The sequence below is a fragment of the Camellia sinensis genome, chromosome 2, assembly GCF_055761805.1.
Source record: "Camellia sinensis isolate YWXY chromosome 2, ASM5576180v1, whole genome shotgun sequence".
Lineage (NCBI taxonomy): Eukaryota > Viridiplantae > Streptophyta > Magnoliopsida > Ericales > Theaceae > Camellia > Camellia sinensis.
This window is the reverse complement of record NC_138962.1, coordinates 219,937,974-220,010,062: the sequence shown is the minus strand read 5'-3', so window position 1 is coordinate 220,010,062 and position 72,089 is coordinate 219,937,974. Positions and strand designations below refer to the sequence as shown.

At 37.6% G+C, this 72,089-nt stretch overlaps 1 long non-coding RNA gene and 1 pseudogene across 2 annotated transcripts; one reads left to right on the top strand and one right to left on the bottom strand.

Annotated features, from left to right (window-relative positions):
• Positions 1 to 22,374: 22,374 nt before the first annotated feature.
• LOC114269847 (ferric reduction oxidase 2-like) lies at positions 22,375 to 38,160 on the bottom strand (annotated as a pseudogene). Its single transcript, XR_014362618.1, has 8 exons — positions 37,859 to 38,160; positions 37,019 to 37,121; positions 31,014 to 31,205; positions 30,061 to 30,295; positions 27,542 to 27,868; positions 25,927 to 26,170; positions 23,605 to 24,302; positions 22,375 to 22,643 (listed from the first exon to the last, which is right to left on the bottom strand). The product of XR_014362618.1 is annotated as a ferric reduction oxidase 2-like (transcript).
• Positions 38,161 to 38,828: 668 nt separating this feature from the next.
• LOC145820652 (uncharacterized) lies at positions 38,829 to 57,796 on the top strand. The gene is made up of 4 exons (XR_014362617.1): positions 38,829 to 38,959; positions 53,967 to 54,035; positions 56,666 to 56,805; positions 57,238 to 57,796. It is a non-coding gene; the product is annotated as an uncharacterized LOC145820652 (long non-coding RNA).
• Positions 57,797 to 72,089: the final 14,293 nt, after the last annotated feature.

Genomic DNA, 72,089 nt, shown 5'->3' with positions numbered 1-72,089 from the left:
CTTTGAAGCTTTATGAATTGCTAATTGGGATTGTGGGATTGTGGACGTAAGTCTGATATGAACGCATAAATGGACCCAAGGTCGTTTCGATAAGCATAAGTGGGCCAAAGGCCATTCTGAAATGAATAAATGGGCCAAAGGCCGTTTGGAAATGAATGAGTGGGCCAAAGGCCGCTTTGAAATGAATGAGTGGACCGAAGGTCGTTTGACATATATGAATGGACCTAAGGTCGTTTCGACGTGAACGAATGGACCGAAGGTCGTTTTGATATGAATAAATGAACCGAAGGTCGTTTTGATAGAAATAAATGGACCTAAGGTCGTCTTGACACGAATGTATGGGCCGAAGGCCGTTTTGACATAAATGAACGGGCCGAAGGCCATTTTGACATAAATGAACGGGCCGAAGGCCGTTTTGACATAAATGAATGGGCCGAAGGCCGTTTTGACATGAATGGAAATTTAAATGGGCCAAGGGCCGGAATGTTTAGAACTACAGTCACTTGGTTTGAATTTCGTATAGTTATATATCTGTTAAATAGAAATAGGAATTGGGCCTAAGGCCGTTTGGAACGTGTTGTGCTACATTGTTATGTAACTTCTGTATTTGATTTGATATTATTCACTGGGCTTTCGCTCACGCTCATTCATGTGTTTGTAGGTGAGCCAAGAGAAGTCCAGACCCAGCCTCAGAGAAGTCTGTATGGAACCACTAAGGTTTTGAGAGAGTCAGCCCTTGTGTCTCACGCATGAGACCCGCCTTCGCCTTTTGTTGTGTATTTGCATTTTGTCAGGTTGACGAAGTTTTGTATATGTCTGCTTATAGTTTTATGGGTTGACTTAGTTTTGGATGATCCTGTCGGTACAGAACCTATATCACTATGTTTCTGTTGTGAGTTATTAACGTACATATGTATGGTTTGTTTTGATGTGCCATGTAAGCACAACTCTATGGACAAAGTTTTAAATTTTGCTTCCCTTTTGGCCCCCTTTACTCTGATGTGTTAAGTCCGTTTTGGTTTGAGGCCGTAGGTAATCTGAGGATTGCTGGCCGGTTACGTCCTTAACCCATGGGGGCGGGTTCGGGTCGTGACAGTTTGTCTCGACCAAGACTCTGCAATCTACTTTTTCAATGACCAAGAACTAAGAACCAAGAACCAAGTTCTTCAAGTTCCTTAACCAGGCCCGTTCCCCTAGTCGAGGTCCTTACTTTATTAAATCAAGAACTCCAAGAGTTTCATCTATGTATGAGCTGTCACGCACGGTTTTCTCAACCGTTTCCGCCATGCGGCCTTCTCTCATTGATCTGTACCTAACACGCGCCATCAGGTCGCGTCACTTCTACGCATGCTGCCTGATAGACACGTCGTCCAAGGCACATTCATTGTGGTTTTGCCGCATTTTCGTGTTTAATCAAAACATCTCATACTCTCTCCTTCTTTTCACCTTTGCATCCTTTGTTTTCCTTCTGCATTCAAGTTTTTCTCTCTCTAAACAAATCCTCCACCTCCATTGCTATCGAGCTTTCTGCAACTGTACTTCGTTCATCTCCTCCGGCGAAGCTTTCTCTATTCTGCTCCACTTATTTCCACCGTCTGACTCCGGTGAACCTCAACCTCAGACCCAACTAGTGAGTTCTTTGTTCCTTTTCATTTTTCAGTTTTAATTTTTCGTGACTTGAATGTGTTTCCATCTATACCATACATTCATTCTATTGCCATTGGACGATTACACTCCATTTTTTTTCTTTTCTTCAATCATGAATTGATTCATTGTTCTTGAATCTTAAATCTTGTACATGTATAGTCTTTTATGGAAAATGCCAATCATGTTCTTTTGCCGTGACTTTTGCATACTATTATGAATTTTTGCACATTTGCACACACTCACTCAGCGTTCTTGAATTTCTTGAGTCTGAATCACGTTTTCTTTTATGTTTCTCTTCTTTTATTTCCAGATTCTTGCCTCTGATTCCTGTATCTACATAGATTTTCGGTTTGGGATTTGTTTTAGAACCTTGCTCTTTAGGAAAACTGAACCAAAACCCCCTTAGATTCTAAGAAAAATTCACTCCAGTGCTCTCTAGGGTTTAGTCACGATAATTTGCCACTTTCCAAACCTCTTACCAAAAAACCCAAAATTGAACCCACTTTGGTTGGGACAATGGGCATGTTCAGGTGAAGAGTCGATACCTCTTCTAAGCTAGAGTACTTTAGGAGAGAGTTCTCCATCGTAGCCAGTGTTCACCTTAGGCTAGCAGGGGAGGAGGACTCCATCATGCCTGAGGGGACTCTATGTCTTTCCTCGTAGTTGCTTTCATAGAGTGTGGTCTTAGGTTCCCTCTAAACATTCTTTTCCAACAAGTCTTTCATTACTATAAGCTCAACCCGATGCAACTGGTCATTAACTCCTATAGAGTCATTAATTGTATAATTGCCCTAGCTAGTCGAGAAAACGCTAGGATAACACTAGCTGATATCCAATACTATTACACCATGTGTGGCCTGAAATCCGAAAAAAGCTACATCTATTACCTCAAGCTGAGATCCACAGCCTACAAACTCATAGCCAATCTCCTAGACTCCAACAAAGGTGCTAGAGATGATTATTTCATCGTCTCGGGCAATTGGGAGTTCTCACCTAATGACGACCTCTACCTCTATCATTTGAGCCGATCAGTGTTTAAAGAGGGTGATAGTAAGAACCAAGTGTCACTTTACATGCTTTTAAGTCTTATCACTATATTCCCCCTTATATGTTCTAATGACTGATTCTTGTACTTGCAACTCTCCCTCAGCCATCAAAAGATTTCCGTAAAACCTTCTTCCCCAGCAAAAAACTTTAAGAAGTTATTGGACTTGCCAGTTGGCCAACGCAAGGACCCCCTACTGCTCAATTATATGCTGACGTACAAATCCGCACTGACAAATGTCCCCAAGAAGAGTAAGTCTCCACCTTCAGCAACAACTCCACAAGCCGAATCATCATCAAGGCCATATTAGGGATCAACCTCTGGTCCTATGGAGCAACCATCCACCTCGGCTTCCCAATTAATTCCTCCACATCAGCGCCAACGTCGTCGCCGAGTTCTTGCTAACTCTCTAGTTGGTAGAACCCGCAGCCGAAAACGCCGACTTTTAGAATCGTCAGCCTACGACCCAGAAAACCCACCTACTGCACTTCCAGTTATTCGCCTTGGCACCAAAGTAACTGTAGGCGCCACTACTGAAGAGATGGGGTGCAAACCGGCAGTTGTTGAAGACCTGCTCGCTAATATCCCCAGAGTTGTGACAGTGCAATCCTCGTCCTCCACTTCCTAACCAATTCCGAAGCCAAAACGAATAAAGAAGGCCAAAGCAAAGGCCACAATGACTTGGATCGATTCTGAGGACACTGTCTCTATTTCGAAACTAGCCAAGGCCGAGAAGAGCGCTTCCTCAGCCGATAAACGGCCAGCCGAGGCCTCGCCATCTGATGCCCCATCGGCCAAAAAGCCAAGGTCCGAGCACCCAGAAGGCAACAGCCACTCCCGAAAAATGACCTGGGCACACGAGGTTATGGTCGACGACAGACCTTTTACTGCTGGTGACAACGCGACAAATCTTAAAGTCAGCGCAACCCTGTCAACGGCTGTTCTTCTACTAGAAGACATGAACCGGATGGCCGAGTTATATGAGTATGAGAACTTTGCTCTCTTGATGCAACACTCGATTTTGGTAATCCTCTTTTACCCATTTCTTTACAGTTCTTTCTACACTTAGAAAAAATCTCACTAATCTATTTTACTTCTTATAAGCGATTCAGCATACTTACTCATATGTTGTCAAAACCGAGATGATGAGGAAGGAGTTGGCAAGAAAGAATAAAGAAGCAGCCAAACTCCTATCCTTACTCAACAAATCTAAGGCCAACAACCGAGCTCTAATAAACCAGGCTAAAGATGCCAAAGTTGCTCAGACTTTGGTTAAGGAAAAGGTCAAAACGGCCAATGACAAAGCCGAGGCTGCAAGAGCCGACCTTGAAGCTGCCAAGGGGAAGGCAACTAATTTGGAGGCCAAGCTTCAGGAGACCCTTACCTCTAAGGAGGCCGAGGTAAAGGCGACTGTATACACCCCATTTTTGACCGACCTTAAGACTTAGATGTCATCGTTTGAGCGCTTGATGATTGTGCATATTTGTGCTCGTTTCGAGTTTTCGGAGTTTTCGGCTGAGTGCCTTGCCTCCGGGCCTCTGAACTCTTTCCCTTTTGGTTTGGTTTTGAACCAAACCTTGTTTTCCCTTTCCTGGAGGGAGAGAGAGGTCTATAGACCACTTTTCCCTCTTGTAGGCTAGTTTCCGGTTTCCAAAGTCTTCGGTCGCGCGCCTATCTCGGGATCACTTAACGTTCTCCGCTTGGCTTGGTTTTCGAACCATGCCTTGTTGCCTTTGCCTAGAGGTACACAAAGGTCTTGTAGACCACTTTTTGTGGCCGTATACCACTTTTCCCTCCCGTAGACCACTTTTGGTGCCTGTAGACTAGTTTTCGGAGCTTTCGACTGCACGCCTTGTCCCACGGACTCTTGTCTTTCATCCTTTTGGTTTGTTTTTGGCATAAACCTTGTTTTCCTTGCTTGGAGGGTAGAATAAGGGTTGTAGACTAGTTTCTCTCCCTAAAGACCACTTTTCTTCCTCGCCAGCCAGTTTTCTGGTCAGCCAACTGGTCTTGGTGGTCTTTGGACCACCAAAAGTGGTCGGCAGCCATGCCACCACCTTGCTTTCATTGTGCAGACCACCTCTTCCCCCTTGCCGACCACTTTTCATCCTTGCAGACCACTTTCACTAGTTGGCCGACCAGTGCAAGTAGCTGGCCGACCACTTCAACTGGTCGGCAACTTTCCTGCAGTTTCCTGCAGATATTTTCTTGCCAGTTGTGCCAGCTGTTGGGCACAGAAGGCATCCTCCACACACTATGAAGGGATTGCTTGGAGCCTAAAGCTTGTTCAACAAGCTTGTTGCATGTTTTTTATAAAAAGGAACCTCCTCCCTCTTGCCTGAGGTTCAGAAAATTGCTTAGAGAGCTATACATATCATCTATCTCTGTAATTCTTCATTTCTCTCATATTTGTGCTTAAAAGTGCCCATTCTTCACACTTTTGCACACAAACACATAGTGAAACACCACACTCTTGTTACTGAGGCATCTTGAAGTTGGTTTTGTGTTTTTTGGACTACTTTTGATCCAAAAAGGTTGCTGGAGTTGCTTCCTTCAAGTTGTTCTACAAGGGTAAGTCTCTAACCCCTTTAAAGCTTTGTTTTGATTAAGCTTTTGGCCCTATTTGCATGTTATTTTAGGACTAACTTTCTATTGCAAAAAGTTCTAATTTTGAGTGTTTAAGATGATTGTTTGAGGTCTTTTTGGCGTTAGGGGTGATCTACTCCCTTGCATGCCTTGTTTGCTAGGCTTTTGAGCCATAACTTTGAGCCTTTGTGATCACCTTTATTTGGCCTTTCTACCACTGAATTCCAGAGGAATTTCAGTGGTGGAAACTTGGTTTTGAGGCCTCAAATGGGTGGGGATTGTCCCCCCTCATTTTCTCTTGTTTGCTTGTATTGATGGCTCATCAAAAGAGCATGTAGTTCTATCTTCTTGAGGCTTTGTTTGAGCACTTTTTTGTGATTTTCCAGACCTACTATGACTCTATTTTGGACTTTCTTGGTCACCCCTTGCATGCTTCTTGTATGTGTAGTGTAATCCTACTTGAAGCTTTTCAAAGTAGCATGCCTTTCTAGCATGTTTTGGTTCTATCTCAGCATGTTTTTGGTGTTGTTTTGCCATGGTATAACTCTGTTTTAGGTTGGTTTGATAGCCTCTTGCATGCTCCTTGCACTTGTTGTGCAACTCCACTAAGCTAGCTTAACATGTATCATGCTTTGGACCATCATTCTAACATGTTTTTGGCTCAACTCCAGCAAGCTTTTACTCATGATTTACCATGCTTAAGCTCTGTTTTATGTTGTTTTGGTCATGCATGCCTTGCTTTGTATAGCCATAGTGCATTCTAGCTCACTAGCTTTGAGTTTCCAAGTCACTAACATGCATTGCTTGGGCTATTTGCATGATTTAGCATCATTTAGTACGTGATTTCAGAGCATGTAGTGTGGTCATGCCCTCACATCTTTCACTCTTTCAATACTTCGGAGGGTTTATGCTACATGCCTTAAATATGAGCTCATGTGTATGCCATCTTGCCTAGACTTTTGGGCCACCATTTCAGTGTGTATTTGGTCCTATTTTGCCATGATACAACTCTGATTTTTGTTGGTAAAGTTATCTCATGCTTGCTTGTGGTAGGTGTAGTGTAATCCTCCTCATTGGCCTTGCTTACTTGATATTTTGGTCCTTCATGCTAGCTTGTTTGGGCTTTGCTCCATGCATGTTTTAGCATCATTTTCACATGCTCTAGGACTGTTTTGGGTTTTCTTGGCCATATGGTTCATGTATTGCATAGCTATTGTAACGCCCTCAAAATAAACCCATAATTCATACATTCATGATACAAGAAATTGACTATATATTCATGAGAATAAAGTGTACATCTATTTATCAGAGTATTTATCACAAAAGTATTACATGTTGACAACAAAAGTAAATGCCCTACGGGCTTACAACCTTCCAAGCCAACACTTGGTTATAAAAAAAGAGTACCAACTCATACACATTAAGCCCTCGGCTTGAATTTACATGTAATACACAAAAAGGTAAACAACAAAAAGGGATTTTCAGCCTCTAAGCCTCCCAAGCTATGTCCTTGGAGGTGGCATATCACCTGAACCTGAAAATGATGTCCCATATAGGGTGAGCCAATGTCCAGTAGAGATATACTAAACCAAGTATGAGAAATAACTAAAACAATAACATTTGATATATGGTTGACACTCATAAACCAACTTACATCCATTTTTCAATTCAGTTTCCTTCACTTATATAGTTTCGATTCATAATTATAGCTCAGAACCTGGCCAAACAATTCAATGAGACTATAACACATACTAAAATATTTCCATACTTCATAATTCACATGAGAATATAACTCATATTAAAATACTTCCATACTTCAACACTTCCATATTTCAAGTGATACACAGATTTACTATATCAGTGAAGTCCATCCCCTATCTCCTCCCAAACAGGTTTGAGAGTCCATCCCCTATCTCCTCTCAAACCATGGAGTACATCCCATATCTCCTCCCAAGCAATATACATATATGATGTATTTAAACACTTATCATATACAATGATAAATCAATACACACATTTGCTGTATTATTCCAACCGTCATATTCAATGACACATTCAATGCGATTAGTTTCAGTTTTCCCTAATCATCATACAATGTCTACAACAATCAAGACTATCCTCCACCGATAGCCCAAAGCAGTTATCTCTAAACAGATAATAAATTTATCAACAGATAAAATATCGACATTTTCATAAGTGAATGATTAAATTATCCAACTATACCATTTACTCCCACAATTTTCCAATTTCATGAATTTCACTTCAATTTCACATTTCTCCAAATTAATTACTCAAATTAATCATTCAACATAATTAGGGCATTTTTTCACTTTTCTCAATATTAGTCCAAAGGCTCAATTTCATCGATTTAACAACAACAATTTCATTTTTCAATGTCTCATACACACATAGGTTTTAACATTTGAAAACCCCCTTTTTTTATAACCTCAAATCAAACCCTAACTATCTCAAAATGACTAAGCAACACCATCTAATCAAAATGACCAAAATTTATGTTAAAAGTCATAGAATAGAGTAGGTTATCCCTACCTTAATTTTCGAAGCTTAAAGGAGAAGAGAGGTGAAACTCAAAGTGCTCCAAATCCACAACTTTTCAGATTAAAGCGAAGCTCTCGCGAAGCTCTACCTTTCTTCCAAAGAGACTAGGATGGAAAACCACTAGAACTAGATGAAACCCTAGAGAGAAGGTATATAGAGAGAGAAAGAGCAGCTGGTCTAGGGTTTGTATAAAAGAAGATGATGAAAAAGTGAAGTGTAACCTGTTGCTGCCAACTGATATATTCAAGGCTCGCTCGAGCGAAGGAGTGGTCGCTCGAGTGACCAGACACAAAGAAAGCTCGCTCGAGCGTAGAAAGCCTTACTCGAGCCAACAAATCGACGCTTCAGGTCTACAACCCAGAAACATGCTCGAGCGAAGAAAATCTCGCTCGAGCGAAGAATCCCAAAACATAAACCTCGCTCGCTCGAGCGAAGGAAAGCTCGCTCGAGCGAAGAATTGCGACCATCAGGTCCAAAACTAGACGCAGATGCAAGCTCGAGCGCAAGACTTCTCACTCGAGCCACCAGACACATCACCCAACTCTCGCTCGAGCGAAGGATCTAAAACACAGAGCTCACTCGAGCGACAAAAGTCTCGCTTGAGCGAAGACACCAAAAATCCGGGCAGCAACCATTTGTTTCAAAACACTCCCAGCCTGATACAACCTGCCCAACACATCCTAAAATTCAAATATAAGGAATTAAAGGACGGAAATGAAACAAGTGCAACAATACTCAACCGCAGAACCTAAGTCTAGAATACTGTACATAAAGGGGAAAACTCGGAATCGCTATAACAGTGCAAGTGCCTATGCTAGTTTCAAGTTTTGAGCATTCTAACATGCCATGCTTGTGTTGTTTCGATGATTTGGCATCATTTCTTACATGATTTCAGAGCATATAGTGTTGTTACCCTTCCACATTTGTCACTCCTTGAGCACTTTTGAGAGTTGTGCTCTTATGCTTAATTGGTGAGCCAATGCATAAGCATGCATTTTCTATCCTTTCATGCCATCTTTTAAGAGTGTTTTGGCCATTGTCTTGACATGCATGAAGTCTATTTGGGGTTGGTTTAGTCCATTGTGCATTGCATTGTATAGCCTTAGCGTTGTGTGCCTCAATGCTTAAGGACTTTGTTTTGACATGCTCATGTTGCATTGCATTGTATTTCCATGTTGTTGCCTTGCATGGTGTTTGGAATGAAAGTTAATCCAAACACGAGAAACGGGGGACGTTTCATACTTGAAGTGATGAAACGTACCTCATTTCTCGGTCACCGACGCTCTTGATCATGCATGATAGAGTTTAACGCCCTTATGTGTTATTTGTGCATTCATTTACATTGAATTGTGCAATCTTGGCTTCTCGGCCATCGTGCATTGCGATGCTCGGTTGGTGGCTCGAGAGTCGAGAACCGCACTCCCTTGAGCCTAAGAAATGATAGGGAGGGTGGTTATGCACACATACCTTGCAAATACACTGCCGTGCCCCTTCTTATTCTCTGTTACAGCAAAATGGAGTTGTGTAACATTTTCTGGTCGGCAGACCAGTAAAAGTGGCTAGCTGACCACCTTTTCTGGTTTGCAGCACATGTAAGTGGTCTACAGGTGGTCTATAACAACACCAAGTGGTCGGCAGCCTTCTTGGAGGTTCCCGTGATGGAGTAGAAGCTATCTGGAAGCTTGTGCAGTGATCTGAAATCAAATGCAAACAAAGGCAAGTTAAGGCATAGCGATGGATTTCCGAACGAGACGACCAAGCATGCATGCGTTTCTCGCCCTGAGGCCCCTTTTAACTGCTTTGCTTAGCTAGTTAGCTATTTGGTTTTGTACTTAAGTAGTTAATGCAATTAGCTATTCATTTGTGTTTCTAATTAGTTAACTTGTTAGTTAATTAGTTCTATTTTGTAATAATTAGTTTAATTAGCTTAGATTAACTAGTTAGCTTATTATTCGGACCCTCCGTCGAGAGGGCACAACTGTTGTAATAAATGTACGTGTGTGTGATGCATGTCTTTCTACCTCCATTTATTTATCCCTTTTACTTAACCGCTTTTGATGGTTAGTTTTAGGGCATGTTTCAATTAACATACTTATGCTCGCATGCTTGCATTCATTCATCTATCTTGCATGCACCGGGCTCGGCGCATCATACAAACTGCATTGTATTTCAATTCTAAATTTGAATACATGTTATCTAGTTGCATTCACATGACATCTTAGAATAGCCGAGCCTATCTTAGTTGCATTTTTGCATATGTTGCATTAGGCATCTTGACATAGCTAGGATCATGCAATGATTACTAACTAGCTTCTTTTTTGGCTCGGAGTACATTGTGAGTGTTTACGCTTTAGCATACTGCATGAGATGTGTATGTTGCCATGTTAGCATGCTTGCCATGAGGCTATGTGCTTATGTGTTTAAACTGCATAAATGCTTGTGGATGAAGTCTTCATTGCTTGAATTTGAACAATTCATCGAAATGAGAGTTTTAAGCCCACTTGAAGTGGCAAATTATGTTTTAAGCCCACTTGAGGGTGGCAAATCCGCGACTTAGCCTACTTGCGAGTAGCACTTTCAAACCATTTTCGAAAAAACAAAGATAAGATGTTTTGTTCCAACTTGAGTGATTGAGTCTATACTTGTGTGCTGTGCGCATCATATAGTAAGTTAGTTAATAATCAGAATAAGAACACATGTGTTTTCAAAAACAACACATCATGTTAGTAGTGGCCGATCCTTTGATCGGGCGAGCGGGAGTGCTCATTTCAGGATCTTCCTCTCTCGTACCCAAGTTCCCGAGCCGAGGCAACTTTGGTGATGACGGACACGTGGCCTTAGGCACGAGTCAGGGTTTCCTAAATTTTCCCAAAACAAAACATTTAAGTGGTGACTCTGAAATCTAGCAAAGCAGTCCATGTTTGGTGCTTTTTGATTAAAATCGATTTTCCAAAACGATTTTCTGGATTTGGACTCTTTAGTGATTTGTCAGTCTTATATTGCACTTTGTGAGATTAGATTCAGAACCATGACATGAGTCTGAACTATAGTAGCTAAAACAACAATCCGCGCCATTGCGCGCGGAGCGGAGTTCGGGCGGTCTACAACGGCTGATGAAAAAGCCTTCGAAGAAGGGCAGGCCACCGTTCGTGATCAATACAAACAGCAAGTCAACTTGGCTTGCAACCGAGGTTATTAACTTGGTTAGACGGCAGCCCTTAACAAGTTAGTTGTTTCCATGGACTCCGATCTTCGAGACATCAACCAGCTTAAGGTGCCTTTCCCTCCAGAGCCCGAAGATGGCGCCGAGGATGATGAAGCCGACGAAGTGGAGGAGGAGGCTGCCACTGATGTCAAGTCTCCCACCCTCAATGAGCAAATAGACTTGACTCAGGACAAGAAGGATGACTTAGCATCCAAGGACGTCTCCCCCAAACCAACTACCTCTGAGGCCGAGGTCCAATGCGCCGAGAAGAGCTTGGGTCAGACTTTGCTGGAGATAGACGCCGAGATAGCAGCCGAATAGAATGCAACACCGCCATCCAAGGTTGAGAAATCACAAATCAGTCCTAGTACTTTGGATGTTTTATCTTTTCTTTGTACTATCTCTTCTTTTAGTTGTATTTTGTTTTGTCTTGAACAAATGTTTAGCTTCATACTTGGCCGATGTGCCTTTTATGTAATTGAACAAGTAGTCTTTTTTTAATGCAAGTCTCCTCGTTTCTTCTAAGTGTTTGAATGCCTTCTTTTCTCTTATGCATGTTTACCACTTTCATACTTAGAATAATTTTGCATGTCTTCAAAGTATACCTTTATCTGTATAACTTCTTCGGAGTAAAGTACCTCGGACGTAACTTCTAATTGTTTATCTTGGTCTTGGCTTAACACTAAAAAACATTGTAAAATATTTTCACAAGTATTGTTTTAAACTTGCCACTTCACTCTCACTTGTTGTCTTCTATTAAGACTTTTGTCTTCTATACTTTCCAAGTTTGGCAACCTGGTCATCTCGGCAAGTATGTATGTACTTCTTGCAATATTACCTCGACTTACCTTTAACTTGTAAATTTTTCTGAAAATTTCAACAAGTGTTAAGCCAACTCTAGCTTGTAAATTTTTCTATAAAATTCCAACTCCCAAGCACTTTAAACTTTTACTTATCATTCTCCAACTCTTTGCCCCCTAATATGAACTTAACTTTCATTTATATCCACATTAAGTACGTATAGTTTTTGCCGAAGTCAGATTCAAACAAAGACTAGCCGAGGTTCTCAACCTTGGTTAATCTAACTGAAATGCACTTAGTTTCATTCTAAGCTTAATTCTGCCGACATGGAAAGACTATGTTAAACCAACTTAGTTCAACTCCATTATATGCAAGTCTAATTTCATCTCTGCCATATAATGAGTCTAAGTTATTCGTCATGTTTCAATCAGAAACATCGTTAACTTAGTTCAACTCTATTATATGCAAGTATAATTTAACTCTGCCATATAATAAGTCTAAGTTATTCATCATGTTTCAATCAGAAATATCATCAACTTAGTTCAACTCTATTATATGCAAGTATAATTTAACTCTGCCACATAATAAGTTTAAGTTATTCGTCATGTTTTAATTAGAAATATCGCCAAAGGACTGGTCAGTCTAATCGCACAAATTTTCAAATTCTTAAAAATCAGGCTAAAAATTTTATTACTACATCGGCTAAGAAAATTATGACATAAATTTCGAAAAACAAAAAAGTCTAATGATAGAAAAATTTTAAGTTGCAAGTGTTCTAGGGTCATGGCAATTCTTTGCCTTTACTGTCCTCAAGTCGACATGCACCATTGTCGGCTACCGAGATGATTCTATAAGGTCCCTTCCAATTTGGGCCCAGCTTGCCCTCTCTAGGATCCTTTTTGTTGCCGACCACTTTTCTTAGCACCAGGTCCCCAACTTTGAACACTTTTGGGTTGACCTTCTTATTATAAGCCCTAGCAAGTTGTTGTCGGTATGCCCCTAGCCGAATTGCTGCTTTCTCTTTTTTCTCCTCAAGTAGGTTCAGATCTCGGACCAAGAATGCATCGTTAGTCCTATTCTCTAGTCCTTTGGTTCTGATCCCTGGGATGCCGACTTCCAGAGAGATGACTGTTTCTATGCGATAAGCCATGACAAATGGGGATTCCCCAGTTGATCTTCTCGGAGTAGTCCGATGTGCCCAGAGTACATTGGGCAACTCTTTCACCCATTTTCTTTTTGCTGCTTCCAGCCTCTTCTTGATCCCATCCAAGATAGTTTTGTTGGATGCTTCTACCTAACCATTACTCTAAGAGAAACTTAGAGTGGAATAATAGTTCTTGATTTTGTACTTTGCATAGAAACTTTTGATTAGCTTACTGTCAAATTGTATACCATTGTCTACTATTATTGCCCTTAGGATCCCAAACTCGGTGATGATGTTCTTCCATATGAAGTTCTTCACATCAATGTCTCGAATCTTCGCGTGGGGTTTGGCTTCTACCCACTTTGTGAAATAGTCAGTTGCTACTAGCAAGAACTTCCTTTGTCCAGTTGCTTGGGGTAGTCGTCCAACAAGATCCATGCCCCACTGGGCAAAAGGCCAAGGGCTGGATACTGGGTTCAAATCTTCTGCTGATCGATGTATCAAAGGTGCGAACCTCTGACATTTCTCACACTTTCTGACATAGGCTTTAGCATCCTTCTACATGTAGGGCCACCAGTACCCCTAAGTAATAGCCCTATGAGCAAATGATCTGCCCCCAGCGTGGCTTCCATATACTCCATGTATTTCATACAAGAAGTCTTCAACTTGTGAATGATGCACACATCTTAAAAGGGGACCAGCAAAAGACCTTCTGTAGAGATGTCATTTTGCTGTCAGACTAAACCTAGCCGACTTCAGTCTGGTCTTGTGTGTGCTTTCTTGCGATCATCTGGTAACTTCTCATCTCTAAGGAATATTACTATTGCATCTATCTAACTTGGTCCCATCTCCACACACATTGCTTCGTACTCTGTGATTAGTGGTTCCACACTTGAGCTTGATAAATAATCAACCATAATTGTCCTTGTCTTCCCTGATTTCATTGCACTAGCCAGGTTAGCCAAGGCATCGGCATGGCTGTTGTCATCTCGGCTAGCCTACTGTAGTTGGCAGTCCTGAAACAAGGCTGGTAATCTAACAACCTCTTTGACATATGCTATCATTCTTTCATCTCGGGTTGCATACTCGCCTGTTGCTTTGTTCACAATAAGTTGGGAGTCACAGAAGACCACCACCTTGTCGGCTTCCATTGCTGCTGCCAACTTCAATCTCACGATCAATGCTTCATATTCTGCTTTATTGTTTGAGGCTTTAAATCATAGTCGAATAGATTGTTCTAGCATCCGCCCATCTGGCGATACTAGCACTTCTCCTGTCCCCGCTCCTTGTCGGTTTGAACTCCTATCAACAAATAGTCAAAATGAGTCGCCGATATAAATATCGCAGGGCTTGAGTTTCTCTTCTTTCTTCTTCTCTTCTTGTTCACCTGGACATCGTAAGCCGCGGCTCACTAGAACCCGACGTGGGATGACGCCATGCATGAACTCGGCCACGAAGTCGGCCAAAACCTGGCCTTTGATTGCCGTTGTGGGTTTGAACTCTAAATCGTATTGGCCCAATACCATGGGCCATCTGGTCACCCTGCCTGTTAGATCTCCTTACTGTAGCAAGAACTTCAAAGGGTGTTCAGTCAATACCACAATCTTGTAGGCTTGGAAATAATGGTTCAACTTCTTGGAGGTCATTATTAAGGCCAATGTTAATTTCTCCAGGGGTAAATACCTGGTCTTTGCGCCCGCATACTGCCCTTTGTTCTCTTTTCTCTTTTCTAATTATCACTGCACTCACTGCATGCTCTGAGACCGCCAAGTAAAAGAATAGCTCCTCTCCAGGTACTGGATTTGTGAGAACTAGGGCTATGGTCAGGTATCTTTTCAAGTCGGCCAAGGCGACTTCACATTCCTCTGTCCACAAGAAGTCGGTGGCCTTTTTCAACAGGCTAAAAAATGGTTTACACTTATCCGAACTTCTACTTATGAATCTATTCAGGGCTGCGGCCCTTCCAGTCAACATTTGCACTTGTTTTGCTAACTCTAGGCTTTTCAAATCTAGGATGGTCTTGATTTGATCTGGGCTTGCCTTAATGCCCCTTCTGGTAACCAAGTATCCCAAGAACTTTCCAGACCCAACTCCAAATGCACATTTTGAAGCATTAAGTCGGAGCCGATATGTCTTTAGGATGTCAAAGATTGCCTTCAAGTTGGCTAGATGATCCTCAGGTTCCTTAGTCTTCACGTTCATGCCGTCGATGTACACTTCCACTGCTTTGCCAATCTAATACCTGAACATCTTGGTCACTAACCTCTGGTACGTTGTGTCACGACCCAAACCCGTCCCTATGGGTTTAGCACCGTAATCGGCCAGTAATCCAAGATTACCGAAGGCCTGCTTAACAGTAATACAGTAAAACAGAGTACAGGGGCATGGCGGAAGCAAAAACAGTAAATAAACAATGTCCAATGAGCTGTGACAGTCTGTATGCCAAAAAGACTTTTCATACACATATACATGAACAGTACAGAATAGTATGTACATATATACAATCATTCAGTTCAGGGACCTAATCCCTATTAAACAGTGCGGTAACAGTTTACAGTTTACAAGACAGAATAGAAGGGGGAAAACTAAAACACCCCATAGCCTTAGCTTGACAGGCTCGGAACCTCGCAGTGAGGCACATAGGTTGGCTTGACAAAACTGGAGTTTACCCCGACGCTTCTAGCTGCGGTCTGGTGCCTGTACACCTACATCTATATATAAGCAGTGAGCTAAAGCCCAGTGAATAACATAATGCATAAAGGGGTTTAGAATAAATATCCTTACAGTAATGAAAACAGTTCATTAAATCAGTATTTCAGTCGTTCAGTCAGTACAGTCATATGTGGTACATCCATTAGCATAATAGTACAGTAAACAGTAGGTCTTGAAAGACCGAACAGTAAGTAATGGCCATCAATCAGTAAACAGTAGTGGTTCCAACAAGGGAACTGACAGAGATCTCTGTAACAGTAACAGTAAACAGTAGTTGCTAAGGATGCCACAATACAGTTCAGAATATAGGACATACATTCATTCAATTAACAGTATCAGTTCAGAAAGCAGTACAGTTCAATTGTTCAGAAGATAATCATTTTGAACATATCTTTACACAGTTGTTACTCACAGAGTTCTAGGCCACAGTAAAGCTAGAGCGCGTCCCCAGTCGCCAACCCTACACAGCTTACAGATTGAACACACACTAAGCTACACAGTTGGGAAAGGTAATAGCTTAAACCCTAATTTGCCTCGGTGTGTTCTACATCTATATCCTCATTAAGATGTCTTAAACTAGGCCTAATAATGCCTAGGATGAGATGAGGATGCAAAGATGCACTTTAAAAGCATTTTCAAAATTTTCAAAAAATAGGGGTCACGCTCGAGCGTAGGTTTACCCGCTTGAGCGGACATGCAGACAAAGGTATCCGCTCGAGCGTAGACTTTCACGTTCGAGCGTTATGCAAAACAGTCAAAAGTGCTAGATAAGTGGAAATCACGCTCGATTGGGCGCTCGACACCCGCTCGAGCATGAGACACAATGTCCCGCTCGAGTGTCAATTATTCCGCTTGAGCGGACTTCAAAATAGTGCAAAGTACTGGAAGCACGAATTTCACAGTCGAGCACCAGTCACCCCGCTCGAGCATGAATTCAAAATCTGGAATTTCCAGATTTGAACTTCAAGCTCAAAACCAAGTTCAAATGCATCAAAACCAATCCTCTTGGGCTAATTTTCCAGAAAACTCCTCAAAACTCATAGTTTAACATGATTCAAAGCTCAATTTATAAAATCAAAGCCCAAAGGAAGATCAATTAAACACAATTTCAAACCATCTTTCAAGAACATAATCCAAACATGACATGCATGAGTTTAGCTAGCTTCCAAGCTTCCAAAACATGCTCCAAGGAGCCAATTCTTTCCAAAACAAGATGAAATCATGGACTTCACATAATTATGAGCATGCATGTGACAATTTTCCATGGAATCAACTCAAAATTCAATAGTATAGGCATGCATGCATGAATTAAGCTATAATTCAACAATTAAGAGCCATAACTTGGCTCTAGATTTCAACTTGCTCTAAAACCATGCAAGAACCAATTGAATTCACTAACAAGAGGGTAGTTACACTAACTTAGGTCTTATAGTTCAAGAATGGAAGCATAATTTTGAAATCAACCTTCAATTTCTTCAAGTTTCTAAGCAAATCAACAAGGACAATTCAATTCCTCTCCCTCTCTTTCTCTTGGTCGGCTAAGGCAAGGGAGATGAGCTGATGAAATGTTTGCCTAAGTGTATAATAAGGCTCACATATGTTCAATGAAGTGGCCTACTCACAATGGCAAAGTTGTAGATAAGCCTAACTCTTCAATTTGCTTTACTTAATCCAGTTTAATCATACTAAATCAAATTTCAGGTAAATACGCCATAAAATCATATAAATTCTAAGGATCACAAATCATCAATCAATTTCAGATTCGGCCGCCGATAAGGCCTTCAATTCGCAATTTAAACACAAAGGCATGAACAGATAATCAAACAGTCAACAGGTAGACATACAATTAAACAGATATACTTAATCAATTCAGTTCCAGATTTCAATCAGTCAGTTCAGTACTTCAATCAATTCAGTTGCCAATCATAATCAGTCTCAGTTTAGTAGTAATCAGTGGTTAATCGGTAAATAGTGACGAGGGTTGTTAGACGTTGCTCTTGCATTATTCAACCCGAGAGGTATCACTTTGCAGCAATACAGCCTTTTTGGGGTGATAAATGCAGTCTTCTCTTTATCGGGAGGTACATTGCTATTTGATGGTACCCCCTATAAGCGTCTAAGAAGCTCATCATTCCATGTCCTGAAGTGGCATCCACTAATTGATCGATCTTGGGGAGTGGAAAATTGTCTTTGGGACAAGCCTTATTCAGGCTGGTAAAGTCCATGCAGACCCTTCACTTCCCATTCTTCTTTTCACAACCACAGTGTTGGACAGCCAGGTAGGGTAGTTTACCTCTCGGATGGCTCTGGTCTCTAATAATTTGTTCACTTCTTCCCCTACTGCCTCTACATGAACCAATGTCGGCCTCATTGCTTGCTGAATGATAGGTTTTGCTGACCTGTCTACATTCAGACTGTGGCATGTGACCTCGGGGTCAATGCCAAGCATCTCGTATGGCGTCCAGGCAAACACCTCTATGTTTTCTCGCAAGAACGCTTCTAACTCCCTTTTCTTTTTCTTGGCCAAGCCTAAGCCGAGGAGGAAGAAGCGCTCTTCATTCCCTTGCTGGACCAGAATTTTCTTCAAAGCTTCCTTGCTTTTGTCAGCAGGCTCTTTGCGACGTCATCCAAGACCTCCATGTCCTCGTCCTCAATCTCTACTGTCTCTACCTCTCGCATATTACAGGTGGATTTTATTGTTGCCGTGGAGCAATTCTTTGCCTACACTTGATCTCCTCTGACTTTCTCAATTTCATGCTTTGTTGGGAATCGCAACAGCTGGTGCAGTGTTGAGGGAACAACCCTCATTGTGTGCAACCATGGCCTTCCCAAGATAACATTGTAAGAGGAGGGGGTGTCAATTATTATGAACTCTGTGCTTACCTTCTTGGTGCCTACTTGCACCTCCAAACTTATTGCTCCTAGGGGCCATGTCGGCGTTCTATTGAACCTGACCATTAGACTGTTGGATTGCTCTAGATCATCTTGGTAATGGCCGAGCTCCTTGTAACGTCTAACATACATGATGTCACAAAAACTGCCTTGGTCAACCAGAATGCGCCTTATCTGGCATTCTTCAATCTTCAGGGATATCACCAGAGCATCATTGTGTGGATGTTGCACCATGTCTAAGTCGGTTTCAGTAAAGAACAGCATTGGTCCTTCATCTGCCCTAGGCCTCTTTTGCTGGACCTGATACACATGCTATAAGTGTTTCACCCTCTAAGTCTCCCAACGTACCTCGTTTTCATTGACCTTCGAGTGAATCACATTGATCACTCGAGATCCGTCTTCTTGCGGTTGTGGTGCTAGTGAAGGTGGTACTGTCAGTGCTTGGGACAACCTTGCTTGCTCTTCCCTTGTTCTGGCCTTATCTAACAGGTCCCTTAAGTGACCCTGTCTTACCAGGTCTTCCAAATGTGTCTTCAGGGCTCTGCATCCCTGAGTCAAGTGTCCATCCTCATTGTGGTGGGCACAGTGCTTTCCTAGGCTTCTTCTCATAAATTCGCTAGGGATCTTCTCTGGTGCTCTATAGTAAGGCTAATTCTTGATCCTTTCAAGAACTTTCTAAACTGGGATCTAGAACACTGTGGTGACTGCCTGTGCAGCCCGTAATCCTGTTTCTTGTCTATTAAAATTTGTATTACCTTGGCCTCGCTTTGGCGAGCCGTTCCTCTTCTCTTGCTTTGACGCCTTTGTCCCTGGCGTGTCTTCCTCTACGCTTGCATATTTCTCAATTCTGGCCATAAGTTCTTCCATACTTTTTGGCAGTGTCTTTGCCAGTGATTTTTGAAGCAGACAGTCATCGTTTAGGCCATTCTTAAAAGATACGACTGCCACTTGTTGGTTGCACCCTGGTATTCAATTAAACACCTCATAATACCTTTTGGCATAAGCCTTAAGGCTTTCATCCTTGCCAACTCTCAAGGCTATCAGCGAGTCTACCCTCAACGGCTGTAGTTTGTTTATAACAAACCTGGCCACAAACATTTCGGCTAAGCCTTCCCAACTTCTCACAGTTTCTTTCGGCAACTTATGAAACCAATCTGATGCGATTTCCCCAAAGGATGAGGGGAACACCTTGCAAAGCAAGGACTCTTTCTCGGTATACAGTGCCATTGAGTTCAAATATAAGTCGACATGAAAGATGGGATTGGACTTACCGTCGTATATCTGGAATCTCGGCATGTGGAACCTCTTCGGAGCCTTAAACTTGTCTAATTCTACTGAGAACAGCGTTCTCGGCTTGACTGAAGATGTTACCTCGGCATCTTGTCACTTCCTCTGCAGGTAATCCCTTAAATCCTCTTTAGTCCGTCTAAGAGCCCGGCTGTCATCGGATTGCAACCTTTTTGATGCGCTGCTCCCGATGTCGTTATGAGTCCTTTTGGACCTCCCTTCATTCATCGTGTCAAAACAAAGCTCTTTTCCTTGGACATGCCGATGCTCTTTGACGTAGGTTTCTTTGGCATGATGTGTCTTCCGTGACTCTCCTCTCGTCGATTCTCCTCACCCGACCTCCCGTGAAGGCTGATGAAAATTCTTTCTTGCCCTATTATGCTGTAGGACTGCAAGGATTGCTTTTTGCCCCCCTTTCTGGGCATTGTTCTTGGCCGCCGAAATCGGCGTGTCCTCTAATGGGAATGGTGGCTGCATGACGTTGTTTTACATCATGAAATTGACAACCGATTGCAGGTTTGTTAATTTGTTTGCCATCCCCTTCATCTCGCCATCCCTCGTCAGGCATCTATCTTCCCATACCTAGAGGTTGCTTTCGTTGTAATACCCGCCCTGACATGCTTTCTTCGGTATGTCTCCCTCTTGGCCGACATCTTTTTCTCCGGGATTCTTATCCCGATGTTCTTCATTACAGTTGTCCTTCTCTACATTAGGATCGACTTTTTTACCGCTCCCACTAGGGAGGTCACCTCCAATCCTTTCTTTCTGCCCGTCGTTGGCCATCTATTCTCCTTATGCTTCCTACAGACGGCACCAAATTGTGTGTGCTGATTTCCGACCACACTGCCAAACAGGAACTCAACAGGAGAGCACAGGCAGAATAGATTACGCTCGAACAACCTGTCACAGAAAGATAAGACTCCGGTACTGGTTCGTCCACCCAGGGGCACTCTAACGATCAAGTCAGTACTCAATTATCTCTCAAATATACAAATAGCGCTTAACTCACAACCCTGAATACAAAAAGTTATACCTTAGACCCACGATGGTACCTTACTTTTTATAGCCAGCACTAACCTGATCCTTGTAGAAGCCTAGCTTTAATAGACTCCGGCTCAATGCTTATCTATAGAGATAAACTCTCCAAGAGATTTATCTTTATCCAGACTGAGATCCTTCTCTATTCTAGGACTCTTGTCCCTTATCTGTTTATCTCGGATTCTGGTATCTCCGCAGATAACCTTGGCTTAGCCGAGATCATCTCGACGCTATGACTAAGACACGTGACATCTCGGCTGACACTTCGGTGTCACCTTGGCCATGTGTTATCATTTATAAAATATGTCCCCACAATTACTAATTTTACAATGAAGTTTTATTCTACTTACTAATTAAGAAAGAAAAAATGTTGTTTTTAATGGAAGTCGTTAGGTTTCAAGCACAAGTTGGAAAATGTTATTGATTTTGAAATTTTTCCTTAATTTTAATCAAGTTGATTTTATTAATAAAAGAGATACATGTTACATTTTTTGTTTTTGTTTTTTAATTTTGAGGATTGGATGGGCATTGCAATTGGAGATTTTTGGCGTTTCCATCTATTGATAGTTCGTTGTTTCATTTTGGGTGCAATACAAGCCTTAAGGATTTGGGTATTGTCTTATTGTTTTGCCATTTATTTTCGATCAATGCTTCAATGTGTGATTGCTTGTGGAGAAAGAATTCGCGATTAAAGTGGAGAATGGCGAAGACGGGTTGTTTAGGATGACATTGTTAAGTCTTAAAAAGGCGCCATGGTGTCGAAGGTGGGAGAGGAAATGAGGATCGTTTGAGAAAGTTCACTGGAATTGCCAGTGATAGAAAGGAGTGGTGCTATACGTACCAATTAATGTACTAATTAGTATACCAACATTTATTATAATATTATTATTAACCTCAATTATTATACAAGTTATAAATACCAAAAATATCTAAAATTATGCCACGTCATCAATTAGTATACTAGTTAGTGCACTAATTTGTACATATAGCATTAGTCGATTGGATGCTGCAAGATCAATAAATTGATGAGTTTGTCGAGTTTATGTAAAATAAGAAAAATCATATTACAAAGTATAAATATATGATAAAATTATCATCACTCGATTTTTTCCCAAATAAATAATGGATTGTATTTTACCGCCAAATACTTTTTTTCAGCTATTTAAGGATTTTTTTTTTTCAATTAGAAGGAAATAATTAAGGAATTAAAGCCGATTAACAAATTAATTTCTCAATAATATATCAATAATGTTGGGAACTCTAATCCCCTATATTTAGTTTTATAAAGTAAAATCTATTCTTACAAATATATATATATATATATATATATCATAGAAAACTTTAAATAAAATCTATATTTTATCCGAGGTTGAACCCAAAACTCCAATATAATAATACTACTACAAGTTGCCTGAAAAACTATATGCAAAAACATAATATATAAAGGAGAAACAAATATTGAATGTAAAAATCATTTTTTATGAACTTTAATAAAGATAGATCTCAACAATACATTACACTTCATATCATTTTTGAAGATTCACTTTCTAAGCCCCATTCATCTTTGTAGTGGATGCGTGAATCACATCACCAGCTAAAACTAATGGACTCAAAATGCAAGTTGTGTGCCAACCCAGATGAACAAATGGCTGCAACCTCATGTCTCATATTCTTAGGTCCACAAACAAGAACTCCAACACTTGACTGCTTGCGCTCTAACAAAATTCCTGAAATACCCACCTCAATTAATTTGTAAGATTGCAAATGAATTGAACTGAGCTAAATAATGGAGTGAATTCAAATTGAGGCTCAAATATAGAATTCTATATTAAATGAGCTCAAGCAAAAAATATTCGAATTTAGGTTCGATCTCGGCTTGTATATATAATTAAACTAGAAGAAAGATGATCTTTTATCCAAATTTAGACTCGACAGTGCTGTTTGTGTCTATGAGACCCACCGTGATTCCTGCTTTGATGATTTGATCTATTTATCTTAAATGTATTTAGGCATATATAATCCATAAAAAAATAAATTGATTCGATAATCATATTCAAATGATTTTACAATATTTGTCTTTAAAAAAAATGTGGAGTAAGATAATTTTAAAATTATATCATTATTTTTTTGAAACATTATAAAATAATATGGGTATGATTATCAAATCCATCTGATTGTTGTTCTTCATGAATGATCAACACACCTAAACCAACAAAACAAATAAATTTGATCATCAAAAGAAAACTCTTCATGGGCCTTACGGACCAGACAATACCATCCGGTCTATATTGTGGAGAGGGCAACAAACCCATTCCTTAAACTACTAGTTTGAATTAGTTATGGAATGACACTCTAGAGAAGAATAATTCTAGGAACCATAAAAATATGAGGAAATCACTGGTTAGTAAGGATAGAAAAAAATTATTTCAAATTTATGTCAAAGTTTATATTTTTAATTATTAATATATATAATATTTATTATTTATTTGTAATTAATTTTGATTGACACTATGGTGTAGTTTTCCCTAAAAATATCTTACAATTCTATCATGAAAGTAAAATATATAGTATAAATTTAAAATTAAACTGTCCTGGGTCATAAATAAAATGAATTTTATCCACATGTTTAAACTTTAAATATTTTTTCTTCATACGTACCACAAGTGCTCTAGAGAAAGCTTTACTTACTCTTTAGGTCAGGCCTTCCACCATAATGCACGTTGTTAGGTTTGCCAATGGACTGCTGAGGTAGGCTTTCCAACTCCCTATCATCACTAAACCTAGTTAGCTTTCCACCTTCCATATCTTGAACCTGTTTTGTTGCTTCCATGGCTATCTGTTTCTTGCTCCAAACAAAACCTATACAACCTGTCATGGCAATGGCTATGCATACGAGCAACATATTCAACATAGCTTGCGAAGTGTGCGAGTAAACCCTATTCGTGTTGTGATCGACGGGGTAAATATAGAACCGGGTAAGAATCCCCATGAAGAGAAGGAAGACGATGAAAGATGATGACACGATTGCACCGAGCCAGAGCCAACCATTGGGGCCTAAAGTGGGAGACAAGGGTGCATCCGAGGGATTAGGCTTGAACCGGATGGTTCGGAGAGGCTTTTGTTCGTTCTCCGATATGGGTTGTTTTTCTCTTGTTATGTAGGCCTCAATGTGGAGTTCGAAGTTGAGAAGTTCAGATGGGGTTTTGGAATGTGGAAAGAGAAGGTCTAGCATGGCGAGGTCGGATGAAAATTTGAATGCACTGATGAGAAGAATTTGTGGAGTGGTGGTGGATTTTAGGGTTGAGGTTGTGAAGATGAGGTCACGCGTGATGGAGATGAATGGAGCAATGCCACTGCCTCCACTAACCATCACAAGCATGTCATGCCTGCAACCACAATTTGTATACCAAGTCACCAATGCACACCATAGAAGTAAGGGCTAATTGTTTTGGTTCATTTGATTCAGTTTGGACTTTAAAGTATTAAATGTGTGTCAAAATGGTTCAGACCAATTTTGGTAATATTCATTGTCAAAATTAATAGATTCAGATCCTCTCCATTCTAAAGTTGTAATAGAAAATATTTATTTCATTATGTAAGGGCTTGTAATGATTTTTAAATGTACTTTTGAAATAAAAAATTACATCTCAAAAAAAAAAAAAAAAAAAAAGAAAAAGAAAAGCTATTTATAAATTGAAACCACTGAAATGTGGGGGAACCAAATGTGAAATTAACATTCTTTTGTTGAGGTGTAATTTCTCGTTCAAAAAATACAACTGATTCTAATAGATATTGACTACATCAGGCATGAAGACTACTTTGCACATTTATGGCTGGTTTGACAATAAATCCAAGTCTACTTTCTAGATCCTAGATTCAATCACTTCAAAAAAACAAAAAAAAAAATTAAGATTTTAGAAACTAAAATTTAGGCGTAAAATTATTTTTTAAAAATTAAATATTTTTATTATGAAAAGTATTATTATTATATTTTTAGTAACGAAAATTAGATATTAGTGATAAATTATTATTTTTTCGGAATCAAATTTTTTTGTCTCAAAAAATAAATTATTTTGAGACCAAATTATTTTATCCCTAAAAGTATATTTATTAGTGATATTTTCAAAATTGTCTCTAAAAGCCTTATTTTTGACTTTTTAGGACTATCTTTTAGTGACTATCGTCACGATGATATAAATTGGTCCTTAAATATATTTTGCAACAAAATTTTCACTTTTAAAGATTAAAAAATTTAGTTTCTACAACTCTTATATGTTGTAGTGAATGATGTGTAAAAAATATGATTGACTAATGATTAGAGAAAATATAAAAATTAGAGTAGCCTTAAATATTCAAATAGAATGTTACATCATTGAGTTTGAAAAGTAAATATAATTTTGAGTTATATTAGGGATTTCAAATAATTTACTAGATTTTCTACCAAATCTCCATGTGAGAGATTTGGTAAAAAATCTAATAAATTATTTGGAATTCATAATATTTTTCTATAATTTTTGGGCCTGAATGACGCTACTCAATGCCTTTTGTCAACATTTTTTTATTGATTTTTTTTTCCCGTTTTTAATGAATTTTTTTTAAAAAAAAGTTTAACTTTTAGGTCTTACTAAATTAGAAAACCCTAAAAATCAAATAAAGGTTTGAAAAAATTTCACTAAAGACAAAATTATAAAAATATAAATATATATTTTAGACTTTTGTATTTTTTTTATATTTGGGATTTTTGAAAATTTTTAAAATTTTTTGATCACTCAAACTAGAAAAGGCCCTGAGAAGAAAGAAAATTGACACAATTTTTTTTTTTTAAAATTACTAAAGACAAAATTTCAAAAAAAATAAAACGATACATTTTTTTAACTTTTGGCTAAATACATAATATTTTTGAGTGACACGGTAAAATGTTGGGTACTGACAAAATGCAACCGTTAGACACCAAAAATGCAATTAATCATAGGAGAAACATACCCATATGTATTCACATTTTGCACATACCTAAGAAAATCAGTTGAAATAGGTCCATAAGGTCCTTCAATGTACATGCGAAGGTGATCCACCGGAGATGGTGAAGAAAGCATCTGATAGAGCTTCTCACTCCAACTTCCTTCATTTTTTATGATGATGCTTAGCTCGTCCGGTTCGAGATTACTACTTGAGCTAATGGTGAAAGGGTGCCATTGTAGTCTTGAAATGGAGGGCACATTTATGAAGATGATGCTTGTTGGAGTGTAACTCAAAGCTGCACAAGATCAAAATAAAAACAGTCCTACGAAAAAGGTGCTTCAAATTGTCGGAATCTGTTTTTTGAATTTTTTTTAAAGAATAAATTGCAAAAAAAAAATGAAAATAAACAAAACTCATCGTTTGTATGCTTTTTTTTCATCTTTTTTAGGACAAAATATATTAGTTTCTATTTTTTCATAAATAAAAAAAATTAAAAATAGATTTTGAAAACAAAACCAAAGTGCAGATTTTTAAATTTTAAATTTTTTTCTCTAGAAATTGCATTGATTGCAGTAAAGTCAATACTTGCATTCATCTTGATGGATTATAAACCAGTGGCGTAATTAGAATTTTCATTTAATGGAGTCGTTTAACAACACATCATTTAGTGGAGTAGATTTTAGTTTTACAAAATGTATTAAAATTTTGACATATAATACACTATAATATTATATATTTCCTTTGACATGGATATAAGTAATTAAAATTTATTAAATTGCATGTAAAAATAAAGCATAGAAACATAATACTATAGAGAAAGATAGTTCAAAGTGTGCGCTAAGCAAACATTAAAACTAACCCAATGAGGGTCAAGATTGGTCCACCCATGGCAGTGCACAAAATGTTGGCCAGTAGCCTCAACGCCCAAGGCCAAGGTTAAGAGCTTAACACAAGTTAATAAAAATTGTCCATATGTCATGTCTATATATAAAAAGAATTGACATTTTAAAGGTTCTTTTCTTTTCTCATTTTTTTTTTTTAAAGGTGTCCAAAATAATTATGAAAATTGTAAGTGGAAACAATGCCACCATATGGCAGTACTACACAATGTTGTCTACTAGTGCTATCACTTGGGGGCCATTTGGGAAGCACATAAAAAGTCAAAAGTCAACTTTTAACTCATTTTGGATCATATCATATTTTACATTTTTTATATAAAAATGTTAAAAAAACAAAAAAAAAAAATTAAAAAAATCAACTTTTAATTATTTTTCCAAAAGTGTCCACGTCCAAAGCCAAAGTTAAGAACTTAAGTCAAGTCAACCAAAATAATCGATGTTATGTCTATATACAAAAATAATTGACATTTTAAAGCTCTTTTTTTAGATCAAATTGTCCAAGATAATCATGAGAAAGGAGAAGTGAAAACAAAACCAGGACAATCATTGACCATTAGATTCATTTTGAAAAACTCCTAGTACCCTTATAATTTTTTTTCTTCAAATTTTAATGGTGTAGTCATCTAAAATCACTCACATACATGTAGCCCCGCCCTTGTTGTAAACTTCATCTAGGATGAATTCAATGTTGTTAGAATTGCACTTTATGCATATCAACGATCATAAAAAGAACTTAGGTATCAATTAAGTATAGTTTATTGCTTTACCTCGGCTCTTAGAAAAGTTGAGCTCCACAATTTCACATGATATGACACGAGCAGAAACTAAATGAACGCTTTGTCGTGATTGTAATATCCTCAAGAACCGATGACCATGAAGAGATAGAAACCGGGAAGAATGGTGTAGGAATAAGAGAAGCCGAGATGGAAAATGTAGAAAATCATGAAGAGAATGTACAAGTGATGAGTGTAAAAGAAGAGTTCAAACATTTTTTGCTTTATCCGAGGGTAGGTTGTTACCCACAAGAACAAACCAAATAGCAAAGATAGTTCTCCAGCTACATTTGATACCCTGATGGTACTCCACTTGAGCACCTGCATTGCATCAAGAAAAGAAAAGAAAAGAATTTAATTTTCAATGCAAGATTAAGTTTGTTCTAAGACGAAATTTGAAAATTACAAAGATGAATAGGACAACTTTGAGAGGACTTAGAATTCTCTTTATCATTCTTTTTTCCCCCAATAATCTTGTTATGATTTTCTGTTGCAAATGATATAATCCAATCATTCAAGTTTTAAATTTTGAACTATAATGTTGTGTTTGGTTGGGAGATTTGAAGAGGGATTTGGAAAGGGAAATGGAAAAGGTAGGTGAAATGTGAATAAATCATGCGTATATTTCACATAGTTTCACACACATTTTCCCTTTCCCTTTCCAAATCCCTCCCCAAATTCCCCAACCAAACACACCATAAGGGTAAAAGTAGTGCATGAGACTCATTAAAAATCGGGCTCACTTACCTTGGAAAAAAAAAAAAAAAACAAATTTGTACCTACAAAGAACTAAAAAGAAAGTTGGGCCCAATTCACTTCATTGGATGCAATTCAAGGTTTTTTAATGTTATGTGTCACTCACCCAACCAACTGGGTGCTAATATTCTATTTCAAAATTCAAAGTTTATGCCAATATGTTTGGATGACATGGATTTCGAGAGAAATAAAAATATAATTTTAAGTCTTTATAAATTCACTATTTGGATATAGTTGATTTGAGAATGTGATTTTTGATTTTTGAATTCAACTTAACTCAATTTTCTAGATTAACAAAAATCTAAAAAAAAAAATATTTTGTTGAATAAAATTCTTGAATTATTCAAACACAAGAATGAAATTACGAACATATGGTATTATTGAGAATGAGATTTCTAAGATTGTGATACTCATTCTTGGTTCCAAATGTAGACAATGCTATACAAAATGAATATTTTTACAAAAATTTCATACATAATAGTGTGTCATTTTATATGATCTATAAATTTATTTTTATAAAAGTTATGTTTGTATAATATTATCCGTAATCAGATAACCATTTAATTTATAGTAAAGTTACGTTCATAAATAAATAAATAAATAAAAAGAAAAATATATAAAAAAATAATATATAATCATTATTTTAATTTATGATGAAAGTGCTCCTTTCACAAGGGGAGGGACCAAAATGATTCCAAAAATTATATGATGGCCACCTTATTGAGGATGATACACAACCATTCGTTTTATGTGCTTTTTGCTCAATTCTTTTTTGGTTTTATAAGATTGTGTTCAGATCAATAATTTGGGTAGAAATTTACAAAAAGAATAAAATATGAAAGAAAAGAGTGAATGAAACGATTTTCTTTTCCTTTTCCTTTCTCATTAAATTCAAGCACAGCCTAAGCAAATTTAACAGACCAAACAACCTCAAATTCTAGGACGGTAACTAACAAAGGTTTAATGAATGAAGCCTAAGAATTTAGGACTGCTCATGATGGAGATTTCTGTGAAACAAAGTTTAGGCTCTGGTTTAGGCTCTGTTTGTTTGTTTGTGACCTAACCTAGGGTCTGAAGCCAATGTTTTGAGGTCACTGGAGTTGGTGGATAATTAAACCAAATGAGAGTAATAATATACAAATAAGAATAATACAAAATTTGTATACAAAATGATATTTAAAAAGTGTGGCCATTAAAATAATATTTAATTATAAAATCATCACTGTCACATCATTTTCGTGAAAAATTATTTATATAAGTTTTGTAAGAATATTGTTCAATGGCAGAAACAGTAATAATATACAAATATAATATATATATATATATATAATGATGTGTTTATACTAAAACTTATCATTTTAAAACAAAATGCTTACCAAAATGATATTTAATTGCATAAATGCCACCATCACAATGAGAATCACGAGACTAAATTTGGTACATAATTTCTATTGATATTCATTTAAACTTTTTTAATGTGTTTTAGGAAACAAAAAAAAACTAAATTTTGAAAATACCCACTTTTTATCGTGCAAAAATAGTTTTGAAAAATCCAAAACAACTTTTTAGCGTTTTCTTAAAAAGTAGGTTGTTTCTAAAACAATTTTTAAAAGCCATTCGTTGGGCAAATTTTTTTATATTCTCCAAACAAACAAAAAAAGGACAAAAACACAACCAATTAATTTGTTTTGTTGCATTTGTGACTTACTAATAATGATGATATAATTATGAATAAAAGAAAAATGGTTAAGTATTACCTCTGAAAACCTGTTGGTAACAACGCAATAGATGATGTAGAAGACACCATGAGAGGTGAAGAGGACCATGGTAATGTGTCCAAGCCAAATATGATACTTGATGCTAGCCTCTAGCGAGAGTCCAAAAAGAGGCAATAATGATGAGCCACGTGTCACTGGGAAGAATAGAAATGCTAGGCATATGTTCCCAACTAGGCCTAGTGTTAGACCAACTCTATCCAATTTAACCTCCCATCTGCCAAAACCACCATTTCTCTAACATGATATCAAAAAAATAAATAATAAAACAAAACAAAATTGATGTATAAATAGAAAAATGTACAGAATTATTACATCATTCTAAAAACAAAGTGTGTCTAAAAATTTTGATGTTTTTACATTTTCCTATAAGAAAGGGGTATTGCCTTCCCTCTCCCTTTTCATGAATCAATAGTATTAGGTTAAATATGTTCAATTTCATAAATCTAAAACCTCAAACTTCCACTTCCACTTCCACTTCCACTTCCACTTACATTTCAATATGATAATTCCATCAATTGCTATTATTGTTTTAGACAAATGAATGACAAGTTTAAAACTAAAGAGATTAAAGTAGAATTTAAAAGAAATATGAAGATCATATATGAAATTTATTCATTTATCTTTCTTTGTTAAGAATTACTAAAATTTTCACATGATCTTTTTTCGGTTCAAAATGTTAACAATAATTGATGGAAATGCAATTGAAAGTGTGAGATTTACATTGATGAAATTGAAACAAATAGGCATCCAAGTGAAATATCGCTGAAACTAGAGAGACAAATTATATAAGTTACTCATAACAAGTGTGTAGAAAAGTGCATCAAAAAATTTAATATGCAATTAAAAAAATTATAATAAATCTGAATCATACATTAATTTTTTTTTTTTTTTTACACAGGTTTATTATTGGTTTTTGGAAAGGTGTTCCTTACATTTTATCGCCCTTTTGCATTGCTTGCTGGCTGACATCGGAAAAGAAGATGTGCAAGTGAGCAGAGAAAGACCAAATCAAGAGTGCAATGAACATCACAAACATGGCTAGCTCTATCCCACAAACAATCCCTAGCCCTTTGATGATCATTGGTCTTTTCCATGAACCAAATTTATGTTTTTTCCCATCGCTCCTACTTAGACAAACCAACCATTGAAACATTCAATCAAGTTACTTTTCTCAAATTAGTGATAAATTCAAAACAATAAATAGGGTAAATTATATATATGATTCACGTAAGTTGTTTCTTGTGTCAATTTTTATTTTCATAGTTTTAACTGTATCAATTTTGTCATTCAATTTTTCACATTATGCTAATTTAATAGTCTAATCGATTACATTAATCCAATTGATTACATCTACTAAAGAATTAGACAGGATTTAAAAGCAAATGGACAATTTTCAAATTGGATGTCAACCGCCAACCATTTTGATGAGTAAATGGACTAGTTTGTCCCCATGATTACAATCCAAATTTTAAGATGACCTTACCAATTATATTAAAATGACACAATGGGAAAATTTTAATGATAAAATTGATGTATTTAAAACTGCATGCATCAAATTGATACTAAGGCCTCGTTTGGAAATAAGTTATTTTAATAATTTTTTAGCTTTTTTACTAAAATATGAGGTAAAAAAACTAGTATGTTTAGAATGACTTTTTAATTTTTTATGAAAAGATGTGCAAAAAGTAGAGAGAAAAGAGAATATTTGACTTTTTTATATACGTTATAGGATTTTTGATTTCTTTTAGTAATTTTTTAACTTTTAGGCTAAAACAAACACATGCCAAATGAGACCTAAAAACAAATTATAGAGATTACGAGTGTAATTTAACCTAGGTTTTTGTTAACATATCCTCTAAGGGCATATGTTAAAGATGCATTAAATAGGTACAACTATCTCTACTTATATAGAAATGATGTGTTTGGTAACGTTTATGTTTTCAATTTATATTTACAAAAATTTCATAAACTGATTTTTGTTTATTTTTAGAAAAACATAAACTACAAACGCGTTTGGTAATTGACAAAATGTTTAAAAGAAATTAAAAATATAAAAAAAAAAAAGTAAGAAATGACAAGTGGCGGCAGAAGACGGTGGTGGAAAGTGGTGGCGGGTGGGTGGTGGTGGTGGGTGAGTGGGTGACGGTGGCGGGTGGTGGGTGGCAGCGAGTGGGTGGTGGTGGCGGGTGGTGGGCAGTGGTGGCTAGTGGGTGGCGGATGGCGGGTGGTGGTGGATGGTGGCGGGTGGGTGGTGGTGTCGGGTAGGTTGCGGGTGGTAATGGTGGGTGGATGGGTGACGGTGGTGGGTGGTGGGTGGTAGCGAGTGGGTGGTGGTGGGGGTGGGTGGCGGATGGCGGGTAGGTGGTAGGTGGTGATGGTGGGTGGGTGGGTGACGGTGGTGGGTGGTGGGTGGTAGCGAGTGGGTGGTGGTGGTGGCAGGTGGGTGGCGGATGGCGGGTGGTGGTTGGTGGTGGTGGTGGTAGTGGGTGGGTGACGGTGGCGGGTGGTAGGTGGTAGCGAGTGGGTGGTAGTGGTGGTAGTGGCAGGTGAGTAGCAGGTGGCTGGTGGTGATGGGTGGCTAGTGGTGGATGGTGGTGGCAAGTGAGTGGTGAGTGGTGAGTGGTGGTGGCAAGTAGGTGGCAAGTGATGGTGGCGGGCGGTGGATGGTAGTGGCGGGTGGCGGGTAGCGGGTGGTGGGTGGTGGCGGGTGGATGGCAGGTGGGTGGTGGATGGTGGTGGTGGTGACGGCGAGTGGATGGCAGGTGGCTGGTGATGGGTAGTGGTAGTAGGTGGGTAGTGAGTGGTGGTGGGAGGTGGTGGTGGTGGTGGTGGGGGGTGGGTGGTGGTGGCGGAAGACAGTGGCGAGTGATGGTGGCGGGTGGTGGCTAGTAGGGGTGTGCGCGGTGCGGGTCGGTGCGGTTTGAGAGAAAAATAGAAACCGTATGGCGGGTGGTGGATTGATAAAAGTGTCACTAGAATTTGCCATTTTTCTTATCGAAAACCGGCGGTTCGGTTGGCAAATAATGGCAGATTTGCCTTGGCGGTTCGGGTGGATTGGCGGTTTATAAAAAATATAATTCAAATTACAAAACTTAAATCAAAGAGTAAAAAAAAGACAAGAGATATCGTAATGTTAAGCATCTTGTGAAGCTTTCTTCTGATGCAGCAAGTGTAGCAACAACATGATAATATCAACGACTATACCATCAGTTCATTACAAGCATCTGTGGAAGCTACAATGATCAAATACAATACATAAAATTTCCCTCGAGTAGTAATGTAATACTATATTCTAAGGTATAGAACAACAAGCAAACTTAAGTAAAAAAGAATTTTTAGAATCCTATAAAACATGATTTAATAGCGGAGCGGGTCGGTGCGGTTTGGAAGAAAAATAGAAACCGGCGGATTGATAAAAGTGTCACTAGAATTTGCCATTTTTCTTACCAAAAACCGACGGTTCGATTGACAAATAATAACGAATTTGCCTTGGCGGTGCGGTTCGGTGCGGTTTTGGCGGTTTCAGCGGTTTCGGCGGTATTATGCACACCCCTAGTGGCTAGTGTTGGGTGGTTAAAAAAAAAAAAAACCTAAAAACTCAAAACGGAAACACATTTTTTGTGTTTTCATTTTTTGGCCAAATTTATAAACTGAGACCACTGATTTATAAATCAAAAATTTTATCAAACAAATTTTTATTTGAATTTTTTAAATTTTTATAAATATAAATAGAAAACTGAAAATATAAGTATTACCATACGACACCAAAGTAATACAAATTTAAAAACGGTCTAAATTAAATAATATTTTTATAAGACCAAATTACCTTGTTTCTTTCCCTCTATTTTAGCCTTTCATCATTTTTTATTTTTTATTTATTTATTTTTTTTTTTTTGGGGGTTTCACCCTCCTTTTTTTTATATGATTTTTTTGATAAAAAAATAATTTTGAAGAATTTAAAACATATTTTTTTGGATTTATTTTTTTCAAATTAATTTTAAATTTTTCAAAATAAAATTTTAAAATTCAACCAAACAAAAATAATTTCCAATTAATTTTTTTTTCTAATTAGAATTAACTTGTTATAAAAAAATAATGAGATAGAGTACAACAAATAAAATTAAAAATAGAATTAAATTGTTATAAAAATAATGAGATAGAGTACAACAAATAAAATAAAAAATTAATTAAATTAAAAACAAGGGCAAATTATATTAAACTCCCTCAAACTATTGACCATTTACATTTTATTTTCCTAATATTTTAAACCTAACAATTACTTCTCTCAAACTATTTGAATTTGAACATTAAATTTTTCTGTTAGATATTTAGATAAAAAATTGTCATGTGTTATGTACATGATAAATATATCAAATTTTTACAAAAAATAAAATAAGGTAATTTGGTCCTAAAATTTTATATAATTATTATGTATACAGCACTTGATAATTTTTCATACAAATATCTAATGGAAAAATTTAATATTCAAATTCAAACAATTTGAGAAGAATAATTGTTGAGTTTAAAACATTAAGTAAGTAAAATATAAATGATTGATACTTTGAAAGGGTTTAATATAATTTATCCAAACCTTTATTGTAAAAGTTGGCAGAGCTCTCACGTGAAAGTTTTTTATTTTTTATGTTTTTTAACACTACATTGTAATAGTTAATAATTTTATTATCAATTTCCTACCTCAAAATGGGATAATTTTGTCCATATAAAATAAATATATCACATTTATTAGCTTCTTGAAAAATACTAAATTTATTTATACTTTGAGCAGTACTATATGTCCTAATTTTTCTTCTACTTTTGTTCAATATCTCCATCCAAGTGAAGGTAATTAATGCCAATTATTTACTTCTTTGGGCATATGTTAACATGGATTAATCTATATATATAAGGAAAAGAGAATTTTTTGTGAGAAATTTTTTAGGAGTTTCAAATTTTTGTTCTAATTTTTTTAATTTTAAATAATTATTTTTATTTAATAATCTCATATTGGGGAAAAAAAGAAACAAAAAATAAGTTGTTTTACTCATATAAAGTAAATCTTATTCGCACCCCATTTAGAGAGGAGCCTTATTAGAGTTTCAATATCTCATATTAATTTTTTTAATTTAAAATAATTAAGAAAATCTCCATTGACTAGCTTTTATTTGATAATCCTACATCGAAAAAATAAGGAAAAAATGAATTGTTTTACTCATATAAAGCGAATCTTATACTCCTATTCTATTTAATATTGTAATATTGTGCATGTTTCAATTCAATATAGTTTAAATTTTAAAAATTTTAATTAATTAAATATGACCTAGACCATTAGGTTAAATCATTTTTGATTTGTTAATTCGTTAGTTTAACAGTGATTTTAGTGATTTGATACTCTTATTTGATAATCTCACATCGTAAAGATAAGGGAAAAATGAGTTATTTTACTCATATAAATTAAATCTTATACTCTCATCTCATTTAGTGAGAAGCCTTGTGAGAGTTTCAATATCTCATATTAATTTTTTTGATTTTCTCAATTTTAAACAATTAAGAAAATCTCAATTGGCTAACTTTTATTTGATAATCCCACATCGAGAAAATAAGGAAAAAATGAATTGTTTTACTCATATAAAGCGAATCTTATACTCCTATTCTATTTAATATTGTAGTGTTGTGCATGTTTCAATTCAATATAGTTTAAATTTTAAAAGTTTTAATTAATTAATTATGACCTAACCGATTAGGCTAAATCATTTTTTATTTGATTAATTTGTTGGTTTAACCGTGATTTCAGCAATTTTATACTTTTATTTGATAATCTCATATATGGAAAAGAAGAGAAAAAATGAGTTGTGTTATTCATATATACTCCCATCAATTTAGTGAGGAATCTTGTAAGAGTTTAAATATCTAATATTATTTTTTTTAATTTTTTTAATTTTAAACAATTAAGAAAATATCTATTGGCTAACTTTCATTTGATAATCCCACGTCGGGAAAATAAGAAAAAAAAATGAGTTGTTTTATTCATATAAAGTGAATCTTATACTCCTATCCCATTTAATATTGTAGTATTGTGTATGTTTCAATTCAACATAGTTTAAATTTTAAAAGTTTTAATTAATTAATTATAAGATAATTATAATTGTAGTGTTCTACATGTTTCAATTCAATATGTTTCAATGTCACTCTTATTGATCCTTAGTACAAAAATTATGAGATAATTATGATAATTTTAAATTTGTATTAAAACTTATAAATTATGAGATAGATTATTATAATTTTAAATTTATATTGTGTTGATTTTGAATTTAAATTAATAGATTATTTTCCATATTTAGTGACAATTTAAATTTTCATAAAATAAAATTTAAAAGTTTTATTTAATTAATTTTTGTGTTTGGTCTTTTGACATAACTGATTAAGGTAAACCGTTTTTAGTTTGAATGATTTGTTGGTTTAACGGTGATTTTAGTGGTTTTATAAGTTATGATGATTCTTTATTACTCATTTAGTTTTTAAAATTTCTTTAATTATTTCTCTTTCAAAAACCAATATGATAATTTTTTTAAATTCATATATTTTTATTCTAAAATAATGAAGTATTGGAACTATGTCATTTTTTTTTTATTACAAAGCATAATTTTAATTATTAATTGTCAATACAACAATTTTAATCTATCTATACTATATATTATAGTTAAGGAACATTTGAAAATTTTATTTACGAGAAAAAAAATATAATTATCGTATTTTTAATAAATAATATATTATTTTATTGCGTGCATAGCACAGATGATATCTTAATTTTTATTTATTGATATGGTATATTCATGTGGTACTTTCTTAAGATAGGAGGCATAGTATTGAATGTTTGAGGAACAATAAGGAGTATATACATTTATGATTGATAAAAGAAAATCATAAGAAATCTTCATACCTTTCTGTGCTATTGTCACTCACTTGCTTTCCCAAATGGAGATATACACAACTCATAACAGCAATGAACAGAACTGGGAATGTGTAAATCAGAATTGTTGGACCTATAGCATGTAGTGTAACCAAACAATGAGTTTTTTTTTTTTTCCTTTCCTTCTTTTCTATTTTTTTTTAAAAATCAAAATCATGTCATTTTAACACAAATTTCTAAAATTGAAGTAATTTTGAACTTATTTTCTAAACTCAAACAATTATGTTATTTTATAAAGTCATGTGTTGAAAATACGAATTTAGATTTGCATGCCATGAAAAATAATTAAGTGCAACAGAATTAACTTGGTGGTGAAGTCATAGAAAAGACCCTAACTCCATTAAATAATATGCTACTATTGAAATATAGAATAATTAAAATCATATATAGATCAAAACTTTGTGTTTGAATGGTATAAAATTTCTAAAACAAGAAATTTTTAATGATGACAGCCAATTCAGATATTCAACACAAATAAATATTTCAAAATACGATTTTAATTAACTTATTTTAAAATTGTGTTTTCAAAACACAAGATTTTGTAGCGCAATTTTAAAAATCAATTGTTACATCTACAAAATTAGTTTTGAAATAGAGTTCTTCAAAAGACTTTTTAATAAAATTATAACTTAAACAACCGAGTACTCAAAATATTATTATTATTATTTTATTTTTTTTGTAAATTTTAATAATTATTGGGTAATAAAAAAAAAACACATAGATAGCCATAGAAGCAAAAGCTTGTGAATGGAAATGATGAAATAATGTTTGAAAGGATGAGCAGGGCACAAATATAAGATGAAATCAAACCTTGGAAACCAAAGTAAGTTGAATTGGTGTCAACAAGAATCTTCCCAAACCATGCCTTGTACATGTGAGTCCCTGTCATTACCCACATCATAAGATATCCAACACAGACTGCCATTATTAACACCATTATAGCTTCCCTCATGATGATTTTTACTCTTCTTCCATGTTCAAGTGAAGGGGCTGATCTTTTCACCACCATGGACTCCATCCTCTCTCTCTCTCTCTCTCTCTCTCTCTCTCTCGATCTCGAAGTTTAGCTACTCAGGAAAAAGACTGGAGGGAGAAAGTCTGTTACAACTTACAAGGGTACGTAAACAGCAATTGTGTTATACATGTACAAAGCTTGCTATAGTTTGACAAATGTGTTGCTAGTTAAAAGTTAGACATCTATATCTATACTTTTTTTCTTTTTCTTTTTTTATAAATTACAAATATACTCTTGAGATTTATTTAAAATACGAATTGATCCTTATGGTTTAGAAAATTACAAATATCTCCCTGTTAGAATTTTTTTATTTAACAAAATTAATTGAAAAAATAAAATTTTTAATTGTTCACTTATATAATAATAAAATTATCTGAATTATTAATTGAAATAAAATTTTAATATTATTAAAAACTATTAATTAACTTGATGATTAATTAATAAAAGTATCTATTTATTATGAAATTAAAAATCTTAAGAAACATAATATAATTTCTAAAATTATATAAAATAATTTATAATTTAAATAAATTTCAAGAGATGCATTTGTAATTTACCCTTCTATTTTTTTTTTTATATAGATATCCATATCTATACAGTATTATATAAGAGGGAGTTGATTATGCTACAGTACAGTGTTTGTGGCTCTTTCATTTGCCTGTTTTGCCGCTCTTGTATTTTCCAAGCCAATTCATAGCTCTTGTACAGTAATTTGTGAGAAGCAGCCACGTCACCTTTTGCTACAGTTTTTGGTGAGTGCGAGAGAGCCGCGTCTCTATATTTTCTCAATCTGTTCTCTCAGAATTCTGTGTTGCTGTCTCAAACTCACAGCCCCTCTCTCTCAACGGCAATCGAGGATGTCGAACAGCTCTCGCTCCGGGCCACCATCATCACAGGTAACAAAACTTCCATTGCTCTCTCTATTTTTCTGAAATCTGGTTCTTCTCTAATCTGATGAGTGAAATAGTTTTGAATTCAGTTCTGAAATGGTTTGATTTTGGAAAGAAGAGACCTAACAAAAAGGGTTCTCTATCTAGTCTAGAGTTGAGAGCTTCTCTCTCTAGAGATTTTTTATGTTTTCACAGCCATGGGGGATTGGGAAATTTTCCCTATTGTTCAGCTAACAATTAGGATACACAAATCAGCCAAGATGATGGATGGTAATTGAACTAGGTGAAATGTGAGTAAAAGTTTATAAAATTAGGCAAAATGTAAGCATATTTTATTTACGTTTTACCTATCTTTTCTTTTTTTCTTTTCAAATCCCTTCCTAAATCCTCCAAGCTGAAGCTTTACTTTGCACCTTCACATGATTCTTTCATACTGTGCACAACTGGCTGAAGCTTTACTTTGCACCTTCACATGATTCTTTCATACTGTGTTTGGTTGGGGATTTAGAAAGGGAAATGGAAATAGAAAAGACAGGTAAAATGTAAATAAAATATTCCTACATTTTATCTAATTTCACACACTTTTTTTCTTTTTTTTTTTCAAATCCCTTCTCAAATCTCCCAACTAAACACAGTGTCAGTAGGGTAACTCGCATATAACTTCAGAGATAAACAAAACCTTGAGATGCACTGACTGCATCTAGGTTGGTGGGTGGGGAATAATTGAAGTGTCACCAGTCAGTGATTTAATTCTTGTTTGTTTATATATGACTTACCTACCAAAAAAAATAGAGAAATGGTTTGATTTTTAGATGTCTTCTATGATTGAAATTGTTTGGCTTGTCACTCGGTTTATGACTTATCTGAGAAGTTATTGCTTGTTTTCCTTGGGGGAAATAACAATTTAGTGTTAATCTGCAAAAAACAAATTTGAAATTGGTGGTAAAATTTATGGAATTATTGGGACTTCATAATTTCTTGAACATGCAATGGTACCATTCTTTTTCATAATTGCTGAGTTTTTTTTCCCCAACTTTTGTCCTCCATATTAATACGAATTCTTTCTTGTCTATTTTCTGGGTTATAGTTTTTCCTTTGCTCTGCCCTTCTGACTTTAGCTAGCTCACATGAAATGAAAGTAAGCTTACCACATCTTTAGAACTCTTTCAAAGTATTCTTAGTGTTTGTGTTGAAACATTGACTTCATAAAGTATTTCTACTTGTAAATTTTCGAATTACATTTTCAATAGTTGGTGAATTGATGATAGATTTAATTAGTTTAGGATTGTTTAGAACCAAGATGCCAAGAGGATTAGGAGAATTTGACTCATGCAAAACAGTCCTTTTTTAAGTGAACAAATTTTGTGAGAAAAATTTGTAAATCCAAATGCAACCCCTGAATTTTGACATGTAAGAAATCCGTAATGAATTTGGGGATTTCAAGGAATACATATACTCAAGTCACATGCTATTGTGTAATAAATGACTATAAATCTTTCCTGGTCTGGCAAAGAATGAAGCCAACTTGAGTTCATAAAAAGAACTTTTCGCTTTAATTCTTTATATGGACCAAGTTACACATCAAAACTTGTTTGGTAAATTGGTCCTTAATTCTTGAGACTTAATTCTTACAATCTGTATTTTTTTTTTTTTGTCAACAAAAAAAAAAAAAAAAACAACCATTCAATCATATTGAATTTGACTAAACTAATTTATTATTTTCCAAGTGGTTTATTTGGTCCTCTTATACTCAACTTATGTACTGTTCTGCACAGCTTGACAATTGGTAATGGCTTAACTTTTTAGTTATGAGTTTTGACACTCTTCCTCATTCTTTCTTTTATGATTGTGAAATTTTAAATGTCTTTGTTGAATGTCATTTATCAGATGATGTTCAAGAAAAGAGGGATGGCCTAATAAAATCCAAGTCCATTAGTTGCTAATAATACTGCCTAAAGTTTTCTAATCAAGACATAGATGTGATCTTAAGGTTAGATCTTCGATCCTCATGTGCACATATTTACATCTCCAGGTGTGTTCCAAAAGTTCTTTGGTCCACTAGAAGGACAATGTACTGTTTTGTCTTTATAGTACTGCATGATTGCAATGAAGTTAAAATGCTTGATATCGTCAAATTGACAAGTAATTTACCTTCCACTTGATATGTTTTGAATTTTCTAAGTAAACACGAAGGCCCATGTTTGTTTGGTGGACATGACCTTGAGAGTAGATTAATAATCCAACAAAATGCATAATCTGATGTTTGGCTAAGAAAATTGGGATCTAGACTAATAGTTCATCCAGACATAGTATTCCCCATAATAAAAGAAGTTCAAACTAAGAAAGTATTCATATTAATTAGTTAAATTGAAAATTTGATAGATTTTCTCAATCCGTCCTCATAATCCTAAAACAATCGAAACGTTAGGATGTGATACACATTCCAGAGGGATTTATAAAATGTTAATATCATTTAATCCAGTCCGCCCAGTCAAACATAACCTAAAAGTTTTTATTAGATTATGAAACAATTTGTATTGTATTGTTAAGGTTTTAAACTGAACCATAATATTAGTAGAGATAAGAACATGCATCACTTCTTGCATGTTGAAGTGAGTACTGACCAATTTCAAATGGGATGGGTAATGTGATCACTAAAACTAGAACCTATTGTTGGCTTCCTTCTGCTAGCATTTATGACCCAGCAGTGGATTTTTTTCTCTCCTCTACACATAGTTGTATCTTAATCTTCTTAGCTTATATTTTATTAATGCCAATATCTCATCTGCATATCCAATATTCTAGCCAGTGTTGATAGTGACCATTATTGCAGGTGGAAACATTTGGCGCAATAGCAAAAACTGAAAAAAAAAAAAAAAAAAAATTAAAAATTAAAAATTGCTTGCATTCTTGATAAGTATGAAGTGCTCCTTCATTTTCTCTTATTTTGTTTTCCTGTTTATTGTTATGTATCCTTGTTTAATGGTTAGGTTTTGGTAGGAATAGAATGACCATTGGATTAAAATTTAAATTTGAAGGTTTTCCAGGATTACTGTCTACACACAGATCTCCTCAAGAAAAACAAATTCAAGAGATTTTGGTACTGATACTTGAAAAGAAAAGAAAAAACTTGAAGATCTAAAATATCTGCATCACTATTTTGAAGGACTTCTTATTCTTGACCTCTATCATGTGCAATGTTATAGCCTCTATTTTATTTATACATTTTGATCTATATTATGAATTTCACAAGGTTTATAATCACATTCTTCCAAATTACATATTACATCAATTCATGGGCATGTGCTATATTGTGCAAAACTAAGAGCTCTTCTTAGAGAATCTGCAACTTGGAGATTATGTTCTTTAATCGAAACTGGTGTAAATACTATATTGTGCACCAATTTGTTTGATAATTAGATTACCTTAAATGGTGCAAAAATGGCTTAAACACAGTTTATAGAAAAGTGCATTACTTGTAACCCCACAAGCATTCCTTGGTATGAAACTTTTACTTTACTTGTGACTCCATCGCAAACTAATCGTGATAATGATAGGGAGGTGCATGGGTTAGCTTAAGTATTTGACCTGTTTACACACACACAACACACCTCTCTTGGATTTGACATGAATTATACTTAGAAAATATGAGGAAGAAGAACTCCGAAAATATGAGGAAGAAGGAATATATTTTTGTGATATTCAAAACTTCTTATCTTACAAGACCAAATGACACTCCTTATATAGGAGATATTACAAACATCATTATAACCCATTATATGCCACTTATATATTATATATTACCACTATCTACCACTATCATATTATATACATGTCACTATCTGCCACCAACACTACTATCATATTCTATACATGCCACTATCTGCCACCAACACCACTATCATATTATATACATGCCACTATCTTATTATATACATTAACACAAGTTTCCAGCACTCCCCCTCAAGCTGGTTTGAAGATATCTTCCATAGCCAGCTTGCTAGTCAGCTTATCAAATTGCTTCTTGTGTAGTCCCTTCGTTAGCACATCAGCTAATTGTTCACCTATTGGAAGGTAGGTCATACAGATTATGCCAGCATTGATTTTCTCCTTGATGAAATGTTTATCCACTTCTATATGTTTAGTGCGATCATGTAGAACTGGATTATGAGCTATAGATATAGCTGCTTTGTTGTCACAATAGACCTTCATAGGTGTCGGGTGAGAAAGCTTTAATTCTTCAAGAATTCTTTTAATCCACATTACTTTACAGATTCCATGGGCAACAGCTCTGAACTCTGCTTCTGCACTACTTCTAGCTACCACATTCTGTTTTTTACTCCGCCATGTAACTAGGTTCCCACCTACAAAGGAGCAGTATCCGGATGTTGATCTCCTGTCTGTAACACTTCCTGTCCAGTCTGCATCTGTGTATACTTCAACTTGAAGATGTCCATGTTTCTTGAACAGTAAGCCTCTCCCTGGAGTTCCTTTCAAATATCTTAAGATCTTATAAACGGCCTCAAAGTGCTCTGCCCCTGGTGAGTGCATGAACTGACTTACCATGCTGACTGCAAAGGCAATATCAGGCCGCGTATGAGACAAGTAAATCAATTTCCCTACAAGTCGCTGATATTGTTCCCTCTCTTTGACTTCTTCAGCCTTAGCAGCTTGTAACTTCAAGTTAGGCTCGATCGGAGTCTCCACCATCTTACAACCAAGCATACCTGTTTCTCCAAGGCGATCAAGAACATATTTTCTCTGATTAACGAATATACCTTCCTTGGATCTTGCAAATTCCATTCCGAGGAAATACTTGAGGGCTCCCAGATCCTTAATGTGAAATTCTTTTGCGAGTTTCTCTTTGAGGGCTGCTAACTCTGCTTCATCATTACCAGTTAAAATGATGTCATCAACATAAACAATCAAAATTGCAATTTTACTGTCTTTTGAATGTTTATAAAATATTGTGTGATCTGCTTGACTCTGCGAGAAGCCACAACTGATAACTGCCTTCCCAAAGCGTTCAAACCACGCTCTTGGTGATTGTTTGAGTCCGTATAATGACTTGTTCAATCTGCATACTCTGACGCTTCCAAGTCTCTGCTCAAATCCCGGCGGTAGGCTCATGAACACCTCCTCTTCAAGATCACCATTGAGAAATGCATTTTTAATGTCAAGTTGATGTAGAGGCCAATCTGAATTTACTGCAAGAGATAACAGTACTCTGATGGAATTTATTTAGCAACAGGAGCAAACGTCTCCTAATAGTCGATCCCATAAGTTTGAGTGAAGCCTTTAGCCACCAGTCTCGCCTTGTATCTCTCAACGCTTCCATCTGCGTTACATTTTATCGTAAACACCCATTCACACCCAACTGTTTTCTTGTCTTTGGGTAGATCAACTATCTCCCAAGTACCACTTCTCCTTAAAGCATTCATCTCCTCCATGACTGCTAATTTCCAATTCGGATCATCCAATGCTTCCTGTATATTCCTTGGAACAAACAAGTGTGAAATCCTAGATGTGAAAGCTCTATGGTTTTTAGACAGTCTTTGATAGGAGAGGTAATTTGCAATAGGATGTTTAATGCAATTTCGGACACCTTTCCTAATTGCTATAGGAACATCAAGGTCGGAAATAGAAGGAATAGGATTACCTAAAATTTTGATGCCAGAACTCAGGTGGACATTCGGGTCATTAGGATGGACATTCGGGTCATTATTCCTCAGATGAAATCGCTTCCTAGTATAAACCTGAAGCTTAGAATTTAGATCATTTTGTAGTACTTCTCCCCCTAAACAAGAATCTTCTTGACTAGGCACCATAGAACTTGGTTCTCCTAAGTGATCATTATCAGACAGATGTGGTTTTTGTGTAGGATAAATGACATTGGGGAGCGGGATAGAAATATCCCAAAAACGGTCTTCTACTCCACTTGTCTCCCCCTGAAGAGAAGTGTTGGGGAAATAGGATTTTGTTTCCACAAATGACACATCCATATTCACATGAAATTTCTTGGTTTGAGGATCGAAACACTTATACCCCTTTTTGTTTGAGGAATAACCCAAAAAAACACATTTTATAGCACGGGGGTCAAGTTTTGAACGAAATTGACTGGGAACATGAACATAGGCAGTACATCCAAAAACTTTGGCGGGTAAATCAGAAAACAACCTCGAGTCAGGAAAAAAAGTTTTGAGACAATCAAAAGGTGTTTTGTATGTTAACACCTTTGTAGGCATCTTGTTTATCAAATAAGAGGCTGTTAAAATTGCTTCACCCCATAAATATTTAGGAATATGCATGTAAAACATTATAGCACGTGCTACTTCAAGTAAATGTTTATTTTTTCGTTCTGCAATGCCATTTTGTTGAGAGGTATCCCGACATGTAGATTGATGAAAAATCCCTTTTTTTTCCAAAAACTCACCCAACTGCTCATTGAAATATTCTGTTCCATTATCAGAATGTAAAATACCAATTTTGGTTTGAAATTGGTTTTCAATCATATTGTAAAAATTTGTGAATAAATTTTTCACGTCAGATTTTTTATTCATCAAATAAATCCAACATAAGCGGGTATGGTCATCAATAAATGTAACAAACCATCTTTTACCAGAAAGAGTAGTGATTTTAGAATGGCCCCAAACATCACTATGAATCAAATAAAAAGGTTTGGAAGCCTGGTAAGGTTTTGGCAAATAAGTAGAGCGATGAAATTTTGCAAAAATGCAACTTTCACAATGAAAAGAAGAACAATCAATCCCTTTAAATAATTCTGGAAATAAATGTTTCAGATAAAGAAAACTAGGATGTCCTAGCCTATAGTGCCATAGCATTATTTTTTCTCGAACAGAGATTGAACTAGTACTATTAAAGCTCTGAGCTTTTTTATTACTAACAGGTACTTCATCAAAGTAGTTAAGACCTTCAAGCATCCTAGCACGCCCAATCATCATCCCCGAGTTCTAGTCCTGAAATTCACAATGAGATTCAAAAAATGTAACACGACAATTAGAATCCTTAGATAGTTTACTGACAGACAAAAGGTTGCAGGCTAAGTTAGGGACGTGAAGAACAGCATTGAGATTAATTTTCTCAGTTAGTTTAATAAATCCTTTTCCTGCAATAGGTGAAAAACTACCATCGGCTATTCTGATTTTGTCATGACTAGAACAAGGGAAATAGGTACTAAATAAATGGGAAAAACTAGTCATGCGATCGGAGGCACCGGAATCTATGATCCACGGAGAGAAGTTTAGGCAAGAGAAGGCTTTAGGATTTCTACCTGTTTGTGCCAACAAAACACTAGAAGTACCGGATGAGGAGTTGGATTTTATCAGCTTTAAGAGTTGATCAATCTGCTCTTTGTTAAAGGGACCTGAATCGGCTTCATTAACGGTAGGAAAGCCACGATTCTTCTCTCCTTGTTTGCTGCTTTTACAGTTGACAGGTTTGCCATGGATCTTCCAACACGTTTTGCGTGTATGGCGAGGCTTGTTGCAAAAATCACACCAGACCCGTGGCTTATTATCAAACCTGCGCTGGTAATTTGCAGCCTTGTTGGCCGCAGCATCGCTAATTAAAGCAAAAATTTCAATTGATTCACCAATACCTTTTTTCTTAAGCATGACGCTCCTTCGGCTCTCTTCCCTTCTGACTTCGGCAAATACTTCGCCAATGGATGGGAGAGGAGGTCTGCCAATAATTCTTCCTCGCACTTCATCGAACTCAATGTTGAGGCCGGCAAGAAACTTGTAAATACGGCTGTCTTCCATAGTTTTCTTGTGGTGGTTGCAGTCGTCAACCGATTTCCATTCGTATGTGTTGAAGATGTCAAGATCCTGCCACAACCTTTTCAACGAATTGAAATATTTGGTGACGGAATCATCTCCTTGACGAATCTCTCCCAACTTCAAAGTTAATTCGAAAACTTGAGATTGATTTCCTAGGTCAGAATACATCTGACTAACATTATTGTAAGATTTCTAAACAACCTGTATATTAGATTGAATTAATTTGAACAAAGAATACATACATCATTTATATAGAGTACCACTAATCCTAACCCTACATGAATACATTACTGAGATATATAGAAGTCTAATAAACATAGGACACTGATTCCTAATCTGAGGAGAACACATATTCTCACACCCCCGCTCAAACTCAAGGTGTTTTAGCAGAAAACACAGAGAGTTTGTCAAGAAAAAACCGAAACCGAGCAGTGGTGTGAGTCTTAGTGAAGAAGTCAGCAAGTTGCAGAGCCGAAGAGACAAAAGGAAGCGAGATAAAGCCAGACTGCAGATGCTGACGGACGAAGTGACAATCAATCTCAATATGTTTTGTCCGTTCATGGAAGACAGTATTATGAGCAATTTGAATAGCACTTCGGTTGTCACAATAGAGAGAGGTTGGGGAAGATTGAGGGACGCCCAACTCAGATAAGAGCTGACGAAGCCAGACAATTTCAGCAGTAGCATGAGCCATAGCACGATACTCAGCTTCGGCAGTAGAACGGGCAACAACAGTCTGTTTCTTGCTTTTCCAAGAAATTAGGGAATCACCAAGAAACATACAGAAACCAGAAGTAGATTTACGATCATTAACATCACCAGCCCAATCAGCATCAGCATAAGCCACCAAATCTAAGGAAGAAGTAGAAGAGAACAGCAAGCCCTGAAAGATAGTACTGCGAAGATAACGAAGAATTCGAAGCAAAGCAGCCCAATGTGTAGAGCGAGGGGCAGAAACAAACTGACTAATCACATGGACAGCATAGGCAAGATCAGGGCGAGTAACGGTCAGATAGACTAAGCAACCCACAAGCTCGCGATACAACGTAGGATCATCTAGAGGAACCCCATCAGTAGTGTTGAGCTTTACATTAAGTTCAATGGGGGTATCAGACAGCTTAGTGTCAGTAAGTCTGGCACGATGAATAACCTCGTTAGCATACTTAGCCTGGGACAGAAAGTAACCCTTGGGAGAAGAAGCCACCTCAATGCCAAGAAAATACCGCAATGGTCCCAGATCCTTCATTTCGAAGGTGCGAAAGAGATGCTGCTTGACCTCGGAGATAGCAGAAGAGTCAGAGCCAGTGATGATCATATCATCTACATATAGTAAGAGAGCAACAAAACCAGCCGAGGTATGTCTTAGAAATAAAGCAGAGTCGGAAGCAGAAGGATGAAACCCAAGCTCGGTAACAGCAGTCTGAAAGCGATCATACCAAGCACGAGGAGACTGCTTCAGACCATATAGAGCACGCCGAAGACGACAGACTTGGCCAGAGGAATGGTGAAGACCAGGGGGAGGACGCATGTAAACCTCCTCAGTGAGAGTGCCATTAAGAAAAGCATTCTTAACATCCATCTGATAAAGGGGCCAAGAACGAACAGCAGCGACAGAGATCAAAGTACGGACAGTAGTCATCTTGGCAACAGGAGCAAATGTCTCCTCATAATCAATACCATACTCTTGGGAGAAACCTTTGGCCACCAGACGAGCTTTGTAGCGCTCAAGAGAGCCATCAGAATGAGTCTTGACTTTGTAGACCCATTTGCAACCAACTAGATTCTTACCAACAGGTAAAGGAACTAACTCCCAAGTACTCGTTTTCTGTAGAGCAAACAACTCATCCTCCATAGCTTGAACCCAATGAGGATCCTGACAGGCCTCCTTGTAAGACTGAGGTTCTGCAAAAGAGTGAATAGCAGACAAAAAGGTACGATAGGAAGCAGAAAAACAAGTATTAGACCAACCCAACCTTTGTGGAGGATGACGCGCTCGAGGAGGATATCGGTGTGCAGCAGGATCAGAGTCGTCAGAAGCAAGAGGATCAGCAGCAGGGGTAGAGACAACTTGTAGAGGAGGAGCCTTGCGACGAGAATAAACTAACAACGGAGGAGAAGAAGAAAGAGAAGGAGAAGGCGAAGGAGGAGGCGAAGGAGGAGAAGTAGTCAGAGGTGAAGCAGAAGGAGAAGATGGAATAAGCTCAGGAGGAACTGTGGAGATGTACTCATCAGATGGGACCTCAGAAGGAAATGGATCAATATGAACCAAATCCTCTTTGGAAACTGGGGCGGTGAGAGGAGGAAGCTGAAAGTAAGATAGACGTTCGAGAAAGGCAACATGGCGGGAGACATAAAGGCGACGAGAAACAGGGTCATAACAGCGATAACCTTTCTGAGTGAGACTATATCCCAAAAAAACACATAGGACAGATCGGGCACTAAGTTTAGTCCTATCTTTACGGGGTAAAAGGACAAAACACGCAGACCCAAATACACGAAGGAGGGAGTAATTAGGAGGTTGAGAAAAGAGAGCCTCATAAGGAGATCGACCCGAAAGAAGGGGGGTAGGCATACGATTGAGAAGAAAAGCAGCAGTAAGAACTGCCTCACCCCAAAACGGAGCTGGAACGGAGGCAGAGAGAAGAAGAGATCTAGCTGTCTCAAGAAGATGACGGTGTTTACGCTCAGCTCGGCCATTTTGGGCAGGTGTATCAGTACAAGAAGTTTGGTGAATGGTACCCAAGTTGGCCAAATATTCACAGAATTCAGTTTTAAAGTATTCCCCACCCAAGTCAGACCGCAACAATTTAATAGTAGATCCAAACTGTGTAGTGACCATAGACTGGAAAGTACGATATATTTGGTAGAAGTCAGACTTATGAGTCATAAGATAAACCCACGTGTAACGGGTGCAATCATCTACAAAAGACACATAATATACTGAACCCCCTTTAGTAAGAACAGGAGAGGGTCCCCAGACATCAGTATGCACAAGAGAGAAAGGAGAAACAGAAATAGACGTACTTTTATTAAAAGGTAAAGCTGACATTTTAGCAAGTTTACACCCCCGACATTCATCAATTTGACTAGGAGAAACTTTACCCAACAATCCTGACTGAGCTAAAGACCGTAAGCGGTCAACAGACAAATGACCAAGACGAGAATGCCATAAGTAAAACTGACTCGACTGAGAATCTAATTGAAACGAGGAAAGTGCAGCTGGAGAGGTGGATAAGGGGAGATGCAAGCTTTCAACCACATAGAGATCTCCAATTCTACGGCCGATCCCAATCTGCTTCTTTGACACCCGATCCTGCACACAACAGACAGAAGAGGAAAAGATAACATCAAAACCAGACGCATCAAGTTGACTGATAGATAACAAACTGACAGATAACTGAGGAACATAAAAGACAGAAGGAATAGTAACAGCAGACATGGCAGAGGGTAAGACAGACCCAACAGATAAAACAGACATACCAGATCCATTAGCAGTATTAATAGTAATAGGAACGGGTGGGGGAATACAATTTTGGAGTAAAGAAAGGTGAGGAGTCATATGATGTGAGGCTCCAGAATCAAAAATCCAAACAGAAGAAGAGATACCTGAAGAGGACCCAAGCAAACCTGAATGAAGAGAGGTAAGAGCGGAGGCAGATGGGGATGACTGAGAGGTGGACAAGATATGCTGAAGTTGTGCAACCTGAGCACTTAGGGAAGCCAAGTCAGGATCGGGAGCCGGAGTAGATGCAGTGTAAGCAGCAGGAGGTCGGAAAGTACTCGAAGTAGTACCGCGGAACTGTGTCTGAGAAGACGGAGCAGGCTGACGTCCCTTTTTAGGACAATTGTTCTTCCAATGACCCCTCTGATGGCAGAAAGCACACTCATCTAGCCCTAATGGTCCTCTCTTGGGTTTCGCAGTGGCCTGAAGTTGATGAGAAGGAGGGGTCGATAACAAGGGCGGCTTGGCAGGAGCCAAGAACACAGAAGGAGACAAAGTCTGACTGGCCGTCTTAAGACGGGTTTCCTCGGAGAGGAGTTCACGAACAATAGCATCCACAGAGGGAAGAGGAGATCGGTGAAGGATGCCACCTCGAATAGCCTCATACTGAGGGGAGAGAGCTGTTAAGAACTGGACTAAACGACCCTGTTCCCGAAACTCAATATAAGCGTCTAATATCTTGAGACTAGGTGGTTCCATAAGAGCCAACTGATCCCAGAGACCTGTCATCTCAATATAAAAGTCCTGAATAGTTTGATCCCGCTGACGAGCACCCTGAATAGTTGTTTCCAACTCATACCGCTTGGCAAAATTGGACTGTTGATAAACACCGAGTAAATAATCCCACACTTCCTTGGCAGTACTGTACTTGGAAAACATCATTCCAATACGGTCATCCACAGAGTTGTGAAACCAGGTAAGAACTTGGGCATTATCACAATCCCAAGTGTCACAAGAAGACAGATACCCTTCTACCTTTGGGTCCGATGGACGAGGAGCAGAACCAGAAACATAGCCCCATTTTTTTTGACCAAGAAGAAAATTTTTCATAACACTGGCCCAATAGGCATAATTACCACCATTGAGTTTACATTTAATGGCTTGAATTTTAGGGTCCATTATTGTAATAAAAGATTAATGGGTCAAAGTATACTAATAACTTAATAAATGGGCCAAAACAGGAATAAGGGTTTTAAATGGAAATACCCAAGTTGAAGCACAGCGATCGCGAAGCAGAGAGAGAGAGAGAGACTGAAGCTGAGATTGATTTCAGACGGAGCTCGCGAAGATCTCAGACAGAGATCACGAAGCACAGAGGCAGACGAACCAGATTACTAGAGAGCCGACCACAGAGAGACGACCCCAGGAGTCACGAAGCACAGAAAGGCGACCACAGAGAGACGACCACAAGAGTCGACCAAGACGGAGACACGATGAGCCGCGAGGACGACTGAGACTGAGATGAGCAGTTCGATGGGTCAACTGAGACGACTCACTCGCGAGACGAGGCATCCAAAAGAAGCCCTTGCAGATGAAACAGATGGGTCACCCAAGTCACGAACAGAGATCGAACCAAAGGAGTTTGATCATGTACCAGATAATCGAGAAAGAGAGAACGCGATCAAACAGATGAATCACAAACAAGTTGAACCAGAGTGTGCGTAACCCTAGCCAACACGAAATCAGGAATCACAAAGCTCTGATACCATGTAAGATTTCTAAACAACCTGTATATTAGATTGAATTAATTTGAACAAAGAATACATACATCATTTATATAGAGTACCACTAATCCTAACCCTACATGAATACATTACTGAGATATATAGAAGTCTAATAAACATAGGACACTGATTCCTAATCTGAGGAGAACACATATTCTCACAATTATCCCACAACTCTTGTGCAGTAGTATAGCACATGTAATTAGAGCTTATATCCTCCTCCATGGAATTGACCAACCATGTCATAACTATGGAGTTTTCAGCGTCCCAACTGTCGAACAGTGGATCATTAACAGCAGGAGCCTTCTTGTCACCAGTGATGTAACCGATCTTTCCTTGCCCACGGATATACATCCGGACAGATTGTGACCAGCAGAGAAAATTATCACCATTTAGGCGGATGGTGGTGATTTGGACAGAGTGAGAGTTGGACGTTTTCACCGGAATGGCAGCGGCAGGGGTTGAAGTGGTTTCGGACGTGACTTCCGACATGGCTATGACGGTTTTAGGGCTGCTGTGTTTTTTGTTGCTCTGATACCAACTTAGAAAATATGAGGAAGAAGAATTCCGAAAATATGAGGAAGAAGGAATATATTTTTGTGATATTCAAAACTTCTTATCTTATAAGACCAAATGACACTCCTTATATAGGAGATATTACAAACATCATTATAACCCATTATATGCCACTTACATATTATATATTACCACTATCTACCACTATCATATTATATACATGCCACTATCTGCCACCAACACCACTATCATATTCTATACATGCCACTATCTGCCACCAACACCACTATCATATTATATACATGCCACTATCTTATTATATACATTAACACAAGTTTCCAGCAATTATTAGTCTCAAAATTTTCAATACTATGCTCATTCAATGTTTTGTCAAACACTTCACTTTCTAGAATCTGCTTATTTTCATCGATGTTATGGAGTCGTTGCTAGACGTGATTTTTGTAATTTGTCAAAGCTTGTGGTTGCAAGAAATATAATGAAGGATATGTGGAGTCACTTGAATGAACATATATTGATTATGACAGACAGTTCATCATACAAATCCTGTGGAGCTTCATGTACAAGGCATAGGGCTGTAAATGTCTCAGGTTATTCATAAGTAGCTAAGGCAACGCTTATTAGGAGCTTTTGAATTCTCATTTCTTGGCCTGGCCAACCTCACACTCAAGCTAGACCTCCTAGGTTGTTAATGAGCAGTAGTGTTGTATGACCCACCAGCTCTTTAGAATCGATGTTAATAGAGCTTATAAATGTAGATTATTTTGTGATCACTACAATTGTCTTTCCTAAAATCAAAAGAGGCTTATACATGATGTAACTAAGAACATTATTTGGTCCATCTTTCATCCTCCATCCCCTCTCTAACCATCCTTGTATGTCCAAGTGAGAAGCTTTTTACCAGATCATAGAATAGAGAATTTGTCCCTTAAAATAAGTTTAGACAACAACTCTTTAATAATTGCATTCTATAGTCCTAAGCCACCTGTACACACTTTTGACCAGGCAATGTTTTCAAATAATAATTATTATTTTTTTAGTAAAACATATACCAATGTTCCAATTATGAATTGAACCTTGTGCTTTCACAATGAATTCCAATAAATTTTTGCATTATCTAAATTTCACCTGTGTGTTGGGGATAAGATGGATCCCAGACCTTTTTATAACTCCATAACCATGAGCATGACTACCCACAACCAATATGGAAGCATGGTGTTTCTCCACAGCCTCACAGAGAACATTTGTAGAATCTTGCTCTATCTGATGTATAATAATCATTATAAATCATTCTTTGATATGTGATCACTTTATATGAATTCAATTTCTTAAGAGGGAAATATTTTACTCTATTTTGACTTTTGTTTAGCTTATTAATTTTATGCAAGAGGTGACAGTTTCTTATGTTGTTTGTCTACTCATTAATTGTTCTTTTTTCTTTTTTTTACTCTCAGAGAGAAGACAATCCTTCCTAGTTGTGAGCTTGAAATTCTCTTTTGCACTTCCTATCATGTCGCGAAAAGGTACTTATACAAAATCTGCTATCATCTACTTTTTTTAAACCTCATCACACAACAACTAAGATATTACATTTGCTTTCTTTAATTTGCTTTTAATTTTTCCAAATGATCAAACTTTCAAACATTGAGAATAGAAGGAACTTCTCTCTCTTTAGAACTCTTCTAGAATTGACCTAAATTTTTTAACAAAAGTTCTTGTTAATTCTTTATATGTTATAAATGCTTTGTGTTTGCTTATGTTAAACGTAGAAGTACTTCTTACTTTCTTTAATTTTCAATTCTTAATTTCACCCTTTACCTTTAATTTTCATGCTACATTTTTGTCTTCTATTTTCTGAACCAAAGACTCAAAAAAAAAAAAAAAAAAAACGATTTACCCTCCACAAATACATTCCCAATTTTAGTAACTTCTTAATATACTATGTGAAAATTATAATCATCACCAAATTGTTTTAAGAGGCCAATGAGAGTGCCTTAATATCTTAAATTAAGTAGTTAGCGACAAACATCACAATCACAACATTTGGAAAAATGCAACATATCTCATGAGCAGCTGATGCAACCACCTTAACAAAATGGATTCTCAAAAACCAGTCTTCCATACCAGAGGATTCCCCTATTTTGCCAACTCGTCACCATCATTTAGAAAACAAATTTGGGAGTGAGTTTTTATTTTGTTTTATGGTCTATTCAGAAGGTTCCAAATGGCCATGTTTTAAAAAATGATGAAGCAAATTGGTGGGATTGGTTCGCTTGATCAAGTAAGAGTTTATTTTTTCAGTTAACCCAATCAATCATTAAGTTTTTTCCTCCATTAGGGTAGCTCAATTGGTGGTGTTATTGACCTAATTGGGTGTTTTGTTGATTTTAAAACTGGAATGTACTGAGTTTTATTTCTTATGCACTTGTGTTGTCTACTGCACATCATCCACTACACATTCATGCATATATTGTTATTCACTTTAGTGTATCTATTAAAAAATCTATTATGATTCCTAAATTTTCTCACATTCAATCTTCTACTTTCTGCTTCTGTGTTGTGTTTTGCTTACATTTTGAAGACCATTCTAAATTAATAGTCATATGCAACTTCGTTGCTTTACTTTTTGCTTTTATTAAGTAGTGATGAATTATTTGCATTCCACTGGTTTATTTCTTATGAGTTTGCCTTCAAATAACACTGAAAATCAAGAGAGTGAGCTTGCCAGTTGAATAAAGAGCATGATATCAGTCCAATTATATTGAACATGGGACAAATTCCCTGGAAGTTAGAATGTAGCTGCTGCATATAAGAGAACAAGAGATTCCCAGAAAAACTCAATTTAATTAATTTGAACATGTCTACTTGGATTCAACTCAATGAATTTTTTTGCAACATACAGCTCCATCTAGAGTCATATCCTCCCTTCTTTCATTATTGCCAATAAAATTTTATATTCACTTTCCTTCCTGAAACGCATGGGAGATGAAATAAGAGCTATAATTGTATATTCACTTTCTTTTTGAGGGGGTAAAGTAAGAGCCATATAATTTACCTTTCAATCTTACTACCTAAAATCATGTTTCAGCACTATCGCATAACTATGTTTTCTTTTATAAGGGTTTATTTTTTATACAAAGTAAGAGGTGTCTATGTTTGCACTTTCAGTAACTTCATAGCTTGATTCATCTATCTTACTTCCCATTGTTTCCTCATATTATATCTTATATTTGCAATTCTATTTGCTCTATTTTCAGTTAGATTATATGCCCTTTTATGTTTGTTTTAGAATCCTCAAATTGAATTTAAATTTCCTTTTGTTTGTTGATTTCTACTACGGGATGAACCTATTGATGGCAGTCAAAATGAAAGCTCATTCATCACCTATAGCTGGATTTCAATGTCGTGGCAAAATGCTTGCTGGTGATCATTGTTCATCCCAACTTTTTAGGATGTCATCTATTCAGCCTCAATATTGTGAGCCTACTCTATTTGAATCCTCTGTTACAAGTGAACCAGTGGGTGATTTCACTTAGCTTAAGGATGAAGCCTTTGTACTTCTTCGCCGACTTAACATGCATAAGTCCTCAAACAATTTGCTTCATGATATTCTTTCTCAATCTCCACCTTTGAAATTGCTTATTCATTTTGACAACATTGTCAAAGAAGAGTTAACATGCATAAGTCCTCAAACAATTTGCTTCACGATATTCTTTCTCAATCTCCACCTTTGAAATTGGTTATTCATTTTGACAACATTGTTAAAGAAGAGTTAGAGATGGAATATCAACTTCTTTTGGATAAATATCACGATCAAGTTTTTTTTAATGCAAATCAGAGTAGTGCATCGTCCTAACTTTGTAACATTGTTAATACTGTTTATACATAGATGTTTTGTTCTTCTTCCCTATGTGTATAGTGATGTTTTATGTTATTTGGTGTTATCAACTCTTCTTTTTATTATTTTTTCCTTTTAATTTTTGTTAATGTGATTAGAATGAGTTTCCTGTGTTTTACTAGCTGATTTGTGCATAATAATTATCATATGTGTAGGACCAATCCTATACATATAGATACTTGATTTTGTGATGTTTCTGTGTGTCAAGTGAATAATTTTTTGCAAAAAAACATATTGACTTTTAAGCTATTTCAGGATATCTTACACTATTTGTTGCTGACAATATGATTACCATGGATGAATTTGTCAATCGATTCACAAAATGGCTTGACGACGCAAAGCGTTCAATGGATAAAGAATACCACTCAGTAAAATCATTGAAAGATTTATGTCAGGTAATTTGATCTATATGAATTTATGATTCATTAGCAGCTTTCAAATCCCATCTTGTTACAATTGTCACAGATTTTACAACCTTGGATTCAAAAGTAAATAGCGGAACATGAATGCAGAAGTAACTAATATCGCAAATTTTAGTACATATTCAAAGCTTGGAACACCAGATACACAAACCATCAAAAGGTTAGTGCTTTTATTTTTCATTTTCTTCGTTTTTTTTTTTGGAAAACAAAACAAAAAAGTTCAAACCAAGTTAGTATCGTTCTCTGTTTCTGTTTTCATTTTCCGAAAAACACTTCCTCATCTTTACTATTCTCTCTTTTCATTCGCTATAAAACACTTTCTAATCTTTATTATTCCTGATCAATGCTATAGGGAAGCATATGGAATGAACAAAAAGACAAACTGACTTTGTAGATATTTTACAGCTGGAAATGTTGTTTTGTCTTGGGGACAGCAAGAGGAAGATCAGCTATGTCATGGTGGATGCTGAAGATCATCTTTTTCCTACTCAAGTGCATTACATGGTCATGAAATAGTACCTGTTACTTGTGGAGCTGATCATACAATTGCATTTTCTTAATCAAGTATGCAAGTGTACAGTTGGGGATGGTAGGGTTTTTTTATTTGTCTATCAGAATACAGAAAAACCTACTTTGTCTCAGTAATGCTTAGGTAAAATTTGAGAACTTTGCTTTTTTGGGAACAACTTTGAACCATAAAAGCCTACTTTCCACCGTTTGGTTTGTCGGCACTTGATCTCAACTTAAGTCCATTTGGGAAGGATTCAAGTGGTTTGAATCATGGGCATGGGCCGTCGTGGAGCCTCGCAATATTAATAAGGACTCACCTTGTTACACATTTATCTTTTACATGTCATGTATTTTTTAACAAATGTTACGTAAGGTTGGTCCTCACTCTATGGGGGCCAAGGCAAAGTGTAAAAATGGGGCTTTTATACATAATTAAAAAATATATATTTATTTAGTTTTTTTGGCTTATACCAATACAAAATTTGCTTGTATATATCAATATTAAAATTAGTAATTTTTTACCTATACTATGCACAAAAATTATCTAAAATATTAGGTGATAAATTTAATTTGAAATATTATATTAGTGAATAATTTGAATGTAACTTGTTTTTTACAATGATTATAATTTGAAATAGATTTTGGACATTTTCAATCAGTAATGTTATTAATTTATCTAAATTTTTTTATGAAGAAACTAATTGAATGTAAAGTTTGATCAATTTTAGCGTAAAAAATTATTTCTCAAGGCAAAAGTGTCTGGTATGGTTGACAATATTTTATAAATAATCTATACATTTAGCAAAAAGTCATTTGTTATTATTAAATAATTATGCACTTTAATTATCTTATAATAAAAAATTAGAGAAATTTTATTTTTAAACTACTAATATAATAATGTAATGTCTGGTTCACTAAAATGAAGTTAGATAAACTAAAATGAAGTTAGATAGAATGAAATGGTCATTTTTCATCTCTTTATAGAATGACTATATCATAATATGGTTCTATTTGTAATATTTTTTTCAGTGAATCAAACGTGAAAATAAATATTACGATAAAATAATTATTTCATTTTAATGAATCAAACCTAACATATGAACTAAATCATTTGGGGCCCTACTTTTTACACAAAATTTAGGAGCCCGAGGCGATTGCCTTGGTGGCCTTGCCTCAAGGCAGGGCCTAATGTTATGTAATTTTTTAGTAGAGTTATAACAATTTTTTGATTAGAAAATGTTACACAATTTGTGGTTGAAAAATGTCTTGATAAAAAAATGTGTAAGGTTCCTATAAAAATGGTTAACATTACTTTAAATATGTGATTTCATTTTTAAACTATACATTGTCATAATTTTATTAAAAAAATTACCTAATATTTATCAAAAACATACATAACATGCACAAGAAATAATATGAGTATATACTCAACGGTTTCCTAATAAAACATACCAACAATGTATTTGTTAGGAAACAACTAAAGAAGTCATATATAAATATTTTTTTATTTTTTTAGATCATGTTGTTTGGGTCCGGGTCCACCAATTGTCCCATTTTAATGCTGAGGGTTAGACTCTCTAGAGTCTTTCTATATCATTCTACAATGTTGGGAAAATTTAGAAGACTCTAAAAGGTTATAGAGAAATTTGGAAGACTTTAGAACTTCCTAGGACTATTTGAAACTTAATAAAACTCTAGAGAAATAATCTAGAACGTATATCTAGTAGAATAATTTAAAAAATTCTATAATATAGTGAAATAACGAAAAGTGTATTTTAAAATACTAATGATAATCGTTGAATCAAGTTAATACTAGTCATTCATTAAAGAGATAAAAAACTTATATAAAATGAAGAAAGCTCATTTGAACCCAAACCTTTATGAATTAGTTACCTATGTATTCTCGCTCTCGTACACTTTGTACAATGGACTATGCTTTTGAATCTTATCGACTGCTTTCCAACCATCTAGTTCTTGAAGACAGTTGATTTTTACCTCTAAAGAACTTTTCTGGTGGCAGGGCAAATAAAATGATTAATATTACGTATAACTTTTGTTTTGAGTATCCACAATGCACCATGATACGTGATCAATAGAGAACAACATTAAGTAAGTGCAAATGCAAAATAATTGAACTCAAACTCAACTCAAACAATAACATATAGTGTACAAACAGGGGATTGGTGGTGCGAGAAGACTATCCATATTAGGTGGAGATTTATATCCTTATCACTTTACAATAGTTTATCGTTGATTTTGCAACACGAAAAGAAAGTATTTCATGTCATCGGGACATCTAGGATCATCTTCTTGAGCATTTCATGTTTGACATTACAAAAATTACTTTTTATATCATCATCTCAGTTGTGTGTCATTTTATGTATTTGCACCCCTATAAACTTTGGTATACCCTTGCAAATGACAATATTTTTCATAGGTCAATGCAACACTTCCTGTCATGCAAATGACAAAAGTATACAACATATACCTTAAAAGTTAAAAAATATATGTATAAAATAACTTTTTAAAAATAAATTTTACTTACGTAAACAAATGAATAAATTTAAAACCAAAATAACTTAAGATTTTATATCTCACATTTTGAAATCCTTTCTGCATATAGAATTTATAAATGCCATTTTTTTTTAATTATAAATGAAGATTACTCTCTCAGGCTTGCAAATAATTTTACTTGGATCATTTCATTTAAATTGGAGATTAAAATAAATAATTTTGAGATATTTATCAATTTTTTAAGGTTTTAATTTGGCCTTTCTATCTAAATTAGAGGTTAAAATTAATAATTTTGGGACTCTTGTTAATTTTTCAAGGTATACACATAGATAAAATTATCAAAAATTCAAATGGAAGGAACAGATTGAAACTAAACTTAAAATGTAGAGATCAAACAGTTCAGATTGAAGTCAGTGATGCCCTCAATTATTGGTGAAACTCAGACAACATTCATAGGAGGAAGGAATATCCTAGATGGGATGTTTATTGCTAATGAAATAGTTGATGGATGGAAGAAGGCCAAGCTGTAAGGGTTGTTATCAAGTTGGACTTTGAGAAAGCCTTTGTGCAGACGTCCCCGAACGCCCCGGGAGGATGGGTCCCGTTCTGTTCATTTGGGCTTCACTATAAGTTTGGACTCTCAAATTGTCACGGTTCTAAATCTGAACCAAAGAGTCCAAATCCGGCAAATCGTTTTGAGAAAACAGATTTTGAAAGAAGTGTCAAACATGGACTGCTTTGCCAGATACAGAGTCGCCACCTAAATATTTTATTTTGGGGAATTTATGAAACCTTGATTCGTGCCTAAGGCCACGTGTCTGTCATCACCAAAGTTGCCTCGGCTCAGGAACTTGGGTACGATTGGGGAAGGTCACTTCGTGAGCACCCCCGCTCGCCCGATCAAAGATCGGCCTCTACTAACCATGATATCTATTTTTGAAAATATTATACATTCTTATTCCGGTTATTAGCCTAGATTTACTATGTGATGCGCACAGCATACAAGTATAGACTGGGTCTCCTGAATTGGAATAAAACATTTCATATTTGTTTATTTGAAAATGGTTTGATGGTGCTACCCGCAAGTAGGCTAAGACGTAGATTTGTCACCCTCGGGTGGGCTTAAGAAAACGTGATTTTGCCACTATCTAGTGGGCTTTAAAACTCACAATTAATGAATTGTTCCAATTCAAATAACCCAACCTTCACCCACAGGCATTCAGGCAGTTATATCACATAAGCAGTTAGCCTCATGGCAAGCATGCTATCATGGCAGTCACTCACACACATGCAAGGATGCTAAAGCATAAAACTTACCGAGTACTCCAAGCCAAAACAGAAGCTAATTAGAAATCCATGCATGATTCTAACTATACAGAAATTCCTAATGCAACACATGCAAAATGCAACAAAGATAGGCTCGGCTATTTTAAAGATGGCATGTGAAATGCTACAACTAACATGTATTCAACTTGGAATTGAGATACAAATGCAGTTAGTATGATGCGCCGAGCCCGGTGCATGCAAGACAAATGAATGAATGCAAACATGTTGTCATACTGTATGCTAATTGAAACATGCCCTAATCTAACCATCATAAGCGGGTAAATAAAAGGGAGAAAGACGTGGGGTTGGAAGACATACATCACACACACACACACACTTATTACAGTTGTGCTCTCGCGCAGAAGGTTCGAAAAAATAATACAGTCCCAAATGAATAAATAATACAGTCCCGAATAAATACAAAATCTTAATTAATTAACACATTAATCTAGGAAAGCAATAAATTGCACGCAATTCTGTGGACCGCCTCAGCTCTGTTCCGGATGATGAATGATGCATGCTTGAATTTGCCTTGCGCGGAGAATCTCTTGCGATGCCCCGGTTTGTCTCTGTTTGCAATTATTCTTGGGATGCGTGCCAGGCTCCGGAAGGTTGCTGATTTCTGATTTGCTGCAACAGAGAGCAACAAAGGGGCATGGCAAAGTATTTTCATATATGTATGCATGACTACTCTTCAGGGAGTGTAGTCCTCGATCCTCGTGTCACCAATCACGCATCTCGATGCATGATGGCCGAGAAGTCGAATTGCATGACTCAATATGAAATGAATGCACATATGGACACAACAAGGCCTAGACTCCATCATGGATAATCCAGAGTGTCGGTGACCGGAAATTGAGACACGTTCCGTCACTCGGAGTACGAAACGTCCCTCGTTTCCCGTGCTTAGGCTAACTCCTATCCCAAGCACAATGCAATATACATGGCATGCATGAATGCAATCCTAACATGCAACCTAGCATACGCAATGCTATGAAGTGGCATACACAATGCACGATGTAACGAGGCATACACAATGCTCTAACATACAACCTAGCATACACAATGCTATGAAATGAAATGGCATACACAATGCATAATGGACTTACACTAACATGAGTGGACCTCAGCCACACTCACATCAGTAGCCATTAAGTGAAAATGAGACTCTCGAAATGCGTGCACGCATGCACGCAAACCGAGGACCGAACCTAAGACATAACATGTAACTCTAATAAGGCATGGCAAGGGATGTAAGATGGCATGCAAACTCACAAATTCCAGCACTGAAATATGATGCTAAGCAGCCCCGAAACGTGGAAAAATGGCACCCGATGCATGAGATGAAACCCGAAACTCGAAACTGGGCACATGGAATGACTTATAGCTATACAAAGCATGCATTATTTGATCATGAAGCATGAAGACAGAGCCAAGGTAGTCCCAAAACATGAACATTTCCAGTTCAAAGCATGGCCAAAAGATGCTAGCATGGTGGACAAAATAGCATACAATCTTGACTAACAATCATGGTTTACATGAAAAGTATACGAAGCAAATGTAATCTCACCAAACCAGCAAAAATCAGTGAACAAAACATGTGAAAATAGGCCCAAATAACCACTGATATGCAACCATGGTATGCAAAAATAATGAGTTACTTTGGAGGGCCATGCAAGGAGTTATTAAGCACATGCAAGGTAGACATTTAGCATGGTATAAACAACTATGAAAATCAAATATGGTAGTCCTAAAACTCACCAAATTGACCCTGGAAAGTGACTTTGAAGCATGCAAGGTAGGGTCTCTTTGGAATGCCAAAAAGGCCACCAAACAAGAGAAGGAGAGAGGGGGTCACCCCCCTCTAATCTTGGCTCTCAAAATAGTGTTCCAGCCACTGAAAATCCACTGGATTTCAGTGGCTAAAAGGCCAAACAAAACATGCAATTGAGGCTTAGGTGTAAGGCTCAAAACAAGGGACAGTCAAGCATACAAGGAAGCATGTGACCTCAAATAAAATAATGCCCTTAATAAAACATGAAGATGATGTCAAAACAAGTCTTTTTCCAGTTTACAACAAGTCTCAAAAATGAACATAAATAGGGCTAATCTATCATGCAAAAATGGCCCTAAAAGAGATAATAGAGACAAGGGACAGCATCTGGCCCCAAACAGTGAAGATCCCTTCAACAAAGTTTAATAGGGGCTCAAAATGAAGCACTTTACAGTTTACATCAAGTCTCGAAAATGAACAAAAGTGAGGCTAAAACAACATGCAAGAAAAAAGCCTAAAAGAGGGATGAAGAGACAAGTGGTAGTTGCTGGCCTCAAACAGTGGATAGCCCTTCAACAAAGTTGAAGAGGGGTTCAAAAAAAATATTTTACAGTTTATGACCAAGTCCAAAACAGTTCACAAATAAGACTAAAATACCATGCAAAAATAGGCCTAAAAGAGAGATAAAGAGGCAAGTGGAAGTAGGAGACCTCAAACAGCAAGAGGTCCTCGATCAAACATGAAAAAGAGCTCAAAATATGACTATTTCTAGTTTGGGTCGGAGCCCAAAAATGCAAGCAACAAAGGCTAAGAAAGCATGCAAAATAGAGCTAAAAGAGAAGGAAATGAGACTTACCCTTGAAGACCAAACTTCAGCAGCTCTTGGACCAAATTTTTGAGCTTTCAACCTCTTCAAAACAGTCCCAAAATGCTGGAATGGAGGATGGAGGCCTTGTGCTATGGGTTGGTGTGTAAATGGCCAAGAACCAAGGGTGTTTTGAGGCTTGGAAGAGAGGGAGAGGGAGGATTGTATGCAATGGCCTTAAAAAAAATTTGTAACCCTTCAAAATGGAGCTGAGGTGCTGGTTTTGTAGAGGGAGAGAGGCAAGGAAAAGGGGGGGAAAAGGGGGGGAAAAACAAATTCAAATTTCCCCCCCAAAAGGCAGCCCCTCGGATACAGGATTTGGGGGGAAACAAATTGCACAACTGGAATACACTTGGAGAGAGGATCATGGCCGGCCAGGTTCAAAAGGTTCAGGTGGCCGGCCAGCCATCCCCCATGGCCGGCCGGCCAGGGGTCAAAAGGGTCAATGAAGATTGCTGGCCAACCACCTCAAAAAGGTGGCCTCCCATGTGTGCATAACACAACTATATGGTCAAAACCTAGAAAATGTGAACCAGGAGAGAGAAAAGCCAACTTTTTAGAGGGGTTCAAAAGGGTCAAGGACAATTACTGGCCGGCCTATACATATTGGTGGCCTCCCAGGTATGTACAACACAAATATGAGGTTTAGGGCTAAAGAAAGTGGCCCCAGGGTGGTCAACATTAGCTTTTTAGTGAGGAACACGGGCGACGAAGAGCGATGAAGAAATAAAGCTGGCTTTTCAGAACAATTGCTGGCTTCCCACCCTCCTACAAGCTTTCTAACAATGAAAATAAGCTCTTCACCAAAAATGAACCAAAACAGATGCAAAACGGAGGTTCGGGGACCGAAACGCGCGGCCCGAGGCCCCGAAAATGGGCTGTTAAGCACCGGAGGTGGCATTCAACCACGAAGTTGGTCTCTCGGGCCACGGTGTTCCTCAAAAGGGAGGAAATAAGGTGTATACCAAAAATCGGAGCAAACGGAGGTGGTTAGGCGGTCCCAAACCGAGGCACACGGCCGACGGCTCCGAAAAATCGAAAACCGGGCTCCAAATGGGAAAAATGGCTTACGACCACGAAACGTAGCCTACGGCCACTGAGAGATGATCTACAAGACCTCTCTCTCCCTTCGGGAAGAGAAAACAGAGAAAACAGAGCCTGGTTCGCAAACCGAGACAGGGCACGAAAGAGTCTGGAAGTCCAGAGGCAAGGCTTATAGCCGGGACTCTGAAACTTCTGAACGAGCACAATATGCAATATCACTGAGCGCTCAATCAATGACGTCTGAGTCTTAAGGTCGGTCAAAAATGGGGTGTCTACAGTTGCCCCTCTTTAACAGAACTCGGAAGTCATAAGTGATGAGAGTGAATGTCAAAGCCAAGAGACGACCCATTTTTTACAAGGCTGAAGACTTAGACAAACAGGCGAGATAAACAGAGATGCGCCTGCAGGCGTGCCCGCAGGCAGGGGCAAAATGCAACCGACAATGCAAGAAGCCGAAGGTATCTCAATGATCATGCAAATACAGCAAGCTGTAATGAAGAACATATTCAGAATAGATGCAATAGTTTTAAGCAAGAATGCAAAGCAACAACTACATTTCATGCAGTTAAGAATACGGAGAATTATTCAATTCTCGCCACGTCTCACACGGAGAAGATACAATACCTGCGCGGTTCGTCTGGTCATACCAGCCTCAAATGAACCGTACATACAATATCGTGCCTGTAAAAGAAAGAAACTCGACAAGCACAACATAATTAGCAACACATGTTTAAAGCGATATCGAATGCAGACAATCGCGGTGTCGATGGAAAAGTGCATCGCAATGCGGGGAGAAACGTGCGTAACAACGCAAGCTAAGCATGAGGTGTAGCATGTCCGCGAGGGACCCCGCGCTATAGTTCGGACTCGATTTGATGTCACGGTTCTTAATCTGAACCAAAGAGTCCAAATCTGGCAAATCGTTTTGAGAAAACAGATTTTTAGAAAAAAGAAGTGCCAAACATGGACTGCTTTGCCAGATACAGAGTCGCCACCTAAATATTTTTTATGGGGGAATTTAGGAAACCCTGACTCGGTGCCGAAGGTCACATGTCCGTCATCACCAGAGTTACCTCGGCTCGGGAGCTAGGGTACGATTGGGGAAGGTCAGCTATGAGCACCCCCTCTTGCCCGATCCGAAGATCGGCCTCTACTAACCGTGATATCCGTTTTTGAAAGCGTTATGTGTTCTTATTCCATTTATTAGACTAGAATTACTATGTCATGCGCACAGCAAACAAGTATAGACTAGATTGCCTAATTTGGAAATAAGCATTGCATATCCGTTCGTTTTGGAAAAAAGTATTTTGGAATTTGCTACTTGTAAGTAGGCTAAGACACGGATTTCAATAAGTCATTCCAACTCAGACAATCCAACCTTCACCCACAGGCATCCAAACAGTTTATCACATAAGCATCTAGCCACATGGTAATCAGACTATCATGGCAACACCCACACACATGCGGTATGCTAAAGCATAAATGCTTACCTAGTACTCCAAGCCAAGACAGAAACCAGTTAGTAATCACATGCATGATCCTAGTTCATGTTAAGATAGCTAATGCAACACATGCAAAATACAACTAAGATAGGCTCGGCTAATCTACAATGGCATGTGAAATACTACAACTAACACGTATTCAATTTGGAATTGGAATACAAATGCAGTTAGAATGATGCGCCGCGCCCGGTGCATGCAAGACAAATGTATGAATGCACGCATGCATAGCATAAGGTATGCTAATTTAAACATGCCCTAGTCTACCATCATAAGCGGGTAAATAAAAGGGAAGAAAGACGTGGGGTTGGAAGACATACACACACTCACGCACGCTTATTACACAATTGCCCTCACTCGGAGGGTCCAAATAAATATTACAGTTCGAATAATAAACACATTAATTATTACAAAATTTCTAATTAATTAACAGAATGAATGCAAAAAAGAAAGGTGGCCACAGCCCCCCGCCTCGGGAAGCGCGAATGATGCGTGCTTGAACCCGGCTCGCCCGGAAAGTCCGTACCATACCACTGCCGCCTCTGTTTACACTGCCCTGTCTCTCTGAAAATTGCCAAAGTCCTGGGACAGGTTTCTTGCATGCTGCAGAATACCACCGGCTGGAGGAAATGCCCACCGGCCAAATGTAATTTCCACCGGCTGCTGATGGAGTTAACGGCCATTCACCAATGGCCGGTCGGCATTGGATGCTGCCGGTCGACAGAAACTTCCTGCAGGAGACAGTTTTGACAGCAACAGAGGACAGACAGTATATGGCATGGGATTTCAGGCACATGTGAGCATGGTCATGTTTCCCATCATGCTTTGAACTCAGGGAAGCATGGCCCTCGATCCTCGAGCCATCAATTGTGCATGATAGCCTAAGTGATCAAGCTTGCCATTTGATGCAAAAATGCATGCAACACACAAATGAGAACCAAGACCCTATCATGTCTAAGTCAAGGGCCCCGGTGACCGAGAGTTAAGGCGCATTACATCACTTATAGTATGAACGCTCCTTGACCCTCACACTTGGTTTGACACCCCAAACCAAGTAATGCAATGCAATGTTATGCACTCATGACTCAAAGATACAATGTGAGATTAAGATGCGAGTCATGCCAAGTACCATACAACCACTATGGTAAGTATGCAATGCTAGGCATGCAAGATGCAAATGCGATACAAACATGGATGATTTAAGCAATAGGAACGTCAAGCTACCACACCTAATGAAGCAATCATGCCACAAACATGAGACAAGTATGCAATGGTAGGCTTAAACCATAAAGGGGCAGACCTTAATCCACCCCAAAACAGCGGCCAAAAGTGCCCAAAATGGTGGACAAACACTCATGCCAACATGCAAGCCAATGGACCTACGGCTAAGGCACAAAAAAAAGGGACACTTTACTTCCACTAACATGACCATTCATGGCATGAATTAGACAAGCAAAAACAGAATCCTAGCATGCAAAATGGACTCCAAACCCACTGATATGGAAGCTTAAGAGGCTCCAATGAGATGTATGCACCAAAGCTCATTTTTAAGCATAAAAGGGCACACCTTCAAAGCCTGAAAGAGGTCACATATGCAAACATACAAACATGATTTATGGACTGAAATATGATCCTAAATGATCCCAAATCATGGGAAAGGTCTAAGCTATGCATGCTAGAGGCCAATATACTCAAGGCTTACAAACCAAAACACAAAGAGATGACACAAAACATGGCAAGCATGACTGAAACAGATGGCCAGCAGGCCTCAAACATGGTAGAATAATGCCAATACCTTCATGAAATTAGGCTAACACATGCAAGAATCATGGCTTAAACACAAGATGCATTTCTAGGCCAAATAGAGGAATGTAAAGTAAGTATGTTAAGCATGCAAAAGGGCACAAATCCGACCAAAAACAGAGATGACATATGACCTAGAGACACCCAAAAACCTCTGAAAAAGGGCCAAAATCAATCAAGCATGCATGTTACCCTTTAAGCCAAATGGCGAGGAAATGAGGCAATGAAGGGAGAGGGGTGTCCCTCCCCTATATAAAACTTCAAACCATCTTTCTTACCACTGAAAATCCACTGGTTTTCAGTGGTGAGAAGGCTAAGACACTCAAGTAAACAAGACCTTACAAAGGAAGCACCAAAAGGGGCCAAATAAGGCCTAAGAGGGTGAGTTTGAACTCAAACCACAAAACACCCTTAATGAAAGTTCTTAAGCATGAAAATATAAGATTTTTTTATGTTATGCACAAAGCCTAAATCAGCAAGCAAGATAGGTAAAAAACTAATGCAAGTTTGGGGAATCTAAAGCAAAGTGATTACCCTTGAAGATCCTTTGAAGAACAGATGATCCAGCCACCTTCTATGGACCAAAACCAGTCCAAAACCTCAACAAACAACCCTCAAAGTGCCTCAAAGTCGAAGTAAGGTGTGGTAGTGTGTGTGTTAGTGCAAAACTAAGGTAAAAATACACTTTAAGGCCACCAAACACACACAAGGGAGGAGAGAGGGGGGGAATATAGAGAGAGAGTGTATGTATATGTATAAGCTCTGGTTTTCTCTTCAAACTTGCTAACCAAGAACAAGGAGAAGAGCTCTCCTCTTATAGAAGTCCCTCTTGCAAAGCTTACACAACAAGCTTGCTTAGAGGGAAATCCCTCCATACACGTGTATGGAGGGGAACAGAGTTGGTGCCAGCTATCACAGCTGGCACAAAATATCTACATAAAGTAGATGAACAGTAGTCGGCTGCTCAAAAATGCCATTTTGACAAAATTGAGTGCCGACCGGCAATATAGATTGCCGATGGCAACAAAACACCAGCCGGTGGCCTCTGGCCATAACCGGTGATGTGTGGGGATGCCTCACAAGGCATTCCCTGCCCCTCCAAGGCAAAACACAAGTGTTTGGTGCAAAACCAGACACAAAACAGTAGAGTTCGGAGATCCTGAGGCAAGGCGCGTAGCCGGGACCTCCGGGAACTCCAAACGAACACAAACATGGATGATCACCGGGTGTTCAAACGGTGACGTCCAAGTCTTGAGGACGGTCAAAAATGGGGTGTCTACATGAGGGTATGACAATACTCGTGAAACATGCACAATAGTATGAGTGGTGTGCACGAGAATGCAAGTGACGTGCATAACAATGCAGAACAAGTGTGAATTTGAATGCGAATTTGTCGTAAAATGACGAGCAAAGAAATGCAAGTTTTTGATGAGAGCGACTCAATCGCGACCTTCGGTTTACCTCCCGGAGGGGTTGCAACATGTTCAAAAAGGATACATCTCACTTTTGATGAGTAACGATGAGAAACGCATCGAAAGTTGAAGTTGAAGTTAAAGTTCCGGTAGAGCGATTTCGCGACGGAAAGTACACTTCTCTTGTACTTTTTCAGGTCCCGGGGACTCCAATCCTCCCCAAAATTTGCAGAGAGCTTGGTGGGCACCTGGGGAACACCACCGGCCAGCTCTCTTCCCAAGGAGAGGCCACCGGCCAAGGTTGAGGGAGAGGGGTGGCTGGCTTGCCCGAAAAGGTGGCTGGTCGGCCACTTTTCCAAAATCGTGGGCATTTTGGTACTTTCACTCTCTTTTCTTTAAATCCATTCGGCCAAAGCATTTTTCCTCATAACTCCAGCTCTAAAAACACCTTCTCTACCTTCCTAGACCATTTTCCTCTTCAGATTTGAGCTCTATACGCGTTTTCCAATGCCCCACGCAAGTTGTTTTCGCGAAATCTTTCAGTTTTCGTCACTTTGGACCGATTAAATTTTGATTTCGGTGCTTCTTTTCTCATTTTCACCACTTGAGGTAAGTTTGTCTCAACATTTGGAAGATTTCCTCGGGGGTTGACTTTTGTTGACTTTTTCATTTCCCGAGAGTTGACTTTTGTTGACTTTTTTTAATTTTGGCTCATTTGGCTCATTTTTGCTTCTTTTTGCAGATTTTTTGAAATGGCTAGTCATTTCCCTCACAGTGGAGGTCCTCCGGGCGCCGGGGATGATCCCGATATCATGGCTCTGCCTCCGAGGGTTCGACCCTTCATACCCGAGAGGTACGACCCTCCGACACATGTACTCCCCCAGGCAGTTTTCTACCATTTTGTCAATTTCGATGATCGAGCACCCGGGGATCTTTTATTGCGGGAGTCGGAGTCCCACCTCTCCCATTAGGCGCAGGAGGTATGTTCCTCGCTTTCATATTTTCTGCGATGTAACCTGCATTTTCCATGCATTCCATGTTATGTTTATCCGCTCATTTGAGTGCACCGCTTGTTTAGAATGCTTTAATCTATGAGACCGTATTCTGTTTGCATCTTGAACACATAGTTCAATCACTTGAATTTCTGAACACACAGTCCATGAGTTGAAGGTGAACACACAACACACACATTTGTTAGAAAGTTGAACACGCAGCCCAAACTTTGAATTTCCGAATGCACAGCCTGAATGGAAGGTGCGCACACAGCACACACATTTGTTAGAAAGTTGAACACGCAGCCCAAACTTTGAATTTCCGAACACACAGCCTGAATGGAAGGTGCGCACACATCACACACTTGTTGAGAGTAGAACACACAGCCCAAACTCTAAATTTCTGAACATGCAGCCCAAGTTGAAGGTGAATACGCAGCACACACTTGTTGAGAGTAGAACACACAGCCCAAACTCTAAATTTCTGAACACGCAGCCCAAGTTGAAGGTGAACACGCAGCACACACTTGTTGAAATTTGAACACACAGCCCAAACTCTAAATTTCTGAACACGCAGCCCACTGATTTTAAAATTTGTACACACAGCCTAAACATTTGATGTCGAACATGCAGCCCGAACTTTGAGGTGAACACGCAGCCCACTGATTTTGAAATTTGAACATGCAACCCAAACTTTGAATTCTTGAACACACAGCCCAGATTGAGGGTGAACACGCAGCCCACTGATTAACAGGTTGAACACGCAGCCCAAACCTTGAATTCTTGAACACACAGCCCAGATTGAGGGTGAACACGTAGCCCACTGATTAACAGGTTGAACACGCAGCCCAAACCTTGAATTTTTGAACACACAGCCCAGATTAAGGTGAACACGCAGCCCACTGATTTTGAGATTTGAACACACAGCCCAAATACTTGATTTGCGCGTAGCTCATTGCATTGTATCTGTTTTAGTTTGCACACAGCTCATACATTTCATTTGCACACAGCTCATTTATTTCATTTGCACGCAGTTCATTTATTTCATTTGCACGCAGCTCATTTATTTCATTTCGAGACTGAATGTATGTATTCATTTTGAATACAGGTGACCTCCCGTATAGCACAAGGATATGGCTCTATTGCGGCCAGAGAGTGGTATGCGGAGCTTCGGAGGCTGTCCGGGATTTGGTTGACTTGGCAGGGTTTGGGCCCTTCTGCTTCGGGATATCTCGTTATCCGGCTAGAAGGACACTGATGGGTGCTTTAGTGGAGAGATGGTGGGACACCACCAACTCCTTTCATTTCTCTACCACTGGGGATATAACTATGACCCCATTTGACTTCGCCGTATTGACTGGCCTTGATATGGGAGGCTGGGCGATCCCATATGACGAGGACATGCGCCAATGGGAGGCCGCTTGGATCTACTTATTGGGAGCTCGCCCGCCAGTTGACAGATCTTCGAGCAAGGTCCGATATACTTGGTTTTCTTCCCATTTCCGGAGGGTGGAGATG